The sequence below is a fragment of the Carcharodon carcharias genome, chromosome 18 (assembly GCF_017639515.1).
Source record: "Carcharodon carcharias isolate sCarCar2 chromosome 18, sCarCar2.pri, whole genome shotgun sequence".
In the NCBI taxonomy this organism is placed as follows: Eukaryota; Metazoa; Chordata; class Chondrichthyes; order Lamniformes; family Lamnidae; genus Carcharodon; species Carcharodon carcharias.
This window is the reverse complement of record NC_054484.1, coordinates 42,283,381-42,355,469: the sequence shown is the minus strand read 5'-3', so window position 1 is coordinate 42,355,469 and position 72,089 is coordinate 42,283,381. Positions and strand designations below refer to the sequence as shown.

Genomic DNA, 72,089 nt, shown 5'->3' with positions numbered 1-72,089 from the left:
AACCCACCGACTCCCACAGCTATCTCGACTACAGCTCCTCACACCCCGCTTCCTGTAAGGACTCCATCCCATTCTCTCAGTTCCTTCACCTCCGTCGCATCTGTTCCGATGATGCTACCTTCAAAAACAGTTCCTCTGACATGTCCTCTTCTTCCTTAACCGAGGTTTTCCACCCACAGTCGTTGACAGGGCCCTCAACCGTGTCCGGCCCATCTCCCGCGCATCCGCCCTCACTCCTTCTCCTCCCTCCCAGAAACATGATAGGGTCCCCCTTGTCCTCACTTATCACCCCACCAGCCTCCACATTCAAAGGATCATCCTCCGCCATTTCCGCCAACTCCAGCATGATGCCACCACCAAACACATCTTCCCTTCACCCCCCTTATCGGCATTCCGTAGGGATCACTCCCTCCGGGACACCCTGGTCCACTCCTCCATCACCCCCTACTCCTCAACCCCCTCCTATGGCACCACCCCATGCCCACGCAAAAGATGCAACACCTGCCCCTTCACTTCCTCTCTCCTCACCGTCCAAGGACCCAAACACTCCTTTCAAGTGAAGCAGCATTTCACTTGCATTTCCCCCAACTTAGTCTACTGCATTCGTTGCTCCCAATGTGGTCTCCTCTACATTGGAGAGACCAAACGTAAACTGGGCGACCACTTTGCAGAACACCTGCGGTCTGTCCGCAAGAATGACCCAAACCTCCCTGTCGCTTGCCATTTTAACACTCCACCCTGCTCTCTTGCCTATATGTCTGTCCTTGGCTTGCTGCATTGTTCCAGTGAAGCCCAACGCAAACTGGAGGAACAACACCTCATCTTCCGACTAGGCACCTTACAGCCTTCCGGACTGAATATTGAATTCAACAACTTTAGGTTGTGAGCTCCCTCCCCCATCCCCACCCCCTTTCTGTTTCCCCCTTCCTTTTTTTTTCCAATAAATTATAAAGATTTTCCTTTTCCCACCTATTTCCATTATTTAAAAAAAAATAAAAAAAACCCCCCACTAGAACTATACCTTGAGTGCCCTACCATCCATTCTTAATTAGCACATTCGTTTAGATAATATCACCAACTTTAACTTTAACACCTATGTGTTCTATTGTACTATTGTCGTTGACATCTTTTGATGATCTGCTTCTATCACTGTTTGTTTGTCCCTACAACCACACCGCCCCCCTCCACCTCTCTCTCTCTCTATCTCTCTGCCCCCCACACACACACCTTAAACCAGCTTATATTTCAACTCTTTCTTGGACTCGAACTCAAGTTCTGTCGAAGGATCATGAGGACTCGAAACGTCAACTCTTTTCTTCTCCGCCGATGCTGCCAGACCTGCTGAGTTTTTCCAGGTAATTCTGTTTTTGTTTTAGATAGGGAGAAACTGTTTTTGTAAATTCTTTCACAGATCATTGACATTGCTGGCTAGGCCAGCATTTATTGCCCCTCCCTAATTGCCCTTGAGAAGTTGGTGGTGAGCCGCCGCCTTGAACTGCTGCAATCCATGTGGTGTAGGTACACCCACAGTGCTGTTAGGAAGGGAGTTTAAGAATTTTGACTCAGTGACAATGAAGGAATGGCAATATAGTTCCAAGTCAGGATGCTGTGTGACTTGTAGGGGAATTTGCAGGTGATAGTGTTTCCAAACATCTGCTATTCATGTCCTAGGTGGTAGAGGTTGAAGGTTTGAAAGATGCCTTGGTGAGTTGCTAAAGTTCATTTTGTAGATGGTACACACTGCTGACACTGTGCGTTGCTGGTTGAGGGAGTGAATGTTTAAGGTAATGGATGTAGTGCCAATCAAGTATGCTGCTGTGTCCTGGATAATGTTGTTGGAGTGGCACTCATCCAGGCAAGTGTTCCTATTGGTGGAACTTGGATTGAGAACCTGAGGGCACAGATTTAAGGTAACTGGAAAAAGAGGCAATGGCAACATGAGAGAAAACTTTTTCATGCAGCGTGGTTAAAATCTGGACTGCACTGCATGAGAACGTGGTGGAAGTAGTGTCAATTGAGGCTTTTAAAAGGGAATTGAATCATTTTCTGAAAAGGAAAACTTTACAGTGCTACATGGAAAAGGCACTCGATGAATTGCTCCTTCAGAGGGCCAGTACAGACACATGGCCAAATGGCCTCCTTCTGTGCTGTAACCATTCTATGATTCTATATAATATTGACCATTCTTCCAGCCTTTAAAACATGATACAGGTCTCTGTTATCCCTTCTAATCTACCCTGTGCCATCTGGTGCTACATATTGAAACATCATAACTAACCAAAATATACAGAGGCATTCAATTGATCCCTGGAGAACAAACACTTTTAGTTTGTGTGGGTGTGTTTATGTATGGTTTTATTTTGGTTTTCTGTCCTTACTGAATATCTCCTATGGCTGAGGGAGCACAGCTGGTAGTCCTAAGCCGCACCAGTGCTATTTTTGGCCAACAGTCAACAGGGATATGAGTGAACCAGTAAAAGATAAACTGCATTTGAATTTGCCTTTCCAATAGTGCAGCTGAGCTCCCCAAAACAGCGCAGCTGGGATCAAGAGCTCAGTGGAATAAGGTCTGGAACCTGACCCAAGCAGATATCAGTCACTTCATTGAACAGTGTGTTAGTTCTTTTCACTATATCTGCATTCTTATTAATAAACCAATAATTTTACTAGGTAAGAATAAATAACACCAAAAATAAAGGTAAGGAGAGCTGAGCTGAATTGCCTAAAAGATGACAAAATAGCTTTTCAAAGTATACTCCCAAACCAGTGTAAATCATTGCTGTGGATTCTAAAAGGACCATGGACTGTACTCACATCATATGCTGTCAGAACAAACAATTTCCGATGAGAAGGGATATAATTATCCCATATTGGCAAAGGTGCAAAGTAAATACTTCTGGATTTAATTTTCATTTGAGTTTATTACAGTTCCTGATCAAGCTGGTGGGTTTTATTAAATGCAGTTTCACATGGTTCATCCCTGACTCTTCCCTTCCCTTCCTTGACTTGTGTCTCCATTTCTGACGATAGGCTATCAACTAATATTTATTATAAGCCAACTGTCTCCCACTGTTACCTCAACCACACTTCCTCACACCCTGTAAGGATTCCATTACATTTCCCCAGCTCCTCCATCTCCGTTGTATCTATTCTGATGATCGAAACACCATTGTGGAAGGTTGTGAGAATCCTCAATTGAGGATTCCAACCCCACCATGCTTGACAGGGCCTTTGATTGTGTCTGTCATATTGCCCGCACTCCTGCTCTCACAGCATCCCCACCTTCCCAAAAGCACGATAGGGTTCCCCTTGTCCTCACTTTCCATTTCACCAGCCTCCATATTTCAATGGATCATTTTCCGCCACCTCCAATGTATTACCAACACCAAACATATCTTCCTGTCCCCTTTCAGTATTCCGAAGGAACCTTTCCCTCTGTGATATCCTGGTCCACTTCTCAGTCACCCTCAATGCCCCATCCCTTCCCATGGCACCTATCCATGCAAACACATTAGGTGTAACACCTGCCCTTTTACCCTCCTCTCCTTATCGTCCAAGGCCCCAAACACTCCTTTCAGGTGAAACAGCAATTTATCTGGACTTCTTTCAATCTAGTCTACAATATTCGGTGCTCATATTGTGGTCTCTTCGACATGGGGTAGATCAAATGCAGATTGGGTGACCGCTTTGCAGAACATCTCTGTTCTGTTCACAAACATGACCCTGAGCTTCTGGCAGTCTATCATTTTATTCTCCACCTTGCTCTCACACTGACGTTTCTGTCCCCAACACAAAAACAGAATTACCTGGAAAAACTCAGCAAGTCTGGCAGCATCGGCGGAGAAGAAAAGAGTTGATGTTTCGAGTCCTCATGACCCTTCAACAGAACTGAGTAATATTAGGAGAGGGGTGAAATATAAGCTGGTTTAAGGTGGGTGGGGGGGGGGGGGTGTGGTTGTAGGGACAAGCAAGCAGTGATAGGAGCAGATAATCAAAAGATGTCACAGACAAAAGAACAGAGAGGTGTTGAAGGTGGTGATATTATCTAAATGAATATGCTAATTAAGAATGGATGGCAGGACACACAAGGTACAGCTCTTGTTGGGGATGGGGTGGAAAGACTAACAGGGCATAAAAGGTATAGATTTAAAAATAATGGAAATAGGTGGGAAAAGAAAAATCTATATAAATTATTGGAAAAAACAAAAGGAAGGGGGAAGAAACGGAAAGGGGGTGGGGATGAAGGAGGGAGTTCAAGATCTAAAGTTGTTGAATTCAATATTCAGTCCGGAAGGCTGTAAAGTGCCTAGTTGGAAGATGAGGTGCTGTTCCTCCAGTTTGCGTTGGGCTTCACTGGAACAATGCAGCAAGCCAAGGACAGACATATGGGCAAGAGAGCAGGGTGGAGTGTTAAAATGGCAAGCGACAGGGAGGTTTGGCTCTTTCTTGTGGACAGACCGCAGGTGTTCTGCAAAGCGATCGCCCAGTTTACGTTTGGTCTCTCCAATGTAGAGGAGACAGCGTTAGGAGCAATGTATGCAGTAGAATGCAGGTTTCTGTCCCCAGTCTACTGCACTGTTCCATGAAGCTCAACTAAGCTTGAGGAATAGCACCTTGTCTTCCAAGAAGGCCCTAGACAGCTTTTTGGACAACATTGAGTTCGACAATTTCAGACCATAACCTTAATGCCCATTTTGTTTCCTTTTCTTTGCATGTTGCAGTTCTTCTCTTATTTTTTGCTTGCAGTCAGCAGCACACCTACTCTAGGCACTTCTTTGGTTTCTTTGTTTCTTTTCATGTTTCAACACATTCTGTAGATCTTCCTTTTGCCCTTGTACCACCCACCCGTTGCTCAAATCCTATTACATTTCTAACTTTTCCCGGTTCTGATGAAAGGTCATTGGCTGAAGCGTTAACTCTGTTTTTCTTCACAGCTGCTGCCACAGTTGCTGAGTATTTCCATTATTTTCTGTTTTTAGTTCAGATTCCAGCATCTACAGTATTCTGCTTTTTGATAAATCATCACTAGCCAGTTTCTATATGTAAGGTTTACTGATCAATCATCTGTTTTCAGACTTTGCTCACTTAAATTTGGTATAAGCATAAAGTAAGAAAATAATTCTTTGCCATTATTCATTAAATCAAGGAGCCCCACTTTTGGTTTACATGTTCATTCAACATTGTTAAATATGAGGAATGGGAAAGTTGTGGTTAAATTCCATCATGTCACAAACAGTATTAGCAACCACATAGGTCAGAGACGAGTCATTGCTTTGTAAAAGTTATTCTCCACATAGTGTGACAGTGAACTTATTGTTGAGTACCAGGACCTAGTAAACAGCATTGAAAAGAGTTGGAATTTTTCTGATACTGCAGTAGTCCCTCCAGTGAGGCTGAAAGCAGGAGGAGACCCTGCTTTAGCAGCCGCCCCCAAGAGTTGTTCCTTGGTTAGAGGGCCGGCAGCACAGCAGCCTCCGCAGCATCACCACTAGCAATGGCCAGTACGAAGACTGCAGCTGAGGATGAGGGTGATCAATGACCAATGCCCTCAAAGAAGAGTAAGTGGGGTTGGCAGGTAGGCCTTGGTGATTGGAGTGGGGAGAGGTTGGAGGGAGGAGCGGGGGTCTCGGTAGACAGGCAGCGCCGTGACCAAAGACTGTCGAGAAAGGAGGCCCTCCCCCACTGGAGCATGCTGGGAGGCCTCCAGATTTCACTGGACATGTGGCAATGGACCCCCCTCCCATCAGCCCCCCAACCCTGCCAGTGGGAAAAATGCCAGGAAGGCAGGAAGCAGTCCTTAATTTGCTACTCAAATGGCTCAACTAGGCTGTGGGTGGGTGCTACCTGCCAGCTTTTCTGACGCTGTCAAAATGGCATGGTGGTGGGAAGGTGTCAGGCAGGCCACCTGATGCCTGAGTGCGCCATTTTGACAGTCCTCCTGCCTCCTAGCCAGTTCCCAAAGGGCTGGTAAAATTTCAGCCCTTGGCGTCTTATTATTGGGTGAGTGAAGTGTTCACTGCGCATGAAACAGGAAGCAGCCTTCCACTCACTTTTAAAATTTGATTTTAAAAATTATTTTTTTAAAGCCAAAAAATTTACTCCAATGCACTGACTTATTAACCTTAATATTAACCTTAAATCTGGGTTAGTATCTGACACCTTTTTCATGTTCCCAGTGAAATCATTGGTTAATTAGTATGGTTAAGTTGCTTAACACATCCTACCCTGACCCCAACCAGCAGAATTTCTCCACTTCCTCAATCTCCATTTCTATTAACACAAGCGATGGCAAAAAATGTTTGTACTATTGCACCAAGGAAAATGTGGAGTTGAGATATTTGTTGCCTATTAAGCAGGGGTATTCAAATTTTGAGAAGGCTTGCTTCAGATACTACTCTGCTTCTCTCCAGCTATTGCTATAAAATTCCTTACTGAAGAAGTTTGTAGCTGCACACTGTCATGCTTTTCATTACGAAATATTTTCATACTGAGCTGCAACATTTTAATGGTCAATTGCAACAAAGCATAGAAATCTGGCCAATAATACTGCCATAACTTTCAACTTCAGCAGAGGCCCAAAATGGGTGATAGAAGATCAGCCATCCAATACAAACCCACTTGACTTCTTTTTCCTTTAAAATCAAAGAAAAATCAGATGGTATGTATAATGCATGGCCAATTCACCTCAGCCCATTTTACACTCCCTGCCAAACTTGACACTTCTTCCCCTACATTTGTAAATATCACAACTTTTCAAACAGCTTAAATGAAAATTATATTGAACTATAACAGTCCAAGAAATGATAGGGATATTCTTGTTAAGATTGGTTTCTAAGACTGTCATGGGTCAATAGAGCATTTTAGCAATAGCTCAATACAGATTGACTCACAAGACTGTTTTAGATACTCGGTGGAATTAAACTTTTTGTATTCATTTTTTCATAAATTTGTTATTCAGCATTTTACTAGAACAAAAGAGTACAATACTGAATATATAATCATGGTTTCACAAACTATGATCTGACTGTTGGAAACACATTTCATTTTATCACTTTATCTCTATCAAACCTGTTAAGACAAGGCAACGCTAGTTTCAATTTTGATGTTGTGGTGCAAAAACAAGAAAACTGCTTAAAAAAACTAATGTTAATTTTTACTGTAAATTCATGAAAATGGCCATAGAAGTATTTTTATTTTGCTGACAGAACAAATCGCAAGAGAGAAACTGCAATTCATTTTTAGAATTTCATTTTTCAATAAGGTGGGCCGTTTGTTGTGGTGTACTCCTTTGACCTGTGCTGGGACCATTGTTTCCGATATATTTAAATGATTTGTACACAGATGCAAGAAGGATTACATCAAGATTTTCTGATGATACCAAATTTGGGGACAAGGCAAGTTATGAGGAAAAATTCAAAAATTCATAGAGAGGTTAGTAGAGTGGACAGAAAAAGAAACAAGTGACTGATGAAATTTAATGCCAGAAAACATGAAGTAGCCCTTTTGGGGAAAGAAAATAGTGAAAATAGATTCAAGATTGTAAAATTCTGCAGAATGGGCAAAGAGAGATGTGTAGGAATGATGTATCTTTAAAGATGAGAAATAAGATAGAAAATGTAGTAAAAAGGCAGATGGTATGGGTTTTATAAGATAGTGGATAGGAAGTGAAATTCAACTGTAGCAGGATGTAAAATGGACGGCAGCGGATTAGCTGCCCATTATATCCTCTACCCAAATTGCCTTTCCATTACGTCATTCTCTTTCTGCCATTTCACTTTCATCAAATGTAAAAGCAAGAAAACAATGTTGAATTTGTACAAGATATTGTTTAGGCTACATCGTGGCTACTAGCGCAATTGTAGGCATCACTCTCCATGTAGCTTCTCATTGTCTGAGGGTTGCTAATAATTGCTCCATGATCCCATGATATCACAATGGGGCAAGGAAAAGAGACTGGCCCCAAAAACTACCTCAGCTGGGATTGAACCTGCACCATTGGTGTTATTAAGCACACACTAATCAATTAAGCTAAGCAAACTGGCTCCATTCTGGGCATCAAGTTATGAAAAGGAAGGATTCAATAAAGCTTCACTGGAAATATACCAGGAATGGGTTGATTGTGGTTCTGAAGAAAGCTCTGAATAGTTGGGGCTTTTGTAATTGGAAAACAGAGGTTACATGGAAGGGGAGTCTATTCAAAGTTATTTTTAAAAATAGATAAACAGTGAAAACGTGTTTATGCTACTTGACAGATCAGCATCAAGGGGCAGAGATTTAGCTTTTATCAATTGAAGAACAAAGGAAAAAGTTGGAGGAATTATTTTGCTTAGCCATATTTAAAACAAATTACGTAAGTATTTGAAATGGAACAATATAAAAGAGAACATGGGGAAATGTCAGAGAAATGGGGTTAGAATAGATAATTCCAGACAAGCACCTTGTACCTGTACAATAGAATTTCTAGATTTATGGCCAATAAATCAAGAACAACCTTATCTGTATGAATGTTTGTATGTATGTACATAACCTGGAGAATATGATTTTGGACTTGGTAGTGTGTAATGGGACAGGATTAATTAATGACCTCCTAGAAAAGGAGCCGCAAGGCAAGAGTGATCATAACATGATAGCTTTTCACAGTTTGAGAGTGAGAACTGTTTTTTTTAATTCTTTCACGGGATGTGGGCATCGCTGGTCAGGCCATCATTTATTCCTCATCCCTATTTGTTGTTGAGAAGGTAGTGGTCAGCCACCTTCTTGAACTGCTGCAGTCCATGTGGTATATGTACACCCACAGTGCTACTAGGAAGGGAGTTCCAGGATTTTGACCCAGCAACAGTGAAGGTACGGCAATATAGTTCCAAGTCAGGATGTTGTAAGGCTTGGAGGGGATTTTGAAGGTGGTGGTGTTCCCATGCCTCTCCTGCCCTTGCCCTTCTAGGTGGTAAAAATTGTGGATTTGGACTTGCCAACCAATTAACACTCTCTTCTCATGCAGTATAAATTGTTGTACCCTTTACAAATTAGTATTCTTGCAAATTTGTCATGATGAGTGACAGGCTTTGACTGAATGCCTCTTTTCTTCAGCAATACTCAAGTTCTGTACTACCAAACAACTATTTGTATCATCTCTGCCAAAGAAAGGAAAGAGAAAGCAGGAAATTATTGGCCTGTTAGCCTACCATCTGTCATTGTGGAAAATGCTAGAATCCATTATTAAAGAGGTAGTACCAGGACATTTAGAAAATCATAATACCATCAGGCAGAATCAACTTGGTTTTGTGAAAGGGAAATCATATTTGACAAATTTGTTAAAGCTCTTTGGGGATGTAATGAGCAAGGTGGATAAAGGAGATCCAGTAGACATAGTGTTTTTGGATTTCCAAAAGGCATTTAATAAGATGCCACATAAAAGGTTACTACACAAGGTAAGAGCTTATAATGTTGGGGTGATATATTAGCATGAATAGAGGACTGACTAACAAATAGGAAACATAGAAACATGATAAATGGGTAATTTTCAGGATGGCAAACTGTAAGTAGAGTGCCATAGGTCAGTGCTGGAGCCTCAACAATTTAAGATCTATGTTAATGATTTGGATGAAGGGCCTGATTGTATTGTAATTAAATTTGCTGACGATATGAAAATAGGTTGGAAAGCATGTTTTAAAGAGGATAGAAAGAGTTTGCAAAGGAATATAGATAGGTTAAATGAGTGATGGTGTATAATGTGGGAAAATGTAAGGTTGTCCATATTGGCAGAAAGAATAGAAATAATAATAGAATTATAAAGAATAGCAATAGATATTATTTAAATCACAAGAGACTACAGAATGCTGCAGTGTAGACGGATCTACGTGTCCTTGTACACGAATCACATGGGCCAGAATCTTCGGGTCGGCGAGCGGGGGCGGGGCGTAAAATGATGTGCTGTGACGTCGGGCATGCATCCCAACATCACCACGCGCATTCAGATCTTGAGTTCGGCGGGCACACAGCGGAGTCGGCTGCACACCCATCGAACTGTCAAAGGCCTATTAAGGCCATTTAAACAGCAATTAAAAGAATTAATGGAGCTGCCCGTCCAACCTTAAGGTTGGCAGACAGGCAAAGAGCCCAGGTGGCCTTCGCATTTATCATGACACCTCATCCACAGGCGGGATGAGGTTTCATGAAGGATTTATGAATCAAATAAATTTTTTAATTAAAATTCATTGACATGTCCCAGCTCATGTGACACTGTCACATGGGGGGTCATGTCTGAAAAAACTTTTTCTCTTTTATTTAAATTTTTCATAATGAAATTAAACTCCCTGAGGCAGCTCTGTGCCTCAGGGAGATTGCTACATTCTCTTGCGCATGCACGAAAGAGCACAGGCCCCAACTCAGCCTCCTCCCCCCCTCTGCATAGGGAGCGCTCACCGCTTCCGGGTGTGCACCACGCTGGGTGGGCCTTAATTTGCCCGCCCACGTAAAATGGTGGCGTGCAGCCGATCGTGGGCAGCAATCGACTGCACGCCTGCTTTCGCTTAGCTCCCACCCCCCACAACGGGGAAAAAATTCTCCCCAAAGTTTTTAAAATCAGGAGAAAACGTCCAAGCATCACAATCAAATTATAAAAATGCTGTCCACAGATTTCTATTTTTTATTTTATTTAATAACAGAAACCTCATCCCACCCTTGGATGAGGTTTCATGAAAAATGTAAAGGCCACCTGGCTGATTTGCCCATCCGCCCGTCAGGTTGGACGGGCTACATAAAATGACAGGCAATTGCACCATTAATGGGCTTAATTGCCCTCTCAATTGTTGGTGGGCACGCTTCTGACTTTTGCACGCACCCACCAAACAAAATAGCGTGCGGGCGTGGGATGACATTGGGACGCTCACCCAACATCATCTCGTGCGATTTCAGGCCTGATTGTGTTGGTGCACACACGCCCGATCAGCTTAAAATTCAGCCCTGTATATGTAAAGAGTCATTGTGATTACCCATCTTAAAACATCTGAGGTTTATATAATTTAGTATTTATGTTGCAGTCCTTTTTGATTTGTCAATAACCAAATTAATGCTGGCAAAGGCTCACAGTAGAGGTCTGACACCTGACAACAGAAACAAAAACAGAATTACCTGGGAAAACTCAGCAGGTCTGGCAGCATCGGCGGAGAAGAAAAGAGTTGACGTTTCGACTCCTCATGACCCGACAGAACTAGGTGAATCCAAGGAAGGGGTGAAATATAAGCTGCTTTAAGGTGGGTTGGGTGGGGGGAGAGAAGTGGAGGGGTGTGGTGTGGTTGGAGGGACAAACAAACAGTGATAGAAGCAGATCATCAAAAGATGTCACAGACAACAGAATAAAAGAACACATAGGTGTCGAAGTTGGTGATATTATCTAAATGAATGTGCTAATTAAGAATGGAAGGTAGGGCACTCAAGGTATAGCTCTAGTGGGGGTAGGGGGAGCATAAAAGATTTAAAAATATTTAAAAATAATGGAAATAGGTGGGAAAAAGAAAAATCTATATAATTTATTGGAAAAAAAAATAAAAGGAAGGGGGAAGAAACAGAAAGGGGGTGGGGATGGAGGAGGGAGGTCAAGACCTAAAGTTGTTGAATTCAATATTCAGTCTGGAAGGCTGTAAAGTGCCTAGTCGGAAGATGAGGTGTTGTTCCTCCAGTTTGCATTGGGCTTCACTGGAACAATGCAGCAAGTCAAGGACAGAAATGTGGGCAAGAGAGCAGGGTGGAGTGTTGAAATGGCAAGCGACAGAGAGGTTTGGGTCATTCTTGCGGACAGACCGCAGGTGTTCTGCAAAGCTGTCGCCCAGTTTACGTTTGGTCTCTCCAATGTAGAGGAGACTGCATTGGGAGCAACGAATGCAGTAGATTAAGTTGGGGGAAATGTAAGTGAAATGTTGCTTCACTTGAAAGGAGTGTTTGGGCCCTTGGACGGTGAGGAGAGAGGAAGTGAAGGGGCAGGTGTTACATCTTTTGCGTGGGCATGGGGTGGTGCCATAGGTGGGGGTTGAGGAGTAAGGGGTGATGGAGGAGTGGACCAGGGTGTCCTGGAGTGAACGATCCCTACGGAATGCCGACAGTGGGGGTGAAGGGAAGATGTGTTTGATAGTGGCATCATGCTGGAGTTGGCGGAAATGGCGGAGGATGATCCTTTGAATGCGGAGGCTGGTGGGGTGATAAGTGAGGACAAGGGGGACCCTATCATGTTTCTGGGAGGGAGGAGAAGGCATGAGGGCAGATGCGCAGGAAATGGGCCGGACACGGTTGAGGGCCCTGTCAACGACCGTGGGTGGAAACCTCGGTTAAGGAAGAAGGAGGACATGTCAGAGGAACTGTTTTTGAAGGTAGCATCATCGGAACAGATGCGACGGAGGCGAAGGAACTGAGAGAATGGGATGGAGTCTTTACAGGAAGCGGGGTGTGAGGAGCTGTAGTCAAGGTAGCTGTGGGAGTCGGTAGGCTTGTAATGGATATTGGTGGACAGTCTATCACCAGAGATTGAGACAGTGAGGTCAAGGAAGGGAAGGGAAGTGTCAGAGATGGACCACGTGAAAATGATGAAGGGGTGGAGATTGGAAGCAAAATTAATAAATTTTTCCAAGTCCCGACGAGAGCACGAAGCAGCACCGAAGTAATCATCGATGTACCGGAGAAAGAGTTGTGGACGGGGGCCAGAGTAGGACTGGAACAAGGAATGTTCCACATACCCCATAAAGAGACAGGCATAGCTGGGGCCCATGCGGGTACCCATAGCCACACCTTTTATTTGGAGGAAGTGAGGGGAGTTGAAGGAGAAATTGTTCAGTGTGAGAACAAGTTCAGCCAGACGGAGGAGACCCAACCCACCCCCCCCCCCCCCCCCCCACCTTAAACCAGCTTATATTTCACCCCTTCCTTTGATTCACCTAGTTCTGTCGAAGGGTCGTGAGGACTCGAAACGTCAACTCTTTTCTTCTCCGCCGATGCTGCCAGATCTGCTGAGTTTTTCCAGGTAATTCTGTTTTTGTTTGGGATTTCCAGCATCCGCAGTTTTTTGTTTTTACCTGACAACAAATGGTGGTTCTCCTTTCAAGTTAAATGAGATTTCCTTTTCAAATTTAAAACAATTACATTCCACGTATCTGAGTATAGAATTGCAGGTGGCAAGTGTCTTTGAGCTGTAGGATAAATTCATACTTGCTTTATCGAGAGATCCTATGGTTTAAGCTTACATTCAAGTATTATTTTTGAGGGATATTATAAAAAAGCAAGCATGCAATTAGAAAAGGACACTCTAGTAATAGAGTTATTCATTCTGCTTCATTACATAAAGGACATTATGCCACTATCCATGTAGAAAAGATTGTCTTACTGAAAGGCAATTGACAAAGGAGAATTTATGTGGTGCATTTGAAAATGTTCCAAGCTCTTTGAATTGATCATACAAATGTAGGTTTTAAGTCCTCTTTAAAATTAACAATTGGGTGGTTACGAAAATGTTTTTGTGACCAATTGAATGACGGATTACATTGCTCACTATCTGTAGTTTCAGAAGTACTGGAATTGTATGAACCCCGACAGCATCCTTCACAACATGACCTGTGGTAACAGCAAAAAGTTTCATCTGAGCTACTCGATTCAGAGTCTGAATAATCATACTGGTATGTTTGAAAAGGTCCGTCTTTACCAGCTACTTCAATTTCTTCGGAGGATAGGTGTGCTTTCTTAAAGTACAGGCCTGAATAGGGCTTCATAATATATTTTCCTTCTAAAGCAGGACAGTAGACATAACTATTGCTTTGGTCTGTTTTGCCAGATGGTTGATAGCTGTCAGACAGTACATTCATTTTCTTCATTGAGCTTGAAGTTGCTGAGAGACTGGTAGACCCATTTTCATCTGTTAATCTTTTGTGGTGATTGCTCTGCAGTTGACTAGTGTCAGTAGTTATTGTATCCCTGTTTAAGTCTTTATTAACCATACACTTGGTATGTCGAGTTGTTGAGTGTAGAAAATAATAGGGAGGAGGTGTACCCCTTTTTGAATAAAAAGGTGGCCTCCTTCGTCTCATCATATATGGAGAAATACTATGATAGTAATGTTTTAATTGCTCTGCTGTCCTAGTACACTGTTCAAGCGGAGAATTCTGTGGGATTCGTCTTGGTCTGCCTGGTGAACTGATTGAGCTGACAGCATTAACATTTAGCTCCTGTAGAATCTCTTGCAGTTTCTCACTGCTCACATAATTGTTTTTGATCACTTTTGTTTGATCTCTGACAGAAGGACATTCAACTGACCTGGATCTAATTGATGGATGGATTGCAGAAGAGACCAGGATTTCACCTGTGGATTGCTGTGTCATTTTCACACAGTCATCTATGTTGATCTGAATTTCTGGGGCCGTTTCCAAGGTATCACATGATTTTGGGAAAAATTCAATACTATTCTCAGGGTTTTCTGGCAGTCCTAAATGGTTTGGATTGTCTCTATGAAAACTTTGATAATCTATGTCATATTCTGGCCCCTTCTGAGAATGCAGAGCTCTGTCTGAGGCATTCTTAGCATCCCCTATGATTTGTTGTAAATTACTCTGTATCGACAGAAGGTTAAGATCTTGATGTGAACCAAGGGTCTGATCTAGATTGTCCTGTACGTCTGATAAAAGCTTCTCGCTTGCTGGATCTTCTGTTGCTATGTTGTGACATTTGACCTCAGAATTAATCAAAGGGTGGTGTGCTGTCCTGGATTCTGATGTGGAAATGTGACCCATCAGCTCTTCAGGGCAATCTGGTGCCATTAAATGCATCAACTTATCCTTTACGTTATTAACCTGTTCCTGTAGACTTTCAATTACTGCATTTTTCTATAGGAGGGAGAAAAAAAAATCAATCCACATTATAGTTTGAGACATACTTTATTTTCATGTTTAATAATTGAATTTCCTTTTCCTTCCCATAGGGGTTGTTCATCAACATGCTTCAACAATTAAAGTAATGCAATCTAACAAACAGATTCCTCCATATTTTACGACAGCTGAACCGGGAAACAATGAAAGACATAGCAATCTCAGATTTCCCTTTCTTCACATTAGTGCATTCTCTATTTTCAGAGAATAATGATTTTAACCAGTACTGTGTTTCTTAGCAGGAAGGAAAAAAATCTGTGGTTGACACATGTGACAGAAACCTTCACGCTGATGCAATGTGAATCCCATGACAGGGTGCATGTTAAGAAGTAGATTTCAGTATCAGTGTTCTCCATTTCAAATTTATTTTTTGTCTGGGCATCCTGTGCCATCCACTATTCCCTGTCCATCTTGTACCATCTGCTTCACTAGGATGCTCAGCCTATCCAGGGCTGCTCAGACCTTGGGATCAAATTTAGCCCTTAAAAAGCCTTTCACACAATAGCTACACAAACTTCATGCACTCCCCTATCACATTGCTATGTGCATCAAGCAGAGTAGGCTTCATTGCTGGGTAGAACAGCAAAGTGCTGCTATTTGGGTGCATCCAATTGCATTATCAGCCCCACTATATAAGGACAGTTTTTACAGACTCACGTTTTACCAATCCTCAGCAACTATTTCATACATTTACAATGACAATGTTGGCATTATACATTAATGTACTACCTCAGTAAGGAGTCGCTTCATGGAGTTATTTTCTCCAAGCAGGTAATAGATCTGGTCATCGCTGTACATGGAACGAAAGCTCTTGCTTGGACTGTTGAAATATTTGGCCATCTGATTTGGAGTGTGGCTCAATTCTTCCTCCAATTGCTTCCACTGTCTGACCTGTAAACAGCACTCTGAAGAATTAATTTGGATTTTCTGTAATTTATTGAAAGTTCTGTATGAAGCAAAAATATTCTATGTTCAGTGGTTAACTGTGCATGTATGGACTGCAGAAGTTGTTGTTAGTTTCAGGGGAGTAATGATGGTACCAATGTTTCTCTGTCATTGGCACCACAAAATCCAGGCGATCCATTTAGCCCGCTTCTGTTGATACAGTTACCAGATTGTTCCATTGTGAATGCTCGGCTGAACTCCAAGACTGACTAATGGAAACAGCCTGGTAGTGGTTTGTTTACACTGTTGAAAAGGGGACTGCTAACTTTGTTTGATTAACAGCTTTATTACCTTGTAATAACTTGATCTTTCTTTGAAGTGGTTTTTCAATACTTGCTTGTTTATTTGAACAAGATTAAAGGTTTCTTCAACGGGAATTTTACTGGCTGTTTTTTACTGACAGTTTTATGAGTAGGTAAGAGGGGAAATTTTCTTCAAAGGGACTGTTGAATGCCTCATTGAAATGATCATGAATTTTAAAAAAAGACTTGCCAGTGTTATGATATGGCTTATTGGTTCTGCACCTAGTGGATACTGGAAGAGTAGATGTCAGGACATTAAATCAATGTGAAATTCAAACCGCTGTATTGAAAACATACTTAAATCATTGTAAACCATTACATTATGACAATTGAAGTTGACAAGAGCTTTAAAACTTATCTGTCAAAAATTTCCTAACTCCATTGCAGGCTTCTCCCCAAGGTTCACAAACTGATTTACCTTGCATGGTTCCCACAGCCTTGAGAAACCCACCCACCTACATGAAAATAGCAATGACAGGGAAGCTTTATTTTGGAAGAGGCATTGAAGTAGCAAACCCAATGCTATTTTATGTGAGCGTCGGTTAGGGACCAGCCACATCTTTCCACCTGACAAAAATGATAAAGAGAATCGTCAGAAGGGAAATCACAAAATGCAGCTCTGCACTCCTGTTTCTTCCTCCCGATGTGGTTTGCTCAGCGTCAGGAAATGAAAATTCAGCCCTGTGTCTCAAATGACTTAAAAATCAAAGTATAATTATATAATTGCCTCTCTCATTCCTGTCATAGTGCCACAAATCTTTCAGCCTCTCAGAGGGTACAAAAGTAGTGTAACCTTTTGGCGGATGTTCCTTTTTTTAATTACAGTACAGTTCTACTGGCTTCACATTCAGCTACAACTTCTTTATTATGTTCATATTCAACACAATGCCTGAATATCACTTCAGCAAAAATGAATGGAATGTTCAGTTTCTACAGTTCAGTTTCCCTGTCATTGATACAAAATTACAAACTTGCAAAACCACAATTGACCAATTACATATAAAACAGATGAAGAAAATTGATGTTCTTATGATGGTGTGAAAGAAATTAATTTGTGGCCCTTTGTGTCTTTCGAAGGGTCGTGTATACTCAGCTGGTCAGTGATAAGACATATCTAGTGTGTATCTGGATACCAGCCACGAGCCATACTGCCACCACGAGCAGCTGAATGCTAATAAGCCTGTGTAAGCACAGACAGGCAAACCTGCCAGGGTACTGAGCATCAATTCCAGACAATAACAACTTAGTAAAAATTAAAATCCTCTTTATGCAACAAAACTATCCTGCTAACCTAATGAATGTGCATGTAATCAAATACCATGGATCGTAGCATATAAGTTGACCTTTGAAGCCTCAAACAATCCTTCCAAAGACAGGGGTTGACTTAGACACTGAACACCACCATGTTGGTGTAGGCAGTTGCTTTTTGTAAATATTGAAAAAGCACTAGTAATTCAAATTAAATCAATGTGCTACATTTTATTGAATGCATTAATTATACAAGGATACCTTTAACCACTATCAAAACATTTTAAAGCCATCAGATTCATTGGACAGAATTTTCTGACTGCCAGGCTGGCGTGCCTGACCCAATCTCCGACGGGCGGTGAGCCGATCCCCGCCAGAGAAGCGGGCCCCGCCGCCATTTTAAGTGGGCGGGCCAATTAAGGTACTTCCTGTGCGGGCAGGTGGGGTGGGGTGGGGGGGGTGGGGGGGGGGGAGAGATTCCCCAAAAGCGAGAGTGCGCCCTGTTGTGCATGCGCACGAAAGAGCACACATCTCTCTGAGGCTAAGTGCTGCCTCAGGGAGATCGCTGACAGTTGTATAAACATGAAAATTAGAAAAAAATCCTAAACATTTCCCCCTCATGTGACAATATCACATGAGATGGGACATGTTAATAAATTTCATTAAAACTTTATTCAACCTTTTAAATCCCTTAAGGTTGGACGGGCAGATCCTTTAATTGTTTTAATGATCCTGTAAATGGCCTCAATTGGCCATTGACAGGTCAGTGGGTGGACAGCTGATCTCACTGTGTCCCCGCTTTCCTGAAAATTTAAATGGGGCGGGATGATATTGGAGGTTCCCCCCGACATCATCCCGCGTCATTTTGTGCGTCGGCGAGCAGGCCCCGCCTCCTGCTCGCTGACGGCAAAATTCAGCCCATTGTCTTCGGCATCCAACACAAAGAGTTCATCAAATTTGGTCTGAGTCACTTTGGCTATGGCAACATTGTAAGGATCCCACTCTGGATCAGATTTGGCACTTTCAGTTTCAGCATGATCGTTCCACAACAAATCATCTCTTTCTCTCCATCCTTCGAATTGGATATTCTGCATCTTTTGAACTATCTGATAACAATTTGTGCAATAATAGCTCCTATGATTTGATGACACAACCACACGAACTATGAAGCGGTGCAGCACCCATATTTCCACTCTTTGTGAAGACGTTTTCTCCAACCATCCACTTATTCCATTTGGCATGAACTTGATCATTGAATGGCTTGTTGAAGCACACATGCAAAGGCTGAACTATGGACAATAGACCCCCTCACTGGTATAACTGCGATGTTGGTTATTTCTTTGCAGGCACCTCTTGATCTCATCGGTAATATGGGATCTGAGCATGTCCCACACGAATATGCTGCATTCTTTGTGTAGGCCACCAGGACACCTATTCCACAACTTCACTCCATCCTTATCTATCCAACCGTTGTCATGGATGTGCACAAAATCTCCTGAGGAGAACTGATTTTCAGCATGATTTTACATTTGAAAATTACCATAGGCTTTAATTTTGTTCCATTGGCCATGCAGGCTAGTACCATCATGAATCATGTCTTCTCATGTCCTGTGGTTTCCACTAGAACTGTTTTTGAACCTTTCCATTCCACAGTTCAGTTGTTGGGCGTATCAAAATTCATGGGTGCTTCATCTATGTTGCCGATGTGACGTAATGGTTACTTGTGTTTTTGCTGTTGTCCAATGAATCGTTGGAAACAGGTAATTTTGGCATTAAGATTTTTGATAGTCTCGGTGGTATTGTTCCTCTGCCGCAACACTAGACATGTCCATTCCAGAAAGTGAGTACAGCAAGTAACTGTTGCTCTGAAACCTTTGCTGGACTCAGTTTGATTTTGTGAACTTAAGTGCGTATTTACGCATTGCATTTCTGGTGATGACGTAACCATTCTGACAATTTTTGAGGACCCATTCCAATACATGTTTCTCAAGACCAGTGGCTGGTCCCTGGTTCTCATGGCGCATTTGGTCTTGGGTATCTTCCTTCTTATTCCATTCTCTCATCAGTTTTTCACTAACACCCTCACGCAGTACAGTTATTTGACAAGTTAGCAAATGTTACCATTTTTAGCCTGAAAACAGTTTCGTTCTTCTTTTTTCATGCCAGAGCACCCATTTCTGTTTGTCGTTCACCACATGAGGGCTGCTCTGTGTGGATGTGTCTCAAATCCCCACACATCTTCTTGGCAACCCTGCCTGTATTGCCTGCCTGATCACATGTGCTGACTTATAAGGTGAGTAAAACATGCATTACTGTGGTGAAAACTTGAGGCCAACTCTTAATTCAAGTATAACATTTCTTCAAAGACGATTGGCCTAGACCCTAAATGTAACTTTTGGCACTGAAGAAATGGGGTCTCCTTGTATGTCAGGTCAACTAATATGCTGCAATCTACAATATATGAAATGAGGGCCATTCTACAAATGCATGTAGTAAGAAGGGGAATTCTGTATGCCCAAAACAGAAGTGCTGGACAGTATAAAACTTTATTTGAATATCTGAAAAAGTTAGCAAATTACATGTTGATAATTGTGACATTCTGGATACAGAGATCGATAAAATTCAATCCAGATAACATTGATTTCTAGGGCAGAATTTTGGGGAGGTGATGGTGATCTCTGCTGCAGGTTGGAGAGCCAGCGAGACCCCCCAGCATCATCTCTTTTTGAGAAGGCCTGCTGCATCATGTGCCATTCAGGCAATTAATATGCCAGCAGCAGGCGTTCCCCTGGGTTTAAGGACTCCCAGGGCAGAAGTCTTGTCTGCCATGAGCTGCTAGCTAATTAGAGGCCGTCAGCTCTGTTGAACAGCAGCGCCGCCACTACGAGCTGCTGATGCCACTACGACACACAACCAAGGCCCAGGATCATCGCTGGATCCCAGGCCAGAGGTGAGTGATGGCGGGAGGAAGGAGGTGAGGGTGGTCATGGGGTGGCAGTTGTGGGGTGTGATGGAGAAGGGGGTTGGCAGCAAGGGCAGGGAAGTGATCTCAGCTGGCTCCCCCATCTTCCTGATACCGGGTCCCTTGATCAGGTAATAAATGTTTTTGAACAAGGGACCCCTAACCCCATGGGTTTGCTTGTTGTGTTCCCTGCATGGCGAGTCACCCACCCATGGCTAGGTTAATACTAGCAGCAGCAGGATGAGGCTTTTAAGTGACCATTAACTGACCATTTAAAGACCTCAGCTGGCGGCAGGGTGGAAAGGCCGATAACGGTCCCGCTCCATGGGCTTTGCCACCACAGATTTAAGCAGGGTGGAGGCAGGAATGTGATGGCGTCCCCACCCACCACACTTCCGCTCAATTAGATGCCCCACTGCCAACAAACCTACCACAGGAAGGGCACAAGATTCTGCCCCTAGATTTAACATACTTACACTGTTTGAGTTCCACTTTTGTTTTGTAACTGATAGACATCAGTTTGACTAATGCCTAGAAAATCTTTAAAATTGGATTGGTAAATTTTTAGGTGTGGTTATTTTCCTCACACTTCAAGTTCCAGAAGCTGAGAAAGCAGGCAGATTGCTGCTAGGACCACATACATTATCACTATGGAGGATATCCTGATCCAATCTGCTCTCATACCTCTAGAGAAACTGTAGCCTATGTTTAGCATGGCTCAGATTGGGAACTAACGTTAGCAGAGGAACTAATCTTTGTTCTCCTTGGCACAACATCTGTGTACAGCATGAGCAGAGGTACAGAACAACTGGAAAATGTGTATGGCATCCATGCATTCTATCCTTCTAAAACCACAGAAGCTGAAAGAGAGGGTGGGGGTTGGAGACCTAGCATAAAGGGATGGGGGTGAAAATTCCTTTTGGGCCTGCTTTGATAGAATGTGTACTTTGAGCCTCTGCTCTGAGTCAAACAGTATGTTAAGATTTGCACTAGCTGGTTCAGGCTTCAGGAAAGGGGGATGTAGACAGTAGCGAGGGTTATAGTTTGAGGAGAAGGAAAATAATATATTTAGTTAGCTCTGTGTTCAGTTGGAAGAAATTGTCTATTACTTCATGTCAGACAGCTCTGAAGTGGTCATGGAGTTGAAGGATGTGAGAACCGGATGTCATCAGCATAAATATAAATGGAAACCCCAAAGCTATGGATGACATTCTCAACAGGTAGCATGTAGTTGAGGAAGAGAAGGGAGGTCAAGAAAGATCCTGGAAGGAACTTTTGCTGGGATGGGAAGAGATATTGTTGGAAATATTCTGTCTTTATTCAGAGTCTTGTAGGAGTAGGTCCAAGCAAGTTCAGTTCTATTACCTGGACAATGTAGGAGAGGCAATGAAGGAAGGCAGCATAGTCAATCATATCAAATGTTATATATAGGTTAAGGAGATAATAATGCATCATTTTCCACTCATCTATTAGTTAATTAACTACATCTTCCTAAATATGTTGGAATTGTTCATTTTCTCTTACCTGTGGGAGGAAGATGAGACAGTTGATGGTTGAGGTACATACAAAGATTCCCCCAGAGGTGATACCATACGAAAGATTGGGCCAGGAACTCAAGAATCTGGTAATGGGAATAATTATTCCTGCAGTGAACATGTTCAAATAAACTCCCACCATGATGGTGACAGTCTGGTTTACAGGGGGAGAGCTGACATTGCTGGTTAAACCAGCTAGATATGTGCCATATAGTAGAAGACTTCCCTGAGTTTAGAAAAAAAGAAACAAGCTGTCAGTAGCAAGTGAACACCTCAGAGCTCATCAATAGAAACCTAAAAAAAATCAAAACTTGTTAAAAATAGATTCAAATGAGTGAGACAATGAAGTTTGCATCTGAGTGAGGCAGTTAAGAAATCATCTAAGTAGAAAGGTGATGACTTTCTCATATTGTCAACTGCAAGTAATAGAGAGAAAATGAATGGCTGAGCAACAAAGCAGAGAGACAGAGCAGAGTAGGACAAAAGTTGATAGGGAGTATAGGGACAAGAGATGCAGATATGAGAAAAGATGAAGTGAAGCACAAAGCAGCATGAGATGACAAGAAAGACAGAGCGGTAACTTGAGACATGCCAACTGGAATGAGAGATTGAATTCTGATTTTGCTTAATGATACAACATCATGCATTTATATAGCACCTTTAATCTAAAACAATTTGCCAAGTTCCTTCAGATGCGTAATCAGAAATAAATGGGTGCAGAGCTAAAGGAGGAAATATTAAGGAGAGCTTTAATATAGGAGAGGTAGGCTGAGTAGCTTGCCAGGTACTTCCAGTGCTAAAGGCACAGCCATCAATGGTGAAGTGAAGGGAGGGAGAGGAAACACAAAGCCAGAACCGGAGTAGCTAAGAGTTCAAAGGATGAGATTGTAGGAGGTACAGGAGGAGAAGAGACTATGAAGGGAGTTAAACATGACAATGAGGGTTGGAGGTGTTAGACTGGGAACCAATGTCAGCCTGAAGGTGTATAAGGTATGGACAAGGGTTTCAACAGTAGATGGGCTAAGGTTATGAAGGTGGATGTAGGTGACTTTTTGCGAGAAAGAGCACAAGGATCAGTAGTTTAACTCAGGTTAAATATGATGCCAAAGTTGCAAAGAGACCATTAAGCATGAAACAGCAGCCAGAGACAGGGTTGGAATGTGTGGAACTGTATAGAAATTATGGCAGTGGATTTTGTCTTCCCAGTGGTTATGTTGAGGAAATTGTGGTTCATTCATGAGTGGATGTCGGACAAGCAGTCTGACAATGCAGGGTCAACAAACACACAGTGGAGAGACAGAACTAGGGTGCAGCCTGGACAACAGAATGCATAGCCATCAATGTTGGGGCAAATGGCAGGGTGCAGGTGTAGGGATAGAGGTGATCACAAAATTAGGAAGGGGTGAGTCCATGAAAGGATTTAAAGAGGATAGAAATTTTTAAATTTGAAGCACGTGAAAGATGAAACTGCCATGATTGGATCCTTGGGGAACTTGAGGTAAAGCCGCTGGCACAGGAACAGAAATCATTGTTTTGATGTTTTGGCTATGATCCTATTGGTAAGAACAGAACCAGGCAAGGGTCATTTCACTGAGCCGAGAAATGGAAGATAGTGTAGTTCGCCATGTCAAAGACTTCAGAAAGTTTAAGGAAGGAATACGCACTGCAGTCAAGTGACTGACACTTGCGACTTTGGTTAGAGCTGTTTCAGTGATGGGGCAGGGCCAGAAAATTGATTGGAGAAATCTGAACATGGACTTGTGGCAAAAAAGAGTGTATATTTTGGAAGCCGCCTGTGTAAAGGATTTTGGAGAGGCAAGGAAGGCTGGAGATGGGCAATGGGCTGCAAGGAGAAAGATTTCAAGAAAGGGGTGGTGATGATGGGGGATAATGACCAAGAAGCATGACTAATCTACTTTGTCAGCTGACATAGGGGCCAAAGAGGGAGGCTGGATAGTCATCTGTTTAGTAGGATGTGGTCAAGTGGGCAAGACCTGGGTCTCTTGTTCAAGATTAACTCAGATGACATGAAGATAGAGAGAAACAGAAGAAAGATGCAAGTTCAGGGTAAGGCAGGTGGAAGGTTGTGAAGCCTAGGGGGATGTTTGGCTTGTGCACAAAGAGAAAGGGGATTGGGGGCAGAGAGACAGCAAAGACAGTTGAATGGATAGTCCCAATCTTAGTGACAAAAGTCCATAAGCTCCTTGCAACTGTTGGAAAAAATGAGTGGAGGAAAGAATAGTTTAAGGACACATTTGGTAATGGAGAAAATAAGCTTCAATCTCAAATGTTCCTGTTTGGCAGAAGAGAGAACATTGACATGGTCCAGTTAGATATGGTTATGAGAGAGGCAGTGCAAGGGAATTTTTCCCAGTCGGCAGAATTCTAGATCCAGCACTGTACAAGTTGCTTTAACATGAATTTTTACTTTAAAAACCACAGGTAACATTTTTTAAAAAATCATGGGATGTGAGTATCACTGGCAAGACCAGCATTTATTGCCTATCCTAATTTATATTGAGTAGTCAAGATGGAGGGTCACAAGGGCCATCAAAGTTGAAAAGAGTAAGTCATGTAGGAGTTATAGAACCAGACTAGCAGCGAGTGCTGATGAGTGAAATTGAACAAACTGGGGATCACAGCCTGGAACCAGAAAAATGAATTACCAAAAAAGTTGCCAAGTCACCAAAGAGTGACTGGTTCACTAATATCGTTCAAAGGAGAGAAACTGCCACCTCAGCCTGATTTGGCTTCCAATATGACCCAATATACTACATGCTCAACTGTCAATGTTATAGGAAGTCAAATACTAAGGTGGCCCAATAAATGCAGTCTTGCCAGAATTATCATAACACCAGCCCCACCAAGAACAAAAAAAGGTGCTACCAAGCTTTTAGTCTTTAAAAACAAAAAAAAAATGCTAAGAGAGAAGTAAGAATTCTTACCTTTAGGAGTGAAATAAGAATGATCCAGATGTCTGTGTAACGAGAAACGCAACATTTCATGATTGTGATAGAGTAGGAAAGATCTTTTTCAATTGCCTAAGGAATGAGAAAATACCAAAAATCTTGTGCAATTATATAGGTGATTCACTAATAGTAAATAAAAATTGTTTTGCATTAGAAAATCTGTAACTTTTCACAAAAAGGAAAAAAAGCATCAAAATTAAAAATTTTTGTTTACCCTCATTCCTGCATTTAAAGATTGCATACACTGAAGTGGGTCAGCAATGCCCCACGTCACCAGAATCAGAATATCCAACCCAATCACTCCAGCTACCAGCCCCAATAACTGAATGTCTTTGATAATCTGAAAAAGAAAGCAAATTTGGATCACTGCATCATGGAAATAAACGAATCACCAATTACTTGGCTCAGATAAGAAACAGCAATATGAAATTATAATGAGATTGTTTAATTCATGAGTAGTGTGAGTTAAAGCTTTTTCAGTGCTTCTCCAATTTAACCAATTCCAGACCAACTAAACTTAAAATGAAATTCAGAGAACTATCCTCTTTAGTGGCTACAGAAGAAAGAACACTACAGATATTGAAACATCTGCAGTTGCAATCAGCAAATTTAAGGCCTGTGGTCTATAAAGCTCATAACCTTCACTCTTTTTGCCTTTCTGAAATTGTTGTTGAGAACTAGAGGCAAGCAATTACAATACGTGAATCAAAGTTCTGGTATTGCTAAATTTTGGAAGTAACACTATTAGGACAGTGACTTCTCTCAGTTTTACAGCACCATCATTGGAGTCCTAATGGTAGTGCAGCTGCTGCAAAAATATACTTTGAAAAGTAATTCCTGTCATAAAATAGACATTTAATGACTACAAAAATGAACTTAATTACAAATGAAAGGATAATTTTTCAAGAGCACTAGGGTGATACTGAACGTATTGAAGTTCTATGTTATAGAAATCCCTTGACAACTATATCAAGCTGGAATCACTAACTAGAAGATACCTCTGGAAGTACAAATATTATCTAAAAAAAAACAGTCAGTCGTGGTAGTCTTCTTGAGGGCTAAAAGAGCTCAGTCTGACTGCTGCAAAAATTTGACTAATATTTCAGTGGAAAGAGCTGATTTTTTGACTATTAGACATGAGCGTAATTGAATCACCAAATCTAGACTGAATCTAATGAATAGTTATCTAGTATTTGTTAAATCTTGTACATGTACACACATTTCAGAGAAAATTTATTAATGTACAAGTACTATCAGTACCTGTTACTCTTCTAGGCAACACTGTGATAGGCTTTACAGTGCTAAAGGCGTAACACTGTGGCACAAAATGATTGGCTATTATCAATCTGCGATTGCACAGTTTGGCTGTGGATTTCCCACAAATCCCTCAAAAACTTTCTAGGATATTTTACACATAATTTTTCTTATGTCTACAAATTTCACAACTTATTTAAATGTATGCATTGATTTGTCCGGAGGTTTTTTAAATTTCTTCATTAAAGACTTTAACTAAAGCCTCTCCCAAAAGTCTGTGCTCAGACTTGATATTTTGCCTAGAGCTTGAATGTGAGCTAAATTTGGATTATTCAATGTGCCTAACTTCCAAGGGTATTTCAGTACCAGCAAGCTATACTATTGAAATAGTTTCTTTGGGTTTGAACAGTCACGGAGCTTTTCTTCATAGTTAAAAAAAAGACAAATTTCAAAAGCTTTAATAATAATTCATGTGAAGCGATAAAGGTATAAGCGTGAAAGAAAGTGGGAAGCTAGTGAATTGAGGTGATTATATATCGGTTATATATTTAGTGTTCTATAATTATCAAGGTACATTAAGCTGGGGAAGGGAGAGAGATGGAGAACTTAGCAATGTTCATTCAACTTTCAGAAGTAAACCATCAGTTGATTTTCAATGTCAATTAGTTATTCTCCTGTGTTTTGTTAACAGATACTAATTCCTTACACCTCTGAGACAAAGTTTCAAATTGCTAACCCCTAAGAGATAGAATTTACTGAAGTAAACATTGTAGTGGATGTTTGTTTTTTTTAAATATAAGGTTGTGAGCAAGAATGACTAAGAATAAAATGACAGTCTTCTGATTACTTGCCTGTTGAAGCTTTTGTTTTGTAATCTCTAAATTTTTAAACAGTGCAGTAAACTGAAGAAGTGGGGAGAGGTTTTCGTTTAATATTAGTTTGATTTTTCAAAATCACATCACTTATATTTGAACTAATTACCTCCACCCATGTTTTGCTGACAGAAACACTCAAAAAACCTCTGGACAACTGGTGTTTCTGAATAATAAATTTCTGGATTGAAGAGGTTACAGTGTATAATGGGACAAAATTAAGAGGGCGTTTGGCCACCTGCCCTTGGGGAGGGGTGCAGGATATTAGCATTGAGCAGGTAGCTCAAAAATGGGAAGAGACAGAATTAATGATGTAAATGAGAGGAAGAATGAGTAACTTGTGGGGAACTCACTGAAGACCACATTGTACCCTTGGTCCCAAACACCAAATGCAGCCTTCAGCTGTTGGAGGCCACCCATCTGAAAGGAAGGGAGGAAAGGCAGATGAAAATTCAAGGGGAAAGAAACCCAATGGGGACAGAGAAATAGTTACACAAAGACAGCAGAAACAGGTAAGAGAGTGATGTTATTCACTAACTTATGCCTCAGAAGATTATCTTATTTATAAAACTCATTAATTTTTATATGCACACTGATGTTTCAAAGAGGTCATGAATAAATTTTCAAGCAAGAGTCATATGTCTTCTTTCCTTTAAGGGTCAGTAAATGACACATGCCACAATGTGCATATATTAATCATAATTGGTGCTTCTTTAACAATCAAGTAATTTATCTTTCCTATTACTAATGAACAAATCATTTCTAGCCAAGAATATTTTAGATAAAATTGATAGTGATAGTTTTATATTGTTTTAGAAGCACAGGAATATATGGAATTGTGGTCATTTTGGTAGGAAAGTCCCAATTGAGTTTGGAAAATGCAATACATCACTCTATTTTCCTACATCTTTCTATTGCTTTCCCCGCCAAATAGCTACCCAGTACCCCCTTGAGTTTACTGACAGTGTCCACTGCCAATGTTATATAAAGTCTTTAAGTCTAAATGGCTCATTTCCCTTTCTTTTGAGCTTGCCTCCTTGTAAAGTTCAGGAAAGTAGAGGGAGCTTGGGTGAGGTAAAGGTCATGAAGATTTACTTGTTGGCTTACCACTCTCTTCTCTGGGACACGCTGAACGAAAACTTTATACAGTCGCCACGTCTTTCCCAATATGGGGCCAAATATCAATGAGGTTCCTATGCAGAGCATCCATATGCGAATCTGTAATTCAAAATTAAGGATTGTGATTAAACAAAATATACTGAAATAATTTCTGGCAATGCTAAAACCACTTTAATCCATGGCCAGGGAGATCTGAAATAAATGCTTTAGGCGTGAATTTTCGTATAGAGAGAGGGGGTCTCCAGCATTGCCAAAATGACGCTGGAGCCCCGATTCCAGAAATCCCGAGCCTGGTACCCATCATTTTCACTGGAGGGGGGTGGGGAAAGAGGGGGGAGTTGGTGTGGAAATGGCGGCAGGTTGTAGTTTGCTCATCTGTAGCTCATAGAGGCAACTGCACATGTAAAAGTACAGCTGCTTTCAAATAGATCCAATTTTCACTGGTGGGATATCTTACAGAAACAAATTGGCATAGGGCAATAAGTTGAGAGTTAAACGCGTGGTTGGTGTGGGGGAAATGGATTGCGATTCATGGAGCACTGACATCAGTACTGGGAAAAGTGGGAGCTGTACCATTAGGATGGTCTTCACCTGAACCATGCTGGCATCGGTGTTCTGGTGAGTCATATAAAAAAGGCAGTAGAGAGGGCTTTAAATTAAATAATGGAGGCAAGGGAAGATGTGATAAATTAAAAGGAGGAGACAAGGCAAGAGATAAAGGTAGTAATAAAGGGAATGATGATCAGAGTGTGGTAGGAAGGGACAGAGTGTACAAAGCTGAGAGTGGCTAGATATAAGGCTAGAGGTTACAAAACTAGTAAAAAGACAGAACTGAAGGTTCTGTATCTGAATACATGAAGTATTCATAACAAAACAGATAAATTGACAGCGCAAATAGAAATAAATATGTGATCTGACAGCCATTACAGAAACGTGGCTGCAAGATGACAAAGACTGGGACCTGAGTATTTAAGGGTTCATGACATTTAGGAAGGACAGGAAGACAGGAAATGGTTCTCTGTTAATTAAGGGTGGCATTGGTACAATAGAGAGAGATGACCTTAGTTCTAGAGATCAAGATGTAGAATCAGTTTGGGTAGAGATGAGAAATGATAAATATAAGAAGTCACTTGGGGGAGTGGTTTATAGGCCTCCAACACTAATCACATTGTAGGATGGGGTATGCAGGAAAAATTAATGGGGGCTTGTGAAAAAGGTACAGCAATAATCATGGGTGATTTTAATCTACATATAGATTGGATGAATCAGATTGGCAACGGTAGCCTAGATGATGAGTTCATAGTGTTTTTGGGACAGTTTCTTACAGCAGCACATTCTAGAGGCAACCAGAGAGCAGGCTACACTAGTTCTGGTAATGTGCAATGAGACAGGATTAATTAATGAACTTATAGTGAAGGCACCCATAGGTAGTAGTGATCATAATATGATTGAATTTCACATTCAGTTTGAGGGAGAGAAAGAGTGGATCTAAGACTAGTGTTTTAAACATGAATAAGGGCAATTGTGTGGGCATGAAGACAGAGCTGGCTAATGTGAACTGGGAAATTAGATTAAGGGACAGGCCAGTAGAGATGCAGTGACAGACATTTAAGGAACTATTTCAGAATACTCTGAAAAGTTACATTCCAATGAGAAAGAAATACTATGAGGGAAGGACGCACCAGCTATGGCTAGCTATTAACTAAGGAGGTCAAAGATAGTATCAAATTAAAAGAAAAAGCTATAATTCCACAAAGATGAGTGGCAGGTCAGAAAATTGAACAGAAGATAAAGAACAACAAAAGATAACTAAATGATTAATAAAGAGGGAGAAATTAGAGTATAAGAGAAAGCCAGCTAGAAACATAATAACAGATAGTAACAGTTACTACAGGTATTTACAAAGGAAAAGAGTAAGTAAAGTGAGTGTTGGTCCCCTAGAGAATGAGAATGGGGAATTAAATATTGGAAAATAAGGAAATGGTGGATGAACTGAATAGATATTTTGCTTCTGTTTTCACTATAGAGGATACTATAACATCCCAGAAAAAGTTGTGAAACGAGGTGAAAGGGAGGAACTTAAAATAATTACAATCACCAGGGAAAGGGTACTGAGAAAATTATTAGAACTAATAGCTGACAAGTCCTGATGGACTTCATCCGTCTTAGAAAAAACAGTTGCTGAAATAGTAATTGGTTTTTAATTTTCCAAAATTCCCTAGATTCTGGAAAGAATTCAGATTGGAAAATAGTGAATATGACACCTCTTTTCAAGAAATGAGAAAGACAGAAAACAGGAAGCTACAGGCCAATTAGCTTAACATCTGTCATAAGGAAATGCTAGAATTTATTATTAAGGTGGTTATAGCAGGGTGCTTAGAAAATCTCAATGCAATCAGGAAGAGTCAACATGGTTTTGTGAAAAGGAAATCATGTTTGACTAATTTATTGGAGTTTCTTTGAGGAGGTAACACACAACATGGATAGAATGGGACCTGTGAATGTGCTGTATTTAGGTTTCCAGGAGGCATTTGATAAGGAGCCACATTGAAGATTACTACGCAAAAAAGGAGCTTATGGTGTAGCGGGTAACATATTAGCCTGGATAGAGAGGATTGGTTAGCTAACAGGAAACAGTCAGGATAAATTGGTCGTTTTTGGGTTGGTAAGGTGTGATGAGTGGAGGGCCACAGGGATCAGTGCTGAGGCCTCAACTGTTTACAGTTTATATAAATGACTTGATAGAAGGGACCAAATGTACACTAATTATGATACGGCAGATTATGTGTGCCAGGCAGATCAAATCCATGAGGGAAGCTTAATCATGCTATCACAATGGTTTTGCAATTTGTATTTATTTTGAAATGTGTGCCCTAAATTCAGAAGTAATAAGTCCACCAAGACTTCAGAGATTTTTTTGAAAATTAAATTAAACACTTATTAATAAAAGATTTTAAGCACACACATAGGTCTACAAATTACTACTATAATAACTCCTAAAACCCCTAATTAATCTGGTTTCCAGTTACACCCCTGTTAAGGCAACAGTAAAAAAAAATTGGATTTTAAACAGGTTCAGGCAAGTCAACACAACACCCTGGACGTAGAACTCATAGTAGCTTTTCTCAGCTTCAGTTTCTGTAGACAACAGGCTTAAATGCACAAATACTGGAGGCTTCTCACACTTCTGTTAGATCTTACAATGCCTTCCCTGACACATAGCCTCATTCTCCTTTATACATGTTTCTCCCTTTTAACGTAAATTCCATTGTTCCCATGTGTATTTGGAACTTTACCTTTCTCATAATATAGATCTTTTCATGGTGCTAACATTATCAGTAACCTTTGGGAAAAATAAACACATTGCTTGGCCTAGCTTCTCTTTGAGATTCAAACTACCCTGATTTATCTAACAATGCTTCCACCTTACATTCTAGGACAGCCATGTTTACGTATTTAGAATTTCAAACCTAGCTTCTTTTGATATATCAAACCCTCCAGACCAGTTAAATCCCATATTCACACACACACGCACACAACCCTACTATTAACCTATTTTTACAATAAATCACAATAATATTTTGAGAATTATTATACTCTTGTGACAATGCTTGCTAAATTTTCAGATGACACTAAGATAAATAGGAAAGCAGAGGGACATAACCAGGTCAAGTGAGTGAGCAAAAATTTGGCAGAGGGAATATAACATGGGAAAATGTGAACTTGTCCACTTTGTCAGGAAGAACAGAAAAGCAGCATATTATTTAAATGGAGAGAGATTGCAGAACTCTGGAGGTACAGAGGGATCTGGGTGTCCTGGTACATGAATCACAAAAAGTTAGTATGCAGGTACAGCAAGTAATCAGGAAAACAAATGGAATGTTGTTGTTTATTGCAAGGGGATTGGAATATAAAAGTAGAGATGTTTGGACAGTTGTACAGGATATTAGTGAGACCACATTTACAGTACTGTGTACAGTTTTGGTGTTCTTATTTAAGGATATAAATGCATGAAGCAGTTCAGAGAAGGTTTACTCAATTGGTACCTGGGATGGGGTGGTTACCTTATGAGGAAAGGTTGTATAGGCGGGGCCTGTGTCAATGGGAGTTTAGAAGAATGAGAGGTGATCTTAGTGAAATATATAAAGTCCTGAGGGGACTTGATGGAGTGGATGCTGAAAGGATATTTCCCCTTGTAAGAGAGAATAGAACCAGGGAACACAGTTTAAAAATAAGAGGTCTCCCAGTTAAGACAGAGATTAGGAGAATTTTTTTCTCTCGGAGGGTTGTGAGTCTTTGGAACTCTCTTCCCCAGAGAGCAGTGGAGGAAAGGTCACTGAATATTTTTAAGGCATAGGTAGATAGATTCTTGACTAATAAGGGAGTCCAAGGCTTTAGGAGGTAGGCAGGAATGTGGAGTTGGGCCACAAACATGTCAGCCATGATCTTATTGAATGGCAGAGCAGGCTCCAGGGGCCAAATGACCTACTCCTGCTCCTAATTCATATGTTTGTATGTGTTCGTATGATGCCCAAAATACACTTTTTAGGAGAAGCTCTAAAGCTGCCGGAGTTCGTTGAAGAGGTAGAGCGACCTTTTGGATAGGTCCAGTGACACCTTGAAGAGAGGTCAGGCGCCTTTTGGGATTTTTAAAATTAGACACGACCATGTATAAAAAGTTGATAAACTTTTTGGAGTTTATCACTCTGTCTGTTGACATAAGCCCAAGGGATACAATTGTACGATTTGTGCTGCATTATTGAACTGATATCACCCCACTGCGATGATAGGTCATGAAATCAGAGTTTGATTGACAGCTCCAAGTGTTTATAAAGTATTTGATGTGGGGCTATGAATACAAATGCTTATATCTGTAAGAGAGTAAGCACTTGAATGACATGTTTGCTTTTATATGGGAATTAAACCACTGAATAAAATGTTGGTTTTTATAAAGGATTACGTAGTTGAAGAAATGTAAATGTAGTGAATGGGTTTTTAATGAATGAATGTTTTTTTTTAAAATAAAGTCTGCAATATACACTTAGAACTTTATTTAATTTCATCTTAGCATGGGTCCTGAGGTCTGCTCATGGTAGATACTGCATGAGTTGGCAAGGAAGGTGTAAGAACAAAGGGTGGTGGATGGTGAGGGGAGCATGAGTTGTCATTAAGATGGCATAGGAGCTATAAAGGGCCACAGGGTGGTTAGAGTGGTATACATTGGCATGGAGGGTAAGAGGGACCATGGGGATTGGTAGGGGGGCATGAGTTGGCATTGGTGCAGCAAGGGGAGTGTGTGTGTGTGGGGTGTGAGTTTCTTTTTTTTTTAGCTGGGACAAAGTCTGGGATCACCAAGGCAGGCCTTTCACATAACACAACTCTGCACCTGGCAGCCCCTGTGGCTGGTTCCAAACTCCTTGCAACTCTGCATTACTGTCTCGGGAGTGAAAATTCAGGCCTTAATGTCTCTACTATTAAGCTACCTTTCTCTTCATGTTGGAGAGCTGAAAGAAAAACGAATGTATACAAGAAAGAAAAATCCAATAATTTCACTACAAAACAGTACTTCATTGGCACACAAAATATAATTAATATCATGTAGTTGGATGTCTCAAGTGCTTGTAACATGCACTGGCTCATGTCAGTTACTTCAATATTTTACAGTGGTTTTCAAGCCATCAGGAATTTACAACCTTTATGAATATAAAGTCAGAACAATAATAACTATAAAGAATGATAGGATGTATTGGGTTTAAAGAATGTCAGAATATTTGGAGTTACATCAGATGTGATTAAAGCACCTCAATGCTGGTCATGTTGGCTGTTGAACCTCCTTTCTTGTCAGAGGATTTTGCAAAGGTACCGCTGATGTTACTTCTCCGTCCTGAGATGCCTCCTGTAGGTTGTCCGAGTCTCTGAAGCATATAGGAGCAGAGAGTCACTGTTGCCCGGTAAACCATTACCTTAGTCTCGGGTTTGACATCCTGGTCCCCAAATATTTTTCCTCAGTCAGCCAAAGGCTGAGCTGGCACATTGTAGGCACTGATGAAATTTGTCGTCTGTGTCTGCTTTAATCGAAAGGAGATTCTCAAAATATGGAAGATAGTCCGCATTTTCCAGGATCTCGCTGTTGATCTTAATCGACTCTGGGGAGGTGTTGTGCTGTGTGCTGTGGGAGCTAATTGTATGAGGACCTTAGTCTTTTTGAGTGTTAAGTGAAAGGCTGATTTTCTCATGTGCTTCAGCGGAGAAGATCACAATGATCTGGAGCCCAGTTTCTGAGTGAGTGCACACACAGTATACTAAAACTCTATGACTAAGATTTTGATTTTGATTTTAAATTTGAGGCAATGTATTAAAAAGTTTCCCATTTGTTCTGAAGATTACCTCCATGCCTGTGGGTAATTTGCTGGAGGTGAAGTGTTGTATTGTAGCGAGGAAAATATAGAAGAGGACTGGAGCAATGACAACCTTGTTTGATCCCAGTCTTCACTGCGATTGAGTCTGTGCTGATTCTGTTGGTGAGAATCACAGCTTGCATCTCATCATGGAGCAGACGGAGGATGGTGACAAATTTCTGGGGGCAGCCAAATTTGAGGAGGATATTCCATAAGGCTTTGTGCTTAACAGAGTGAAATGTTTTTGGGAAGTTGAAAAGGCCATGTACAGCAGCTGTTGCTGTTTCATGCATTTTTCTTGGATTTGTTGTGCAACGAATATCGTGTCTGTGGTGCCACTTGGATGAAAACAACACTGTGACTCTGCAAGGAGCTATTTGGCCACTGGAAGGAGTTGATTGAGGATGATCCTTGCAATGACTTTCCCAGTGGCAGACAGCTGGGAGTATCCTCTGTAGTTACCACAATCAGACTTATCCCCCTTCTTGAATATAGTCACAGCATCCCTGAGATCCCCGGCATGCACTCCTCTTCCCAGATAAGAAATAGGAGTTTGTGCAGCCGGGCATCTCCACCATGTTTCAGAATTTTTGGCAAGGATTCCATCTCTGTAGAGGCCTCGATTTTCAGCTGCTCCAGACTGGGGTGGTGCAGAGACTAAGCTGAATGGGGTATTGAGGAATGGATTTGAGAATGTTCAAGTTGAAGAAAGGGTCTCTGTTGAGTTCTTCAAAACATTCTCTCCAGTGACGACTGACTGCCTCCCTGTCCTTGAAGAGCTCCCCTTCAAACTTGGCTCTCAACATGGTGGGCCCCATGTGTGTTTGAGCCAAAGATCACTGAAGAAACCATGCATGTCGTTGGTCTCTGCAAGTTGTTGGATCTCCTGCATTTTTTCTACCCACCATCTTTTTTTGTTTAATCACATTCGCACAAATAGGCTAACATATTTTAATTTTTTCAAAACTCCTATTCCCTTATTCGGAAACCACTTCAATGCATATATTAAAAGATTTGGTATATAGCATATACTTTTTGGCCACAAATCTTAGTACCTTTTATTTATTCGAGAGGACTAGAATATAAAAGCAGGGATGGGCTGCTGAGGCTTTATAAGGCTCTGGTCAGACCACATTTAGTATATTATGAGCAATTTTGGGTCCCATATCTCAGGAAGGATGTGTTGGCCCTGGAGGGTGTCCAAAGGAGGTTCACAAGAATGATTCCAGGAACGAAGGGCTTAACAGATGAGGAATGTTTGAGGACTCTGGGTCTATACTCGATAGAGTTTAGAAGGATGAGGGGGGATCTGATTGAAACTTACAAAATACTGAAAAGCCTGGATAGAGTGGACTTGGGGAAGATGTTTCCATTAGTAGGAGAGACTAGGACCCAAGGGCACAGCCTCAAAGTAAAGGGAAGGCCTTTTAGAACAGAGATGAGAAGAAACTTCTTTAGCCAGAGAGTGGTGAATCTATGGAATTCATTGCCACAGAAGGCTGTGAAGGCCAGGTCATTGTGTGTATTTAAGACAGAGATAGATAGGTTCTCGATTGGTAAGGGGATCAAAGGTTACGCGGAGAAGGTGGGAGAATGGGGTTGAGAAACTTATCAGCCATGATTGAATGGCAGAGCAGACTTGATGGGCCGAATGGCCTAATTTCTGCTCCTATGTCTTATGGTCTACCTGTTGTTACAATTTTGTCACTTTTTACCTAAACATTTATAATGGAAGAGTCCATCTCAATAGACCTACTACATTTTATAATGGGAAATTAATGTCAGCATGTGGTCATGCTGTAATTACAGCATTCTGCTCACTAGGTGGTGATATTGCACTAGCCATTGACTGAACTGAAAATACATTCCACTGGAAAAAGCTCCTCGGGCTCCAAACCACTTCACAGAAACAACACTAAAAACTAATTGTATAAACTATTTTGTAACCATTTTAAAATCGCTGCCCAAAAATTTTAAATGCTGCGATTACAGCCCCAACGTTTCAAAAGGTCTGAACAAATTTAGGGCTTTGCCACTCTGACCATCTTGTTCTTCCCACCAAAAGTGCCCTGCTTCCAACCCGGAGGAACCAATTTAAGCTGGCATTTTGAATGCCCCCACCCTCTGTTCCCATTGCAAGTGCCAGCTCAGAAAATGTCATTTCAGATTGGACTTGATGCTGTCCTTGTCTGAACACTACCTATTTGCAGAGTTTGAACTCCTCTCTTCTCAGCTCTCCAACCCAAGCCAGTGTCCAATGAAAATGCTGAGGCCTTGAAAGAGAGTCCAGCTGATCTAGCACATGCATAATGCAAAATACCCAGTGACATATCTGATTTTCACATGCAGTGTGAATGTCTGATGGCATTTTGAGGCCTCAAGGCCAACCCAGACATATATATTTGCAATAAAACTAAGCAGGTCTGACAGCGTCTGTGGAGCGAGAAACAGAATTAACGTTTCGAGTCTGTATGACTCTTCTTCAGAGCTAAAGAGATGTAGAAATGTGATAACATTTTTACTGTTGGGGGGGTGGGGGGGTGGGGGAGAGAAGGGGGCTGAACAGGTGAAGCTGGATAGAAGGTCAGCAAGGTGGGGGCTAAGGAGAGATTGACAAAGATGTCATGGACAAAATGACAAAGTGAGTGTTAATAGTTGTAGTAAGGGCTAAAGAAGGTGCTGATAGCGGCATAAAGGTAAGAAAGCAGAATGTGTTAATAGCAGAACGAGGGTCAGCACTCTGTGAAAGGACAACAAGGAACAAGTAATGGGTGGTCCTTTTGGGGATGGGGTGGGGGAGGGGGAGGGGACAGTGGTTGGGGAAAAAGGGTATAAAAATGGATAAAATGGAGATAAAACAATGAATAAATGAATAAAAATAAAAATTTTTTTTAAAAAGGGATTAAAAAAGGGGTCAAGATAGAGGAGTTAGTTCATGGTCTGAAGATGTTGAACTCAATGTTAAATCCGGAAGGCTGTAAAGTGCCTAATCGGAAGATGAGGTGCTGTTCCTCCAGTTTGCATTGGGCTTCACTGGAACAAGGACCACAGGCCAAGGATGGACATGTGGGCATGAGAGCAGGGTGGTGTGTTGAAAAGGCAAGCATCAGGAAGTGCTGGGTCATGCTTGCAGACTGAATGAAAATGTTCTGCAAAGTGGTCAGCCAGTCTGTGTTTGGTCTCCCCAGTGTAGAGGAGACCACATTGGGAGCAGAAAATGCAGTAGACCAAATTGAAGGAGGTGCAAGTCACCTGAAAAGAATGCCCTTGGATGGTGGGGAGGGAGGAGGTAAAGGGGCAGATGTTACACCTTCTGCGGTTGCATGGGAAGGTGCCGTGGGAAGGGGATGAGGTGTTGGGGGTGATGGAAGAGTGTACCAGGGTGTCACAGAGGGAACTGTCTCTACTGAATGCTGACAGGGTGGATGAGGGGAAGATGTGTTTGGTGGTGGCACCATGCTGGAGTTGGTGGAAGTGGTGGAGGATGATCCTTTGAATGCGGAGACTGGATGGGTGAAAAGTGAGGACAAGGGGGACTCTATCATGGTTCTGGGAGGGAGGGGAAGGTGCAAGGGCAGAGGCGCAGGAGATAGGTCGGGCATGGTTGAGGGCCCTGTCAACCGCAGTGGGTGGGAAACCTCGGTTAAGGAAGAAGGAAGACATGTCAGAAGCTCCATTTTGGAAAGTGGCATCATCGGAACAGATGTGACGGAGGTAAAGGAACTGAGAGAATGGGTTGGAGTCCTTACAGTAAGCTGGGTGTGATGAGCTGTAGTCAAGGTAGCTGTGGGAATTGGTGGGCTTGTAATGAATATTGGTGGGCAATCTATCACCAAAAATGGAGACAGAGATGTCAAGGAAGGGAACGGAAATGTTGGAGATGGACCAGGTGATGGTGATAGAGGGGTGAAAATTGGAAGCAAAATTAATTTTTTCCAGGTCCAGCCAATTAAGCACAGAGATAAAAACAAAAAAACTGCGGATGCTGGAAATCCAAAACAAAAACAGAATTACCTGGAAAAACTCAGCAGGTCTGGCAGCATCGGCGGAGAAGAAAAGAGTTGACATTTCGAGTCCTCATGACCCTTCGACAGAACTTGAGTTCGAGTCCAGGAAAGAGCTGAAATATAAGCTGGTTTAAGGTGTGTGTGTGGGGGGCGGAGAGATAGAGAGACAGAGAGATGGAGGGGGTTGGTGTGGTTGTAGGGACAAACAAGCAGTGATAGAAGCAGATCATCAAAAGATGTCAACGACAATAGTACAATAGAACACATAGGTGTTAAAGTTAAAGTTGGTGATATTATCTAAACGAATGTGCTAATTAAGAATGGATGGTAGGGCACTCAAGGTATAGCTCTAGTGGGTTTTTTATTTAATTAATTTATTTTTTTTATATATAATGGAAATAGGTGGGAAAAGGAAAATCTTTATAATTTATTGGGAAAAAAAAAAAGAAGGGGGAAACAGAAAGGGGGTGGGGATGGGGGAGGGAGCTCACGACCTAAAGTTGTTGAATTCAATATTCAGTCCGGAAGGCTGTAAAGTCCCTAGTCGGAAGATGAGGTGTTGTTCCTCCAGTTTGCGTTGGGCTTCACTGGAACAATGCAGCAAGCCAAGGACAGACATGTGGGCAAGAGAGCAGGGTGGAGTGTTAAAATGGCAAGCGACAGGGAGGTTTGGGTCATTCTTGCGGACAGACCGCAGGTGTTCTCTACATTGGAGAGACCAAACGTAAACTGGGCGACCGCTTTGCAGAACACCTGCGGTCTGTCCGCAAGAATGACCCAAACCTCCCTGTCGCTTGCCATTTTAACACTCCACCCTGCTCTCTTGCCCACATGTCTGTCCTTGGCTTGCTGCATTGTTCCAGTGAAGCCCAACGCAAACTGGAGGAACAACACCTCATCTTCCGACTAGGGACTTTACAGCCTTCCGGACTGAATATTGAATTCAACAACTTTAGGTCGTGAGCTCCCTCCCCCATCCCCACCCCCTTTCTGTTTCCCCCTTTTTTTTCCCAATAAATTATAAAGATTTTCCTTTTCCCACCTATTTCCATTATATATAAAAAAATAATTAAATAAATAAAAAAAAACCACTACAGCTATACCTTGAGTGCCCTACCATCCATTCTTAATTAGCACATTCGTTTAGATAATATCACCAACTTTAACTTTAACACCTATGTGTTCTATTGTACTATTGTGGTTGACATCTTTTGATGATCTGCTTCTATCACTGCTTGTTTGTCCCTACAACCACACCAACCCCCTCCATCTCTCTGTCTCTCTATCTCTCCGCCCCCCACACACACACCTTAAACCAGCTTATATTTCAGCTCTTTCCTGGACTCGAACTCAAGTTCTGTCGAAGGGTCATGAGGACTCGAAACGTCAACTCTTTTCTTCTCCGCCGATGCTGCCAGACCTGCTGAGTTTTTCCAGGTAATTCTGTTTTTGTTTTGGATTTCCAGCATCCGCAGTTTTTTTGTTTTTATCTCTGTGTTTAATTGACTGCCACTGCTCTTCAAGAAATGCCTACCTCCTTGAAGAAGTTCTGTTCCTCTCTGCGACAAGATTTCCGGATCTCTCTGTTGCCTTGTTCACCTTCATTGCTTTCCATTTCTCTCCTAGTGTTTGACAAGGTGTTTACTAAAACCCGCTTTCACAGCCATATCTCCTTTCTCAGTGACTGTCTCCGTCTCCGACTTACCCCACATGGATTTCAACTGAAATTCCACCCCTCATGTTTCGAACCCACCCAGGATTACAGGTATCTCCGGGACATAAAACGTTTCTCGGACTGCTGTTCCCGTCACATTCTGAAATCCACTCTCAGTGCCATGCGCCGCCATATGAACACACTCGACCTCTCCCTCCAGCAGCACCGCCGTACCCTTTTTCAAAGCTGCGCGTGCCCCCAGTTTCATTTTATCCTTCGGCTCATCCGACGCCTCAACAAGAAACTTTTTCTCTTTCTCTCAAGTGCTAAGGAACGCAAGCTCCAACAACTCATCGACACCAACACCCATCTAGGACCCTCCACCCCTGCCTGTCCCTCCGTCCCCACCCTTTCTTCCAGTCCCAACCCCAGCCGTGTATTCACTATACCCCCTGACCTTCCCCTCTCCGATGCTGAACGTTCAGTGCTCAGCAAAGGACTTAGTTTCATACCCTTACGCCCTCACCTCAATGAATTTCGGGCTCGGCATGATGCTGAACTCTTCTTCCGCCGTCTTCGTCTCCGGGCTCACTTCTTTGGGCAGGAGTCCTCTCCCAGTTCAACGGATCCTTTTACCCATCTTCAATATTCTCCCTCCACCTGGACCCCTCCCTCTGGATTCTTACCTTCTCTCGATCTTTTCATTGAGAACTGTCGGTGCGACATTAGTCGTCTCAATTTCTCTGCTCCTCTCACCCATTCTAACCTGTCTCTCTCTGAACTTACTGCATTCCATTCTCTCAGGTCCAACCCTGACATTGTCATCAAACCCGCTGACAAGGGTGGTGCTGTTGTTGTCTGGCGCACTGACCTCTACCACGCGGAGGCTGAGCGTCAACTCGCAGACACTTCCTCCTACCTCTCCCTGGACCATGACCCCACCACTGAACATCAAGCCACTGTTTCCAGGACTGTCACTGACCTCATCTCCTCTGGGGATCTCCCTCCCACAGCTTCCAACCTGATAGTCGCCCAACCTCGGACGGCCCGCTTCTATCTCCTACCCAAAATCCACAAACAGAACAGCCCCGGTAGACCGATCGTCTCAGCTTGCTCCTGCCCCACAGAACTCATTTCTCGTTATCTTGACTCCCTTCTCTCTCCCCTTGTCCAGTCCCTTCCCACCTACATCCGTGATTCCTCTGACACCTTACGTCACATCAACAATTTCCAGTTCCCTGGCCCCTACCGCTTCCTCTTCACCATGGACGTACAATCCCTCTACACCTCCATCCCCCACCAGGATGGTCTGAGGGCCCTTAGCTTCTTCCTCGAACAGAGGCCCGAACAATCCCCATCCACCACTACTCTCCTCCGTCTGGCTGAACTTGTTCTCACGCTGAACAATTTCTCCTTCAACTCCTCTCACTTCCTCCAAATAAAAGGTGTGGCTATGGGTACCCGCATGGGCCCCAGCTATGCCTGTCTCTTTATGGGGTATGTGGAACATTCCTTGTTGCAGTCCTACTCCGGCCCCCTTCCACAACTCTTTCTCCGGTACATCGATGATTACTTTGGTGCTGCTTCATGCTCTCGTCAGGACTTGGAAAAATTTATTAATTTTGCTTCCAATCTCCACCCCTCCATCATTTTCACGTGGTCCATCTCTGACACTTCCCTTCCCTTCCTTGACCTCTCTGTCTCAATCTCTGGTGATAGACTGTCCACCAATATCCATTACAAACCCACTGACTCCCACAGCTATCTCGACTACAGCTCCTCACACCCCACTTCCTGTAAGGACTCCATCCCATTCTCTCAGTTCCTTCGCCTCCGTCGCATCTGTTCCGATGATGCTACATTCAAAAACAGTTCCTCTGACATGTCCTCCTTCTTCCTTAACCGAGGTTTTCCACCCACGGTCGTTGACAGGGCCCTCAACCGTGTCCGGCCCATCTCCCGCGCATCCGCCCTCACGCCTTCTCCTCCCTCCCAGAAACATGATAGGGTCCCCCTTGTCCTCACTTATCACCCCACCAGCCTCCGCATTCAAAGGATCATCCTCCGCCATTTCCGCCAACTTCAGCATGATGCCACCACCAAACACATCTTCCCTTCACCCCCCTTATCGGCATTCCGTAGGGATCGCTCCCTCCGGGACACCCTGGTCCACTCCTCCATCACCCCCTACTCCTCAACCCCCTCCTATGGCACAACCCCTTGCCCACGCAAAAGATGCAACACCTGCCCCTTCACTTCCTCTCTCCTCACCGTCCAAGGACCCAAACACTCCTTTCAAGTGAAGCAGCATTTCACTTGCATTTCCCCCAACTTAGTCTACTGCATTCGTTGCTCCCAATGTGGTCTCCTCTACATTGGAGAGACCAAACGTAAACTGGGCGACCGCTTTGCAGAACACCTGCGGTCTGTCCGCAAGAATAACCCAAACCTCCCTGTCGCTTGCCATTTTAACACTCCACCCTGCTCTCTTGCCCACATGTCTGTCCTTGGCTTGCTGCATTGTTCCAGTGAAGCCCAACGCAAACTGGAGGAAAAACACCTCATCTTCCGACTAGGGACTTTACAGCCTTCCGGACTGAATATTGAATTCAACAACTTTAGGTCGTGAGCTCCCTGCCCCATCCCCACCCCCTTTCTGTTTCCCCCTTCCTCTTTTTTTCTTTTCCCAATAAATTATAAAGATTTTCCTTTTCCCACCTATTTCCATTATATAAAAAAAAAATAAAAAAAAAATAAAAAAAAATTAAAAAAAAACCCACTAGAGCTATACCTTGAGTGCCCTACCATCCATTCTTAATTAGCACATTCGTTTAGATAATATCACCAACTTTAACTTTAACACCTATGTGTTCTATTGTACTATTGTGGTTGACATCTTTTGATGATCTGCTTCTATCACTGCTTGTTTGTCCCTACAACCACACCAACCCCCTCCACCTCTCTGTCTCTCTATCTCTCCGCCCCCCACACACACACCTTAAACCAGCTTATATTTCAGCTCTTTCCTGGACTCGAACTCAAGTTCTGTCGAAGGGTCATGAGGACTCGAAACGTCAACTCTTTTCTTCTCCGCCGATGCTGCCAGACCTGCTGAGTTTTTCCAGGTAATTCTGTTTTTGTTAAGGCCATTAACAATCCGATTGATTTAAATGTTTCACTACCCATCCAACCTTATGGTTGACGCAGTCAAAAAGGCCAGGTGGCATATGCACTTTTTGCGAAACCTCATCCACGGGAGGGCTGAGGTTTCGATCCGTCATTTAAAAAAAAGAAAAAAAGTTTCATCCTAATTTCTCAACAGCGTTACATGAGGGGACATGTTTTTTTTAAACACCTTAAAATTCTTTATTTTCTATTTTCAAAACTGTTCAACTCTCCCTGAGTTGTCTCAGGGAGCTTTTGCAGCACGCACCCACAAGCATGCGTGAAGTTCATGCTCACCATCCTCCTCGCCTGCTCACACAGGCGGCGCTGAGCACGTGATTCACACTGGGTGGGTCTTAATTGGCCTGCCAGCTTGAAATCGGGGTCTGGCCCCAATTGTTCACAGGCAGTCGGCTTCCCAACTGCCCTTACCTGACGAGGGCTAAATTCTGCCCTAGGTTTTTTGAACTTTACTCTTCTAACAATAAAACCCTTAAGTAACACCAATTTTATTAGTAAACTTTAGAAAAAATGAACACATTGTTTGGCTTTTTTGGCTAGGTGTGATATTTCACCCATTCTTTTGAATGGTTTATTTAAAAATGCTAATTTTCCCTCTTTACATTTCACCTTGTAATTTACCAGATTAACATTTCAAACTTGCTTCTCTTCTATACATCAAAGCCTCTACCAGCTGGCTTTAATCCAATTAAGACACAGACACAAGACACAGACATGCACATAGACACCACTAGAACTCTATTTTAAAATAATTTCCAATAACATTACAGACATTATTAAATCTTCTTGACAATTTATTAATTTACTATTGACTTGTGCTCTATTAATTCACTGCCAATTTCTGATCTATGCACTGATTAGTTTGTTTGTGCCCACTGTTCTGTTACTTCCTGTTCCATTACTGGGGCTGATTGCTGGTTTTGTGTTATGTGCAGTTGTCCTGCAACACTTATCAGTAATGTTTCATTGTGTGAATGATTGGTCATACGTAAGGTGAAATGACTGATGAAATTTAATATAAAATGATATATTATGTGATCAAATTTGGGAGGATGAGGAGAAGCAATATAAACGAAATGCTCCAATCTTAAAAAGGTTCCAGAAATAGAGAAACATGAGAGTTTACAGTCACAAATCTTTGAAGATGGCAAGTTTATAAAAGCTATTTCAAAATACATACCGAAACTTTGGCTTTATAAATTGAAACATATGCTTGCCTTTATAAATATAGACATACAGTACAAAAGGAAGTTGTGTTTTTTTATAAATTATATCACTGGCTAGGTTACAGCTAATATAAAAAAAAATATATATAAGATAAAAACAAAAACAGAATTACCTGGAAAAACTCAGCAGGTCTGGCAGCATCAGCGGAGAAGAAAAGAGTTGACGTTTCGAGTCCTCATGACCCTTCGACAGAACTTGAGTTCGAGTCCAAGAAAGAGTTGAAATATGAGCTGGTTTAAGGTGTGTTGTGGGGGGGGGGCAGGGGGTGCGCGCGGAGATAGAGAGAGAGAGAGAGAGAGAGAGAAGTGGAGGGGGTTGGTGTGGTTGTAGGGACAAACAAGCAGTGATAGAAGCAGATCATCAAAAGATGTCACCAACAATAGAACAAAAGAACACATAGGTGTTATAGTTGGTGATATTATCTAAACGAATGTGCTAATTAAGAATGGATGGTAGGGCACTCAAGGTATAGCTCTAGTGGGGGTGGGGAGAGCACAAAAGATTTTAAAATATTTAAAAATAATGGATATAGGTGGGAAAAGAAAAATCTATATAATGTATTGGGAAAAAAAAACAAAAGGAAGGGGGAAACAGAAAGGGGGTGGGGATGGAGGAGGGAGCTCAAGATCTAAAGTTGTTGAATTCAATATTCAGTTCGGAAGGCTGTAAAGTGCCTAGTCGGGAGATGAGGTGTTGTTCCTCCAGTTTGCGTTGGGCTTCACTGGAACAATGCAGCAAGCCAAGGACAGGCATGTGGGCAAGACAGCAGGGTGGAGTGTTAAAATGGCAAGCGATAGGGAGGTTTGGGTCATTCTTGCGGACAGACCGCAGGTGTCCTGCAAAGCGGTCACCCAGTTTACGTTTGGTCTCTCCAATGTAGAGGAGACCACATGGGGAGCAACGAATGCAGTAGACTAAGTTGGGGGAAATGCAAGTGAAATGCTGCTTCACTTGAAAGGAGTGTTTGGGCCCTTGGACAGTGAGGAGAGAGGAAGTGAAGGGGCAGGTGTTGCATCTTTTGCGTGGGCATGGGGTGGAGCCATAGGAGGGGGTTGAGGAGTAGGGGGTGATGGAGGAGTGGACCAGGGTGTCCCGGAGAGAGCAATCCCTACGGAATGCCGATAGTGGGGGGTGAAGGGAAGATGTGTTTGGTGGTGGCATCATGCTGGAGTTGGCGGAAATGACGGAGGATGATCCTTTGAATGCGGAGGCTGGTGGGGTGATAAGTGAGGACAAGGGGGACCCTATCATGTTTCTGGGAGGGAGGAGCAGGCGTGATGGCGGATGCGCGGGAGATGGGCCGGACACGGTTGAGGGCCCTGTCAACGACCGTGGGTGGAAAACCTCGGTTAAGGAAGAAGGAGGAGGACATGTCAGAGGAAATATTTTTGAAGGTAGCATCATCGGAACAGATGCGACGGAGGTGAAGGAACTGAGAGAATGGGATGGAGTCCTTACAAGAAGCGGAGTGTGAGGAGCTGTAGTCGAGATAGCTGTGGGAGTTGGTAGGCTTGTAATGGATATTGGTGGACAGTCTATCACCAGAGATTGAGACAGAGAGGTCAAGGAAGGGAAGGGAAGTGTCAGAGATGTACCACGTGAAAATGATGGAGCGGTGGAGATTGGAAGCAAAATTAATAAATTTTTCCAAGTCCTGATGAGAGCATGAAGCAGCACCAAAGTAATCATCGATGTACTGGAGAAAGAGTTGTGGAAGGGGGCCGGAGTAGGACTGGAACAAGGAATGTTCCACATACCCCATAAAGAGACAGGCATTGCTGGGGCCCATGCGGGTACCCATAGCCACACCTTTTATTTGGAGCAAGTGAGAGGAGTTGAAGGATAAATTGTTCAGCGTGATAACAGGTTCAGTCAGACGGAGGAGAGTTGTGGTGGATGGGGATTGTTCGGGCCTCTGTTAGAGGAAGAAGCTAAGGGCCCTCAGACCATCCTGGTGGGGGATGGAGGTGTAGAGGGATTGGACATCCATGGTGAAGAGGAAGTGGTTGGGGCCAGGGAACTGGAAATTGTTGATGTGACGTAAGGTGTCAGAGGAATCACGGATGTAGGTGGGAAGGGACTGGACAAGGGGAGAGAGAAGGGAATCAAGATAACGAGAAATGAGTTCTGTGGGGCAGGAGCAAGCTGAGACGATCGGTCTACCGGGGCAGTTCTGTTTGTGGATTTTGGGTAGGAGATAGAAGCGGGCCGTCCAAGGTTGGGCGACTATCAGGTTGGAAGCTGTGGGAGGAAGATCCCCAGAGTAGATGAGGTCAGTGACAGTCCTGGAAACAATGGCTTGATGTTCAATGGTGGGGTCATGGTCCAGGGAGAGGTAGGAGGAAGTCTCTGCGAGTTGACGCTCAGCCTCGTCCCCACCCCATCTTCCAATCCCAGCCCCAGCCGTGTATTCACTATATCCCCTGACCTTCCCCTCTCCGATGCTGAACGTTCAGTGCTCAGCAAAGGACTTAGTTTCATACCCTTACGCCCTCACCTCAATGAATTTCGGGCTCGGCATGATGCTGAACTCTTCTTCCGCCGTCTTCGTCTCCGGGCTCACTTCTGTGGGCAGGAGTTCTCTCCCCATTCAACGGATCCTTTCACCCACCTCCAATATTCTCCCTCCACCTGGACCCCTCCCTCTGGATTCTTACCTTCTCTTGATCTTTTCCTTGAGAACTGTCAGCGCGACATTAGTCGTCTCAATTTCTCTGCTCCTCTCACCCATTCTAACCTGTCTCTCTCTGAACTTACTGCACTCCATTCTCTCAGGTCCGACCCTGACATTGTCATCAAACCCGCTGACAAGGGTGGTGCTGTTGTTGTCTGGCGCACTGACCTCTACCTCGCGGACACTGAGCGTCAACTCGCAGACACTTCCTCCTACCTCTCCCTGGACCATGACTCCACCACTGAACATCAAGCCATTGTTTCCAGGATTATCACTGACCTCATCTCCTCTGGGGATCTTCCTCCCACAGCTTCCAACCTGATAGTCGCCCAACCTCGGACGGCCCGCTTCTATCTCCTACCCAAAATCCACAAACAGAACTGCCCCGGTAGACCGATCGTCTCAGCATGCTCCTGCCCCACAGAACTCATTTCTCGTTATCCTGACTCCCTTCTCTCTCCCCTTGTCCAGTCCCTTCCCACCTACATCTGTGATTCCTCTGACACCTTAGGTCACATCAACAATTTCCAGTTCCCTGGCCCCAACCACTTCCTCTTCACCATGGACGTCCAATCCCTCTACACCTCCATCCCCCACCAGGATGGTCTGAGGGCCCTCAGCTTCTTCCTCGAACAGAGGCCCGAACAATCCCCATCCACCACAACTCTCCTCCGTCTGGCTGAACCTGTTCTCACGCTGAACAATTTCTCCTTCAACTCCTCTCACTTCCTCCAAATAAAAGGTGTGGCTATGGGTACCCGCATGGGCCCCAGCTATGCCTGTCTCTTTATGGGGTACGTGGAACATTCCTTGTTCCAGTCCTACTCCGGCCCCCTTCCACAACTCTTTCTCCGGTATATCGATGATTACTTCGGTGCTGCTTCATGCTCTCGTCAGGACTTGGAAAAATTTATTAATTTTGCTTCCAATCTCCACCCCTCCATCATTTTCACGTGGTCCATCTCTGACACTTCCCTTCCCTTCCTTGACCTCTCTGTCTCAATCTCTGGTGATAGACTGTCCACCAATATCCATTACAAACCCACTGACTCCCACAGCTACCTCGACTACAGCTCCTCACACCCCGCTTCCTGTAAGGACTCCATCCCATTCTCTCAGTTCCTTCGCCTCCGTCGCATCTGTTCCGATGATGCTACCTTCAAAAACAGTTCCTCTGACATGTCCTCCTTCTTCCTTAACCGAGGTTTTCCACCCACGGTCGTTGACAGGGCCCTCAACCGTGTCCGGCCCATCTCCCGCGCATCCGCCCTCACGCCTTCTCCTCCCTCCCAGAAACATGATAAGGTCCCCCTTGTCCTCACTTATCACCCCACCAGCCTCCGCATTCAAAGGATCATCCTCCGCCATTTCCGCCAACTCCAGCATGATGCCACCACCAAACACATCTTCCCTTCACCCCCCCATCGACATTCCGTAGGGATCGCTCCCTCCGGGACACCCTGGTCCACTCCTCCGTCACCCCCTACTCCTCAACCCCCTCCTATGGCTCCACCCCATGCCAACGCAAAAGATGCAACAGCTGCACCTTCACTTCCTCTCTCCTCACCGTCCAAGGACCCAAACACTCCTTTCAAGTGAAGCAGCATTTCACTTGCATTTCCCCCAACTTAGTCTACTGCATTCGTTGCTCCCAATGTGGTCTCCTCTACATTGGAGAGACCAAACGTAAACTTGGCGACCGCTTTGCAGAACACCTGCAGTCTGTCTGCAAGGATGACCCAAACCTCCCTGTCACTTGCCATTTTAACACTCCACCCTGCTCTCTTGCCCACATGTCTGTCCTTGGCTTGCTGCATTGTTCCAGTGAAGCCCAACGCAAACTGGAGGAACAACACCTCATCTTCCGACTAGGCACTTTACAGCCTTCCGGACTGAATATTGAATTCAACAACTTTAGATCTTGAGCTCCCTCCTCCATCCCCACCCCCTTTCTGTTTCCCCCTTCCTTTTGTTTTTTTTTCCCAATAAATTATATAGATTTTTCTTTTCCCACCTATTTCCATTATTTTTTAAATATTTTAAAATCTTTTGTGCTCTCCCCACCCCCACTAGAGCTATACCTTGAGTGCCCTACCATCCATTCTTAATTAGCACATTTGTTTAGATAATATCACCAACTTTAACACCTATGTGTTCTTTTGTTCTATTGTTGGTGACATCTTTTGATGATCTGCTTCTATCACTGCTTGTTTGTCCCTACAACCACACCAACCCCCTTCACTTCTCTCTCTCTCTCTCTCTCTCCGCCCCCCCCCCCCCACACACACACCTTAAACCAGCTTATATTTCAACTCTTTCTTGGACTCAAACTCAAGTTCTGTCGAAGGGTCATGAGGACTCGAAACGTCAACTCTTTTCTTCTCCACTGATGCTGCCAGACCTGCTGAGTTTTTCCAGGTAATTCTGTTTTTGTTTTGCAGCTAATATATTGTGTTTAATTCTGAGCATCACATTTCAGGAAGGGTCAAGGCCATGGAACGAACGTAGGGAAAGTTTCCCAGCATAATACCAAAAACGACAGACTTGAATTGTGCGGATAGATTAGAGAAGCTGAGATTGTTCTCTTAAAGCAGAGCAGGAAAAGGGGGATATAAAAGATATTCAAAAAATTGAGGTTTTGATACAGTAAATAAGGAAAAATTGTTTTCACTAGCGGGATAGTTGGTAACTAGAGAAGAGATGCAAGATAATTAGCAAAGGAGTCAGAAAGGAGTTGAGGAGATTTTTTTTGTTACGTAGCAAGTTATGATGATCTGGAATACACTGCCTGAAAGGGTGGTAGATTAAACAGCGACTTTCAAAGGGAATTGGGATAGATACTTGAAAAATAACAACACTTGCAGGGCTTTGGGGAGCAGGGAAGTTGGACTAATCAGATGGCTTTTCAGAGCTGATACATGCATGATGTGCCAAATGGCCTTCTTCTGGGCTCTAAGTCTCAATGAATGGTTTGAGGGGATGAATTTTCCTGTTGTGACTGAAATATTAAACAAAGTCAGCCAGATCTTTTGTTGTAATTTAAATTCTGTTTTAATCCATTGATGTTTTATAGTGACAGGCTCTGCTGTTGGAGGGTGTGTTTATTTATAAATGTTTATTCTGTCGGCACGTTACATTGAAACTTTAAAGAATGTACAGACCTTTATTTCCTATTCACACTACTGGATTCCAACTGGCTGTAGAGACAACTTGTGCTGCACAATTTAATTTCACCTTGAATTAAATTCATCTTTCAATTTTTATAAAAGGTTTTCTCTACCATTTACTATGTTTTACATTTTTTATATTTTCAAAATAACTTTCCTTTATTTCCAACACCTAAAATATACAACTACATCAAAATTTTCTCCATTAAACCATATAATCCTTCTCTCAAATATCAGATTTTAACTACAATTATCTGCATGGAATTATAGCCTGAAAATATTAACACTCGCACAATACTGCATGATAAAAGAAATTGACTTAATCATTATAAAATCGGACGGCTTCATACCATACTCTACTTCTGGGATAAAAGGGTTTATCCCTCAACTCTATGTGAGATATTCTTGTACATATTAAAGTTTCTCTATTCTTTGTTTCCATTTTATGTCCCATAGACAAAAGATTATTTGTTTCATGCTCCTAAAATAGTTGAGAGAATGATGCTCATGCTGAAGACTTGCACAGCAGTTAGCAGCTTTGCCAGTGTTGCTGTACGACTGGTTGATGGGTGAGATTAAATTAAGGCAAGTGTTTTTCTTACTCGCATAAATATTGTGCACTGATAAAACTGAGTCACAGAGTAATCATACATACATCACTGCATAGTTCCTCATGTTTCCTCACCTGGAAAATCAGCTCGACTGATATTTCCACTGCAGCTGTTTTTCCTTCCACAATCCCGAACATGTATCCACTGACATAAGTGAAAACACTTCCAATAATTGTTACAATGTTGAGGTTTGGACTGGACATTTTCACAATCCTGGTAGAAATAATTAGCAAAAGCAAAGCCTTGGTGAAATCTTCATATCATAGAACAGAATTGTAAGTATTAGCATGACAAGTTCTTGAACAGCAACATTTTTTATTAACATGCACTGCATTTTTAATATTACTACTAAAATCTAGTTTCCTTAATCTGAAGGCCAAATTCCAGAACCAGGTTTTCTCTGTGGGCTTATGATTCTGCTGGCAGATTATAGGAGCACAATTTAGAAGTATAAATCGAGACTTGGTTCATGACATTGTATTTTTGATATATATTAATGACCTGGACTCGGATGTACAGGGTATAATTTCAAAGTTTGTAGATAAAACAAAACTGAAATGCAATAAACAGTGATGAGAATGGTAACAGGCTTCAGGAGGAAATAGACTGGTGAAATGTGGAGGCACATGCCAGATGAAATTTAATGCAAACAAGCACAAAATTATTCATTTTTATAGGGATAACAAGGAGAGGCAATACAAATCAACTTATACAAACACCCGCTTTGAAATTGTTACTCGAGTCTTTGAAAGCGGCAGAAAAAGTTGAGAAGGCTGTTTGTTAAAAAGGCAACCTCGGATTTATAGTTGGAGGCAGGGAGCCCAAAAGCAACAAAGTTTTTCTGAACTTTACTCCACTGGGGCCTAACCAGTGCTTCATTTTGTGTCCAGTCCTGGGCACCACACTGTGGGAAGTATGCTAAAGTCTTCTGAACAGTGCAGGGAAGATTTACCAGAATGGTACCAGTGATGAAAGAGTTCAATTGTGTGGAGAGACCAGGGTAACTGGGACTGTTCTCCTTCCAGCACAGCAGATTAACAGGGGTATTCAAAATCATGAAGTGTTTTGATAAAGTAAATCAGGGGAACTGTTTGCACTGGCAGAAGGGTCAGTAACTGGAGGGCACAGACTTAAAGTCAAAAAAGGTCAAAAGAAGCAGAAGCGTCATGAGGTAAAAAGAAGCTTGTGCAGGGAGTTATGAAGATCTGGAATGTACTACCTGAAAAGGTGGTGGAAGCAGATTCAATAATAACTTTTAAAGGGAATTTGGAGAAGCATTTGGCGGAAAAAAGTACAGGACTACAGGGAGAGTACAGGGAAGTGGGATTTAATGGACATTTCTTTTAAAGGTCTCCTTTGGCGCTGCATCAATCCACTGAAGTCAGTTTTCTGCCCAATGGTAAAAGTACAAATGCACCCCTAGGAGTGTGTTCTTCAGAACAGTAAGGGTACAGCAGTGCAGTGGCCTTGGTTCTGAGTTTATGAGTTCACAGCGTTCTGAAATTCAAATCAAGGTCATTTTTGACCATGGAATCCCTAAATTATTCACTAATGTTCTTCAGGGAATGGAATGAGACACCCCTACACAATCTGATTAGCAAGGGACTCCAGTAGTTGAATGAATCCTAATGCCTTAATTTGTTTAAAGAAAAAGCATTCAAGGCAGTGCCAATCACCACTTTCTCAGGGCAATCAGTGCTACTTTGCTAGAGTCGCCCACATCCCAAAAACATTTTTTTTTTAAAACTGTGGCTGTAATGATTAGTATTTTACACACGCATTGTAATATTATTTACCAGAAAATCCAGTCCATTGTCATCATCATACAATTTTTTAATGAAAGCTAGAGCCATTATTACCAGACTAATGTAACAAATCTTATGTAGTCCTATCCATCGGAAACCTAAGTTAGTCAATAGATAGCTCATAGAAAAATAATAGAAAAAGTAAAATGACAATTTCTAAATTTCAACTTTCTCTACATTCATTTACTATTTGTTACTATTTGAAAAACAGGTCATTTAAGGATATATTTCACCTCTCTTCTATTTTTACTTAGTCCTGTTGAAGGGTCATTCAGACTTGACACATTAACTGTGCTCCTCTCCACAGATGCTGCCAGACCTGCTGAGTTTCCAGGTATTTTTGTTTTCGTTTTGGATTTCCAGCATCCGCAAGTTTTTTGCTTTTATCATTTAAGGATAGACTGCTTTAAATGTGACATTAGTTCTATTCTAAGATTTTCGTCTTAATATGGAGAGAAGGGAGGCTTTTTTGTTGATTTATGAAAGATGTTGACATAACTGAGTTTGAGATAAATGGGTGAGACTGTACTGGGTCTTACAGCATCAATCTAAAGTTTAAAAACTGTACAGTAGTTGATTTTTTCTGATTTATTAAAGGAAGGGTTTTGCCTTAATTAAGAAATCATATAAATTTTGGAAAGAAACAAAAGCAAAATAATACACAAATGGTGTAAGAGATTAGAGATAAGAGAGGAAAAAGGAAAAATTTAAAAAATAGTTTTTCACCATGTCCTTTTTAAAGCACTTACTAAACAAAAATCAGATCATTTTGATGTCATTCTGTCCATAACAGTCCATTCTATTATTTTACCTGATAGTATCAACACTGTGAGAGTTTTCCTTTTAGAACAATTTTTTCTTTGGGCTAGCATTTCTTATCTCTAAGGCACACCAGCAGAAAAACCAGCAACCAACCCAAAGTGGCAGTCAGAAGATCAGCAATTCTAGATCCAAATTGAAACAGGCTAACATTGGGCTAATTCAGTAAAAGAAATCAGACATTTTGTTTATAGCTAAACTGTGTTTCTCCTTGCAAGAAAATAGTGCCTTGTGCAATCAGTGGAACCCTGCCTTTTCTAGATGTCATTTTGTACATGCTTGATGCAATTTTGTGAGTAGAATATGATGCAATAGTGTTATTCAGGGCTCCTGGGATGTGGATTTCAATTTATTTTCAATGTTGCCTTGTAATCTTCCCAATCTGTCTCATGTCCATGGTGGCCAGTAGCTATAGCTATAGGTGCAATCGTCCATTTAATCATATTAGTGACACTGGTCACATACACATCCATCCCAAAAGCAAACAAAATTGTTGAGAATAAATTTAAACAAATTATGTGATTACATGGTTCTGGAATTTTTTCAGGTCAAGTCAGATTGAAAAACCTTCATCCCCCTCATACTAAACATAAAATCGTAAAGTGACAAAAAGACTAAATGAAATCTCTTAGTTCCTTCTAGTCAAAAATTTATGTTCACTTAATTTTAATGCTAATATTAACGTGTTTGTAATAATGCTAATTGAAAACCTCCAAACCTACCTCTGTTTCTGTTTCTCTTGCTTGTGTCTCTAATTCTATTTTTCCTTTGTGCCTTACTCCTCTCTCTCTTTTCCTTTCCACTATCTTCTTCATATGTACTAATAGACAGAATAAGTAGCTGACCATGCAACTCTAGATGTCTGACCCTGCCTTTATTCAAATTACAAAGATACTTTATGATCTGCCTAATCTGAGGGCATTAAAGTTAATTGCTCAAATCAGCACAGGCCAGCAACTGAACCTTGATCTTTTCTAATCAATATAATTCACTGTCAATTAACTCACTTACCTAATGAATTAGCTAAGGTGGGGGTGGGGAAGAATTAGATCTCAAATTTAAAACAGGTGTTAGAAATGCATTATTTTACAAATAGTACCTGTTGTTTTTGAATTTGATGGTGAAGATAAGAAAGAAAAGTGCTAACAGAATCCCACATGATAATAAGGTGCACATGATTCCAAATAATACAGGGGAGATAGTTTTGACTTCAGACATTACATTCTGTCAAAAGAAAATCATAGATGTTATTAAATACAAACATTGTGATCACAAAAAGCACTTACTCATTACTACAAATATTAAAGATATTTGAGAAGTACTCATGTAGCAAAATTATTCTGAGCGAGCAAACAAACACCATCAAAAATTTTAATATAAAAGTTTATGGATTTGAGGCAATTTTTTTGTTATTACCAACTGGAATGTGGCAGTAGCAGAGACTAAATATATTTCCTCCGTTGAAATTCAGCATCAAACGCTTCAGATCAGATCCAGTCCCTCTAGTCTATCTGGGAAATACAACTTAATCTTTGCTAACAAGGAATTTAATAATTTGTTTGCAGTATCTCGGTCACATTTCCTCCTTTATTTCAGACAAGTTACAGTGTTAAATCATTCCTTTACCCTGTAGTGCACATCATGTACCAATCCAACATGGTACAAGGCACAAGTTTCGATACCACATTTAAGCATTACTTAGTGACTTGGTTGATGATAAAGAGCTCACAGCAGATGTGCTGGAGCTCTCATCCCATTAGCGGCCTTCACATTTCCATTCTGGCAGATTAAGATAAACACAAGAAAGTTTGTGCACTGGTGGCACTGTCATGATCAGATAACCATGTGGTTGCCTTTCTGAGAGTTAGCACAGGGATTCTGTCAAGTCCTGCGAGTCAGACCTTTGGGTACAAGCCAGCATCCTCCCATTTAATGGGCTGGCATCATGAGGCTAGAGACACACCTCAAATCTCGCATAGTCATGGCTGTCTAGGAAATCAAGTTCTAGCTAGCTGCATCATACAGGTGGAGAGTGGAACTATTACAAGGGTAATATTTAGCCATAAGCATGGTCACAATGTCACGCTGCAGGCTGGCATGAATAGCTAAGGTCCCCGACTATTTCTTAAACTGTAACTCACACCTAAACCTGACAGACATTTCATGGAGGCCATTGAAAAATGCACCGGCTTGGAATGACAACAATGAGGCTCACCATTAAAATCTATAACATCCACAGAGAACAGACCTCAGTGCAGCAGCATCAGGAGAATAAACAAAACTGCAAAATCGATACTCATGAGGCCACATGATATAATCCTTTGATGTAAGTCTAACATGTGAATTGCCCAACCATCATGTTGATAGAGCAACTGGCTTTGTTCATGTTGCTTCTGTGGACATAAAGGCAGCTTACTGACTGAGGTTGGGTGAAATACCATAGACCTGAGGGACATGACAGAAGATAAGTGAGGAGGGAGGGGGCATTTGTTACACTTGGATGACATTGGAGCATTGCATCACATAGAAGAGCCATTCACTAGATGAGACTATTAGAAAAGCAAAATATATTTACAAACGTACAAAGTATATACAGTGAGTGAACACCCATGCTACCCTTATGCTCTCAGTACTTCTTCATTTTCCTTATTTTACCACTACGTCTGACTGCATCCCCAATCTCTGCAGCAGAGGTGCAGACAGTCTGCTGACTGCTATGCCCTGGTGTCTGAGATTACCTTGGGGGATGTCCTCTAGAAGCCCGAGGCCTGGAGGGCCCAGGCCTACTTTGGACCTCCTGCAGTGAGGCAGGTGCACCCTCCTCAGCCTAAGCAGCTGGAGTTGCTGGGGTCACAGGCAGAGGAGCAGCTGGACAGCCTTGGGGAGTCCTGGGTGGATTGCCCCAGGGTGTCTGGCTGATAGTCCTCCTGTGGATGCCTGAGGGCCCCTTCCTAACTCCTTGAGGAGAAAGGGCTCCTGGAGGGAGGTCGAGGTGCCCCATCCCACTTTGCCTAGCCACTGATGGATCCCACTCATGGCTAGAGTGATGATGTGCAGGTCTGAATGCTTTTCCAGCACAGATTGCTGGACCCGGGTCTCCATGGCAGATGCCACCCCTCCAATGGTGACCTTGATGCACTTGCATTTGGTGCCATAACATCAGACAGAATGTGGACAGACTCCTCCATCCTCTTCTAATCTAGTTACGGCCTCTGACAACCCTGCCTGCTGTACCCTTGCCCATCTTTGGAGCCTCAAAATCTCTGAGGGCCAATTCCAGAGGCTCATCATCAAACTCAGACTCAGCAGGGGACTGGCCTCCAGTAGTCCTCAAGAGTGTCGGTGACCTTGGCTGTCACTGCCTCCACCTGCTGTGCTCACGAGATGGTGACCCTGAGCCTGCTCTAGAACTAGGTCCCTCCGAGGGGGGTGTGTATCTGTACTGGCGGAGGATGCAGGTGCTGAACTCCCTGGCAACCTCCTGCCAAGCCTGTTTGGTGAGAATGGTGGATCTCGGCTCCCATCATGAGTCTCTCCAGGCACCTGTCGCTGAACTTTAGTGTGGAGCACTTGTCTCTTCATGGGGTGGCCATTATTTGCCACAACAAGTCCTATGTCATGAAATTAACATTTTTTTTCATTATATTATTGTGGTTTATTGTAAAGTAGGTTTATGGGTGTGAGTGTGGATGGGTCTGTCTTATGATTTAATTGAACTGGGGTCAGATAGACTGCAAACTTGAAAGTATCAAAAGAAGTAAGAAGTAAAAGGCATTTGAAGTGCTAATGAGTAAACATGGTTGAGGTCTTAGCATGTAGGGTGTGAAGGAAATTTGCATTTTTAAATAAGTGAAGAGTTGTTTGGGTTTCAGTGGGATGATAGGATGTTTACAACTAACAAGATAAGCAAGGCCAAGGCTTATGTTTATTTTTCCCAAAGATACTGACCATATTGGCAACATGAAAGATTTTTATATTATGGGAAAAGTAAATTTCAAAAGACATATAGAACAATGAAATTTACAGATTAGAGAGCAAGAAATATATATAAAGAGAATGGAAGGCTATGTTGTGGGGCCATGTAAGATCTAAAAGGGCCATGTAAAACAGCCTTGGGGAAACCTGCAGCACTTTTGAAGAAGTCTGTTCTGTCCAGTAACCAAAGGTGGAGGAAAATCTTTGGAATTTCACTGTCGAGTGGGTGCTGTGGTAAATTTGCTGGTTTGCTATTTAAATTTAAAATTTAATTTGGTCTGTTGCCTTAAAGAGGGTGTAGTTGGGAGTCTGGTTAAAGAGGGATTTTGGGATTTGTTATAATTTTAAGTAACAGTAATCTTATGCATGCGCTTGAAATCTTTTCTTTTGTTAATAAAAATTTTAATTTAGCTTCTCAAATCACTAAAGGTGTTAGAGTGGACTCATTACATTTGAATTCAGTGCACACATCTTCTTGTGATAAATACAAATTGCAAAACCGTTGAGATAGCATGGCCAAGTTTCCCTCATGGATTTGGTCCACCTGGCACACATCACTTGCCATGTCATAATACCTGGCCTGTAGAGAGTGAATGTGTGTATGGGTGCCTTTTAAATATGGCACCCAGAACTTTGATCTGATGAGGTAACGGTGAAGTGGACAAATCCTAGCCCGCCCCACCATGCGATACGATAAGCCACTTGTTTATGCACATATAATGAGATGAAAAGCAGACAATCTGTGCAGCACACTGGCTTTCCTGCCCGCCACTGCATTTGTTTCTGGAGCGAAAAAATCTTCCCTATAGCTTATAAAGACTTATGCTATAAATTCAATTCTACTAGTTCCCATATTTTACAAAATCTTGAAGGTTCATTCATTCTTCCTGAAATGAGCCCAAGGGTATGCCACAGACTTCTGGAATTCACTTTAATTCTCCTTAGCGTTTCAGCTATCCACCGGGGGAAGATCTCCTGGGGGTCTTTCCTATGCCTTTTTGACCTCATGACCCCCCCCTCCCCAATCTTTTCTTTACAGACCTTGGGACTGGATACCTCAGCTGCTTGTCCGGATTGCCGGCAGATACCCAACTCCCCTCCCACATCTTTCCAGGCAAACTCTGCTGACTCCTTTCTGCCACAAAGCTCTGTGAGGAGCAATGTAGATTTCTTCCACCAGCTGCAAGCTAGAACAAATCTTCCAGCTGCTTTTCCCTCATGAAATCCAAACTGAGATAGAGCCCCATCCACATTCCACACAGTGAATGATGGAGTTAGTATTTTCTCTGCTTAAAGCACAGACCTAACTGACAAATATTTATTTTCTTTGGCTCTCAGTGAACTACAGCCTGCACCTAGATCAAAACTGCAACTGCCTCCTCTGTTTGTTCTCAAACTGAAATGCTTACTTTTGTCAGAAAACGCACACACAAATTAAACAAAAGAACCTTCTAGTCCCACATCCCATTTCCATGTCAATGTGGCATGCTCTCAAACAGAAATATAAGCAAATCATTTTACCTCTAATACAAATCTTTGATTCTGCAACCCATATAAATAATTTCTATCTCTAATGAAGTTTTACAACCCTCTTTCCCAGGATTTCAAGTTTTTAGCTTCTTCTATGGAGATAATGATAGACACCCTGGCTCTACCAAGAGTTCCAGAAGTAGGTCATCCAGTGTTTACACTTCCAACTCTGACCTTGTAAGATAAACAAAGGTTAATTAAACCTAGGCTCTATGGATTTGCCTTTACATTAGGGTAGATTGTCAATCACAGAGTCAAAATCCTGGAACTTTGTTCCTAACAGCACCCTGGGTGTAACTACACCAGATGGACTGTAGCAGTTCATGAAGGTGGCTCGCCACCAGCTTCTCAAGGGCAATCAGGGATGGGCAATAAATGCTGGCCCTTTCAGTGACACCCACATCCTGTGAAAGAATCTTTTTAAAAAAAGTTTCTTGACCAAGCTTTTTCTCATTTATCTATAGTTTTAGACTTTAATTCCTAAAACCATTGTTATATTCTAAAAATGTGAATTAAGAACACATTTTTGTCACATCTGTATATGTGGGGGTTAATTAAGGAAAACCAGCACAGATTTGTTATGGGCAAATTGTGTTTAAGCAACTTGACTGAGTTATTTGTTGAGGCGATACAGGGCTGTTGAGGCTAATGCAGTTAATATGCTGTATACGGACTTCCAAACAGCATTTGAAAAAGTGCCACCATAGTGATAGCAAGTGTGAAACCCATGGAATTTAAAGCACAGTGGCAACATGAAAATGAAATTGGCTATGTGAGAGGAAACAAAGTAATAGTAAATGTTTGTTTTTCAGACTGGAGAAGGGCATACAGTGCGGATCCCCCAGGGTCAGTACTATTAATCTATATGGATGGTACAGAGTTGGTACAGAGCACAATTTCAAAATTTGTAGATGACATAAAACTTGGAAGTATTATGAACTATGAGAAGGATAGTGATAGACTTCAAGAAGACGTGCTGGTGGAATGGGCAGACAAGTGGCAGATTAAATTTAATGCAGAGAAGTGTGAAGTGATACATTATGATATGAAGAATGAGAAGCAATACAAATGAAGGGCTACAATTCTAAAAGGGTTGCAGAAACAGAGAAACCTGGGAGTTTTATAGTCTGAAATTGTTGAAGGTGGCAGGGAAGGTTGAGAAAATGCTTAAAAACACATACTGGATCTTGAGCTCTATATATAGAGGCATATAGTGCAAAAGCAAGGAAGTTACGATGGATCTTGATAAAATGCTGGGGGAAGGTTACTGGACACTTTGTTCCAGGAGGCAGTCACACCCCTTAGGCCGGGTACTTCAGATTTGATCCATGGTCAGGGACAGGAGCGTGTGACCATAAGAGGGGCAGGTATGGGTTCCAGAAGGTAGCAATGAAATAGCCTCAGCTGTTGTAATAATCCAACAGGTTCAGTGTTCTTGCAGCTCATGTGGATGAGAGTAGGGACTGCAGAGACAATGAGCAAACTGACCACAGCACTGTTGCGCAGGGGGAGTAAAAAGGAATGTATTTATAATAGGAGCAACATAATTAGGGGGGTAAATATATTCTCTGCAGCCAAGAGTGCAAGTCCCAAAGACTGTGTTGCCTGCCCGATGCCAGGATTAAAGACATCTCCTCAGAGCTGGAGAGGAACTTGGAGTGGAAGGAAAAGGATCCAGTTGTCGTGGTCCACATGGGTATGACATAGGTAGGACTAAGGAAGAACTTTTGAAGGAGTATAAGCAGCAAGGGGCTAAATTAAAAAGCAGAACCAAAGAGTTAATCATCTCTGGATTACTCCAGAGCAATGAGCAAATTAGCATAGGGTAACTAAGATCATAGAATTGAACACTTGGCTCAAAGATTGGTGTGGGAGAAATGAGTTTTAATGCATGACACATTGGCACCAGTACTGGGGAAAGAGGGAGGCATACCATTGCGACAGCCATCACCTGAACCTTGCCTGGACCAGTGTCCTGGCAAATCATATGGCTGTAGAGAGGGCTTTAAACTAAATAGTTTAAACTAAATTGTTTAGACTAAATGGGAGGTCGCGGGGGTACGGTTCATAGTGAGATGAAATTTAGAAAGTTGAAGAGAAAGGACAAGGCAATAGTGCAGGTGTAACAATACGGGTAATGATAACCAGAGTGACAGGAAGGGACAGAGCGTACAAACATAAGAGTAAACAAACAAATAAGGTCAGAGAAGGGAAAAATGGTGAAAAGACAGAACTAAAAGTTCTTTATCTTAATTCATGCAGCATTCATAATGAGGTGGATGAATTGATAGCACAAATAAAAATAAACAAGTGTGACATGATAGCCATTAAAAAGAGGTGGTTCAAAAGTGACCCATGTCTGGGACCTGAAAATTCAAAGGTATTCAACATTTCGGAAGGACATGTCAATGAAAGATGAGATCAAAACAGTAGTGAGAAATTATCTTGATTCGAAGGATCAAGATATCAAATCAGTTTTGATTGAGATAAGGAATAGAAAAGGAAAGAAGTCATTGGTGGGAGTAGTTTATAGGGTCTCTGACATTAGTTACACTGTAGAGCAGAATATAAGTCAAGAGATAATGAGGGTTTATAAGAAAGGTACTGCAATAATGGTGGGAGATTTTAACCTTCATATAGATTGAATGAATCAAATTGGCAAAGGTAGCCTGGAGGATGAATTCATAAAGTCTAATCAAGACAGTTTCTTAGAACAATATGTTAGGAACCAACCAGGGCACAGGCCATTTTAGATCTGGTAACATGTAATGAGACAGGATTAATTAATGACTTCAAAGTAAAGGATCCTCTAGGTAAGAGTGATCACAACATGCTATAATTTCACATTCAATTTGAGGGTGAGACATTGGGTCTGAAAATAGAGTCTTAAATTTAAATAAAGGCAATGACAAGGGTACGAAGATGGAGTTGGCTAAATTAGAATAGGAAAACAGGTTAAAAGGTAAAACTGTAAAGAAGCAGTGGCAGACATTTAAGGAGATGTTTCATAACTCTCAATAAAGATATATTCCATTCAGAAAGAAAGACTTTACAAGAATGCACCATCCATGGCTAACTAAGGAAGTTAATGATGGTATGAAATGGAAAGAAAAGATGTACAATGTTGCAAAAATTAGTAGGTAAGCCAGAAGGTTGGGAACATTTTAGAAACCAGCAGAGGATGACTAAAGAAAAATAAAGAGAGAGTATGAAATAAAACTAGCAAGAAATATAAAAATAGACTGTAAAAGCTTCTGCAAGTATATAAAAAGGAAGAGAGTAGCTAAAGCGAGCATTGGTCGCTTAGAGGGCGAGACTGGGGAATTAATAATAGCTAACAAGGTAATTGCAGAGACTTTTAACAAGTATTTTGTATTTATTTTCACAATAGAAAACACAAAAAGCATCTCAATGAATAGTAGAAAAGCAGGGGGAAAGGAGGAAGGGAGGGAGGAACTTAAAACAATCATGATCACTAGAGATAAAGTACTAGGAAAACTAATAGGGCTAAAGGCTGACAGGTTACGCTGGACTTGATAGCCTGCATCCTGGCATCTTAAAATAAGTGAATGTATTGGCTGTGTTTTTCCAAAATTCAGTAGGTTCTGGAAAGGTCACATTTGTGGTTTTCCAATCCACTGGAAAACCACAAATGTAACACTTCTATTCAAGAAAGGAGGGAGACAGAAAGCAGAAAACTATAGGCCAGTTAGCTCAAGATCTATCTTAGGCTAAAAAAATGCTAGAATCCAATATTAAGGAACTAGTAGTAGCAGGGCATTGAGAAAATCTTAATGTAATCAGGCAGAGTCCACATGGTTTTGTGAAAGGGAAATTGTGTTTGAAAAATTTGTTAGAGTTCCTTGCGGATGTAGCAAGTAGGCTGGATGAAGGGGTAGCAGTTGTTGTAGTGTATTTGGATTTCCAAAGGGCATTTGATAAAGTGCCACATAAAAATGTTACTGCACAAGATAAGAACTCAGTGTTGGGATGATATTTTAACATGGATAGAGGATTTGCTAACTAACAGGAAACAGAGTTGGTATAAATGGGTAATTTTCAGGTTGGCAAATTGTAATTAGTGGAGTGACAATGATCAGTGCTGGGACCTCAACTGTTTACAATCAATATTAAGAACATAGATGAAGGAACCGACTGCATTGTAGCCAAATTTGCTGATGATACAAAGATAAGTAGAAAAGCAAATTGTGAGGAGCATATAAAGAGCCTGCAAAGAGGAATAGCTAGGCTAAGCGAGTGGGCAAAATGTGGGAAATTGAGGTTTTCCACTTTGGCAGGAAGGATAGAAAAACCAATATTATTTAAATGGAGAAAGACTGCAGATTGTTGTAGTACAGACAGATCTGGGTGTCATTATACATGAAGCACAAAAAGTTGGCATGCAGGTCCAGCAAGTAAGTAGCAAGGCAAATTGAATGTTGGTCCTTATTGCAAGGGAGATAGAGTATAATAGTAATAAAGTCTTGCTATAACTGTACAGGGGACTAGTGAGACCACATCTGGAGGACTGTGCACAGTTTAGGTCTCCTTCCTTAAGGTGGGATATACTTGCATTGGAAGCAGTTCAGAGAAGGTTCACTAGACTAATTCATGGGATGAAGGGGTTTTCTTATGTGGAAAGATTGAGCAAGTTGGGCCTGTATGCATTGGAGTTTAGAAGAATGAAAGGTGATCTTATTTAAATATATAAAATCCTGAGGGAGCATGACATGATAGATGCTGAAAGGAGGGAATCTAGAAATAGGGGAGCACAGTTTCAAAATAAGGGGTCTCCCATTTAAGACAGAATGAGGAGGAATTTCTTCTCTCAAAGGGTCATTAGTCTTTAGAATTCTTTACTCCACAGAGCAATGAAGGCTGAATCATTGAACATATTCGAGGCTGGGTTGGACAGATTTTTGAGTCAAGGATTTTGGGGGGCAAGTAGGAAAGTGGAGTTAAGGCCGCAATCAGATCAGCCATGATCTCACTGAACAGTGGAGCAGGCTGAGGGGGTCAAAAGGCCTTCTCCAGATACTACTTCTTGTGATCTTATACAGTAAAGTCCCACCTTTTGCGACTTCCTTGTTTGCGATTTCACTTACCCGCACTTTGCAGTTTGTACATTGCATATCACGTGAGCAATGCTCACTTATCCACATTTGTCTGAATCTCTGTACTGACTCTTTGACAAGTACACTGACTTAAAACTGCCCAGAATCATCTTCCTGACTTTAGACCCGTCTGCCCAAGTTTGGATCCTCCCACCAGACTTTAGAACCACCAATGTAATTTTAGACCCACCCATCCAAGTTTAGAGACGTCCAACTGTCTTCAGAACAGCCCACATTCATTTAGAAAAGCCCATTCAACTTTAGAACCAGATACCTCACTTTGGACCCATCCACCCGACTTTAGTCTCACCAACATGACTTTAGAAGCTCCCACCCGTCTTTACAAGTGAAGACAAACACAGCATTTTGTAGAGTACTGTAACCGCCCAAACCAATGCTGCCCCTCACGTGGCTGGAACCTATCCAATTGAGTCCCATTCAAAAGCATGTTTCTCCTTCACGATTTTGCTGTTCATGAGATATCATGTGAATGGAACCCCTGTGAATGGCAGGACTTTACTGTAATAAAAATAGAAAATGTTGGAAATATTCAATAGGTCTGGCAGCATCTGAGAAGGGAGAAACAAGGTTAATTTTTCAGGTCTGTGAAACAGTTCTGTTTCTCTCTCCACAGGTATTGCCAGACCTGCTGAGTATTTCCAGCATTTCCTGTTTTTAGTTCAGATTTCCAGCATTCACAGTATTTCACTTTTATAAATATGATTTTGAAACTGTATTGTAAGCAGTCAGGTTCACTGACTGCAGAAGCAACCAGGGAGGGGATGGAAATTGTTCCAAAAGTTTGGAGTTTGTGGCAGGGGCCAAAGATTATATTTTGTCCTTCCCAGCTTTTAGGAGAAGTTAGAGCTCATCCAAAATTGAAATTTGGACAAGCAGTCTGTTTGCACAAATGCAGTGGACAAATTAAAATACATGGCGGAGAGGCATAATTTGTGGACCATTAGTTGGCCCCGTCTGTAGAAGATTTTGTTGAGGGGCAGGATATAACAAAAGAAGAGGATGGGCCAACAATGGCTCCTTGAAAGGCCACAGAGATAATGATGTAGGAGTGGAAAGAAAAGCCATTGATAGAGATGCTTGCAGGTGCAATTGGATAGTTAAGGACTGGTCAACCAAGGACATTCCCTCAGGAGGATGGTGTAATCGACCATGTTGCAAAGGTTGAGGAGAAGATGATGGTCATGACTTTAGATAGGGATGTTTTGATTCTGTGTGAAGGATAGAAAACTGAGCAGAGGGTTTCAACAGAGCTGGAGAGATGGACATCAATGTTTTTTTAAAAAGAAATCAAGATCACTTGATTTTAGCTATTGTAGTAAATAGGGTACAAATGGTCTCAATGCACTTGGATTAGTGATGAGGCAAAAAGACACAAACTGCTATTGTTTCTACTCCTGATTTTTATGCTGGAAAGTACATCTGTGAGATATCAGTTGAAGTTCAGGGTCAGTTTCAGTGTAGGCTAGATATATAATGATACTACTATCCCCTACCATAATGGAGGTGACTGAGTAATTCCCCCATCAATCATGCCTGGAAACCCCACCACTACAGTAACTGAGCTTGGTTCTATGCATATAACTTGTATATAACTACCCTTCAGTCACTTAATTCTGCTATAGAAATCACCCCGCTTTTATTGAGAGATGTTGTTGTGTTTCTGTCATGAGCTCTGCTTGTTGTGGTCCATGGGGATTTTTAAAAAATAGACACTGCAGACTGTTTGCTGTAATGTGCTGTTTAAATAGACTCTGTTTGCCGCTTGAATAGACTTTGTTTGTGAAGTAATCTGTTGCAAGTTCTACTGCAAGTCCTGTCCTGTTTCCAACTCATTGGTCAATAGATACTCTGGTCAAGGTCTACAAGTGGACATATCCACTTAAGCATCAGAAGGTTCTCAGTGCCAGTGGAATTTTATCCCAGCCACATTATATTCTGGCACAAATCAGGACTTTCAGGAACAGAAGGGGAAAAACTCGAGAACAAAAACGTGAAATGATTTATGAAATGTCATTAGAACATTTGCATTCCTCTTATTCATATTTTACTTACTACTTGGATATTACATAGCTGTTGTAGGAGTCGCTGCCCATCTTCTGTGTTCATGGCTGGATCGATGGTACAGTCCACAGAGCTGCACAGAGCACTGCAGTTCAACGTTGTCTCCATAATGTAAATTACACACCCCAGAGTCCTTCACAGTTTGTCGTACAGTGTGCTGAGATGCTGCAGCTTCATCACAGGAGGGCAGCCTATACCCCATTCTGCAAAGTAGAATGTATAAAACTCTAAAATTGAACATACAAGAATTGATGTGGAATTTTTATTTGCTTTCGAAGCTCTTCTCTGTCTCTGCTATTTTCCTAAAGGCTAGTTATTTGCTGGAGCACAGGTTGAGACACTACCAATGCTTCAAATCTGTGAGGTTATTTCAGCATGAGGAACATTACAGCCCAGCCTGATCCTGTTCTCACATAAACTCCCATACAGCTTTCCAACCGAAAAGTGATCAAAAATAGTTGTGTTTCTCTCTCCCTAGACCAGAGATGATGAGTCTAATAATAATGTCTTTACTTGGCCTAGCTGAGATCAGCTAACTCTGAACAGACCAGTTTACGAAACGTGCTAACTTCTTGTTTATGTGCCAAAAAAATCTATGCTTACCAGCCATAAATAAGTGAATTCAAAGCCAAGTTTCAGGTGTTGTTGACAAAAGTGAACTTGAATTTACCAGACTTTGTACAATTGAGAGAAAATTGGAGTTCATAATGATCTGTATTTCAGCTACTGCTCATAGCATCTATTTCTATCAAAAAAGTTTATAAATGGTATCCACCAGCAGTGGTACTTTGTAATACAAGCACTGGGGAGTGTGAGTAAAAGAAAACACAATGCTAGTAAAACTAAAAGAAAAAGAAATACTGGAAGCAGGATTTAAAAACAAATCGGAGAGTCGTCCTTGAAAACAAAAACTTTGGGGCAAATCTACAAAACACTTGGGTGAATAACAAAAAAGAATGAATAGAGCAGAACTGTAGTCCTTAAAAAGAGATTGGAAATAGGAGTCAAAAGGAAACAGAAGTATATTTAAAAATAGCAATAAATAGATGTACTAAATTAACAGGAGAATAAAAACAGAAGCTAGACTTAAAAATAACCAGAAAGTTGAGAAATGGGCCTTAGCAAAAAAAAAAAATTGGAAATGTTAACAGGAGTAGAAAATTTTGTGGTGTATGTGGTATCTGCAAGCAGGGCTGCAGATGGATTTAGAGTGGGTTGAAGAGGGATCCGGCTGCAGTTTGAGGGAGGTGCATGAATCCTCTATTGCTTATGCGATCAAAATATGTCCTTGATCACTTGAATGTATGAATATGTATGCCCTATATCTTACTTGCTCCTTATATCTACATCGTTTCCGTAGCATAATTTCTTCCATGTTACTTCATGATTCCGGTATATCTCATCCTGCTCTCCTTGTTGCTTATGTGTTGCTTATACATCGATGCTGTTATCTTTGCTACAATTGCCACCACTGCTTTCAACACAGAATCAATTGGATGACATTTCTTTTGCAGCATACCATCGTCAGGTTCTGCTCCTCACCTCCACTTCCTGGTCATCATGGCACCAAACCCATATATGCTTCCCATTTGCCAGACACTCATGAATGCTTTACCTTGTGTATTTTTTCCTCTCTGGCAGACTTACAATCTCTTCCTGACTCATTCAATCATTAAATTCCCCTTATCCTAAATTTGGTGATCTAGCATGCTTCCTCTCTTTCTCATTTATACCTCTCTTCAGCTGGCCAACCCTAATGCTATTACCCTCTTCTGTCTCTGAATATTTCTTGATTCCACTATAATGGGAGATTCCCACATTTCTGTCTCCTCTGGGTTTTCTCCTTCACATAGAAACAAATAAGTTTTCCCCAAGATAAGACAGTGAGCACCACACCCAAAAATTTCTCCTCCATAAATACATCTAGACCCTAAAATACATTACTTATCACCTCCCATAAACACTGACATATTATAACAAGATCAACTTTAGCAAAGATCGAAAGAGTACATAGAAATATTAGCTTTACATAAAAAAAACTTAGTTAACATTAACACTTAATGTTTATAAAAATATATTACTGTTACACAAGCAGCCATTAACAAAAAATATTACTCTATGAAAATGTGAAGAGCCAGTATATAATCTTACACCCACATAGAGTTAACATATAAAAATATTTATATTGAACGAACAAGTAGCAAAGAAAAATCAACATTTTACCCTTAAATAGATATTAATCCATCATATATAAAATTTGGCATCTGGGTGTGCATTTCATTGAAATTACCCAGCAGTAACTATTACTTCTGTATATATGTACACTTGTTGCCAGAGGTGAGGGTAGCAAGTGGGTTAACCTTGCTCTCCAAAATGATCAAGGGGAAGGGAGGATTTCCTTTCTTCGGTGTGTACCAAAATTTTAAACTTATTCTTTATTGGTGTTTACATTTTGTTACAACCAATTGAGAGAGAAAATCCTCCCTTTTTTCAAAAAAATGGTGTATGTTTCTATGTTACTTTGTATATCTGAGAAAGGTTTGACTAAAATGCTCACATCACCAGCCTGCATGCACATGTTTGCTTCCATCCCTGGTCGACCAACACCCAAATGTGCGATTCAACTAGGTGAGAAAAGAAAACAGATTTCAGCTATAATACTAAAATAAATGATTGTCAGATGTTATCACTAAAATTAATAAACTATAGCAACATTTGGCCAGCACAGATCAGGCGTTTTAATCTGAAATGGAAGAACATCAAGAACACAAAGTACCCAGAGATGTGTTTATTCTAGATTTAGTTTTGGGAGAGCTACGTATGTTTTGAGTGTCGATTCTGCTCTGCAATGGTCTCAGAAATAATGCTGAAAGCCACCATATCCAGCGTGAAGAACAAACTGTGCTAATCCAGCTGTTGTAATTAAAAAGAAATACACTAGCTGTGTCCTTAGACCAGGCTTGTGCCACCATTTACCATTTTCTGAAGCTATCAATGTTTGCATGTTAGAAGCAATGAAAAAGATATTTATCAGATATTTTAGTTTTATCATGTAAAAGTCAGGTTTCTAAGACTAAGTTTTTAGTCAAAAAATAAGGGGTAGACTTTTACATGAGTAAACGTTTTGAGGGGTTGAAACCCACCATCTCACTGTCAGAGTTGCCAGGTCAGAATCTGTTCTGACAGCTGCCTCAGGGAAATGAAGTTTTCAAAAAAAAATTAAGCTTTTAAAAATGTTATAAAACATGTCCGCTCATGTCATATGAGCAGGGACATGTTATAAATGAAACGTAAAATGTTTTATTTTATTTGCTGTTGGAAACTTCATCCCGCCCATGGATGAGGTTTCCTAAAAAGTGCAAAGGCTTCTTGGCCTTTTCGCCTGCCCTTCAACCGTAAGGTTGGATAGGCAGTGAAAAAATTTAAATTAATCATCTTTTTAACGGCCTTAACAGGCCTTTTAATTGTCAGTGGGCGCACTGCTGATTCCCACGTGTGCCCGACTGAAATATCTCGTGACTGCGCGTTGAAATAGGGATCCTTATCCAACATCAATGCACATCATTTTACACGCCCACCCACTGAGATAAAAATTCTGCCCATAGAAACACAGAAAATAGGAGCAGGAGTAGGACATTCGGCCCTTCGAGCCTGCTCCGCCATTCAATTGATCATGGCTGATCTTCTATTTCAACGCCATATTCCCGCTTTCTCTCCATACCCCTTGATGCCTTTAGAATCCAGAACTCTATCTATTTCTTTCTTAAGTATATTCAGTGACTTGGCGTTCACAGTCTTCTGTGGTAGAGAATTCCACAGGTTCACCGCCCTCTGAATGAAGAGGTATCTCCTCAGCCCAGTCCTAAATGGCCTACCCCATATCCTGAGACTGTGACCTCATGTTCTAGACCTCCCCCCTTCAAGCAGAGGAAACATCATCCCTGCTTCTTGTTTGTCCTTTGTGGCGAAGATGACCATGTTCATCATCTGGGATATTTGGTGGGCTTCCAGTGGGTACATAGGTGACTGCTAAGGGTCATCTGTGCCAAGAAAGTTCAGCTGCAAATAGGACAGAATACCCCAGAAGATTGAGTTGTGGAAGAGATGCTGGCTCAGGATTTCCTCTCCTTGCTTTTTCTCTCTGTCTCCGATATGCACTCTCTTTTGAAAGAAGCCACACTGTTTTTTATTTGGTTGTGCCCGGTGCAGTGGTCCTGGATGAGTTTCTCCCAGGACTCAAAGTCAAAATCAAAATTCCTAAGTGAAGCCTTCAGAGTGTTCAAGCTCTCCATAGAAGATTCAATTTGGTGAGCAAGTGTCAGGCTACATGACCAGCCCAATTCAGTTCTGACTGTCTGATGTGGTTGTTTGGTATGCCAGATTGGATGAGCACCTCAGTGTCTGGCATTTTGTCCTGCCACCTGGACTTCAGAAGCTTCTAAAGGCAGCTCAGGTGAAAATAGTTGAAGTGCTTGGCATGATGCTGGTACACACTACAAAGCTGGGATTTTCCGGTCCTGCCAAGTTCCTGCTGAAAGCCAATGGGCATTTTGCTGGGTCGCCAAATTTTCCGTCCCATCCGCCACACGTCCCGCCCAAAATACCAGTCCAAGTGTCACACGTACAGCAGAGTGGGCAGGTCTATTGTGACTCTTCGGCTGGGGAAGAGAGACTCTTTGTTTCCAGACTGATGAAGAGGAGTGAGAGACTAGAGAAAGACAAGCTTAGGGGTAGGGCAGGAGGAGCAGTGGAGGCAGTTGAATAGATGGTTTCAATCTTAATAATGAAAGTCCATGAGCACCTTGCAGTTGTTGGAGATGAGAGTAGAAGAGACAAGGGATAGAAATTCATGGGGAAGTTGGTAGCGAGGAAAAAGAAACTGGGATTATCTGAACTCTCCAATTTGATCCAGGATTAAATGAACAATTTTAGCAGAGTCAGCTGTGATAATGCTTGATGAGATCCAGTAAAATCTGGAGATGGATGGGCAAAACCAGTTACACTCAAGTCTGCACTCTTGGACTTGAGGGAGCAAAGACAGGGACCATATCAAAGGGTAGAGCAAGGGTAGGAAAGAGTAAGGTTGTACTGGGAACAAAGCAGTTAAGCAAACTACCAGCTACAGAAGTATCGTGGCATGACCATGGAAGGGCTGCACAGGGGAGGTGGGAATGAATAGATAATGGGAGTTTGAAAGTCCAATGTTGAAGAACTTGACAAAATGGAGATTGAATAGGAGATGAGACATTTACCTTTTATAAAAAAAATGCAGCATTAAAAGTTAAATGTTTTATTACCCGCAACCCCATGCTTATGAAACCAATTTGGCACACTAGTCTTGAACAGGGAGACAGAATCCAAAAGTAAACTTGTCATAACTCACTCAAAGTTGGAGGGTCGGTGGCAAGCAACATCTGGGAAATTGAGTCTTCCTAACAGAAGTCTTAGTACAATATAAGAATCAGATAAAGGTATTCGGGAATATGGCATAACTAAACAACTAAAGTGTTGCAGTCTTAACACAACTTCCTGATCAGTCAGCAAACTAGGAAGGACACTAGAACAGATTCAAGATACAAAAGGAATATGTCAAAAGAAAAAGAAACTGCTTCGGTAGGAAAGTGTGAAGTGCAGCTCCATCTTTTGACCTCTTTGTTATTCATTGAAGTCATTGAAATCTATTGTGATGACTACATGGAGACCTAGTGCATAATATTAATTCTTTGAAAGTGTG

At 41.9% G+C, this 72,089-nt stretch overlaps 1 protein-coding gene across 1 annotated transcript; it reads right to left on the bottom strand.

Annotated features, from left to right (window-relative positions):
* Positions 1–13,407: 13,407 nt before the first annotated feature.
* On the bottom strand, positions 13,408–66,471 carry gpr156 (G protein-coupled receptor 156). The gene is made up of 9 exons (XM_041210882.1): positions 66,347–66,471; positions 54,754–54,878; positions 51,105–51,243; positions 28,095–28,205; positions 25,076–25,201; positions 24,838–24,933; positions 21,882–22,118; positions 15,630–15,791; positions 13,408–14,858 (listed from the first exon to the last, which is right to left on the bottom strand). Exons 1-9 carry the CDS (start codon positions 66,461–66,463, stop codon positions 13,437–13,439), a joined length of 2,535 nt encoding a protein of 844 aa, XP_041066816.1. The 5' UTR covers positions 66,464–66,471; the 3' UTR covers positions 13,408–13,436.
* Positions 66,472–72,089: the final 5,618 nt, after the last annotated feature.

Excerpts from the sequence above, each read along its gene's own strand:
- gpr156 (XM_041210882.1), bottom strand. The coding sequence starts at position 66,463 with ATGGAGACAACGTTGAACTGCAGTGCTCTGTGCAGCTCTGTGGACTGT. Across the intron at positions 51,244-54,753 it reads ATCAAATTCAAAAACAACAG|GATTGTGAAAATGTCCAGTC; the intron begins GTACTATTTGTA and ends TATTTCTACCAG. Across the intron at positions 24,934-25,075 it reads CTTTAAATGCAGGAATGAGG|GCAATTGAAAAAGATCTTTC; the intron begins GTAAACAAAAAT and ends CTCATTCCTTAG.